This window comes from Vombatus ursinus, unplaced genomic scaffold, assembly GCF_900497805.2.
Source record: "Vombatus ursinus unplaced genomic scaffold, bare-nosed wombat genome assembly UNPS02014779.1, whole genome shotgun sequence".
In the NCBI taxonomy this organism is placed as follows: Eukaryota; Metazoa; Chordata; class Mammalia; order Diprotodontia; family Vombatidae; genus Vombatus; species Vombatus ursinus.
Window position 1 is genome coordinate 2,718,921 of NW_020954557.1, and position 72,089 is coordinate 2,791,009.

The 72,089-nt window shown below is 38.1% G+C and overlaps 1 protein-coding gene across 1 annotated transcript; it reads left to right on the forward strand.

Moving 5' to 3' along the window:
• The first annotated feature begins 10,215 nt into the window (after positions 1-10,215).
• Positions 10,216-54,634, forward strand: LOC114045676 (cytohesin-interacting protein-like). The gene is made up of 8 exons (XM_027865767.1): positions 10,216-10,440; positions 21,106-21,155; positions 21,393-21,447; positions 27,102-27,204; positions 27,654-27,747; positions 30,764-30,833; positions 48,491-48,557; positions 52,388-54,634. Exons 1-8 carry the CDS (start codon positions 10,282-10,284, stop codon positions 52,861-52,863), a joined length of 1,074 nt encoding a protein of 357 aa, XP_027721568.1. The 5' UTR covers positions 10,216-10,281; the 3' UTR covers positions 52,864-54,634.
• Positions 54,635-72,089: the final 17,455 nt, after the last annotated feature.

The following is a 72,089-nucleotide window of genomic DNA, read 5'->3' on the forward strand; positions in this document are numbered from 1 at the left end:
TTGTTCTTGAAGAGGACCATGACATCAGGAAGGTGCTGCCATGACTTGCAAGTGAATTGGATTTAAGTGAGGGAGGGCTATGCAAAGTCACCAGCCTCACTTTCTCTTCTGAAGTCACCAGAGTCCAGTGGCAAGATATAGATTAGAATGACTAGAGATGTCTCCATGCTAGCTAATATAATTATGAATACTCCCAGGGTTCTCTTGAACTTCTTCCCTCTTCCCATCTCCCACCTCTCTCACCCCGTCATATGAAGTGTGGTTTTGTAGTGGCAAGAGCACAAGGCTCTAGGAATCTTAAGGTCTTCTCCCACGTTTGCCACTTTTTACCTGTGTGATTTTGGCTAAGTCCTTTCTAGTCTCTAGATCTCAGCTTTCTCAGCTGTAAATGAGAAAGTTCTTTAAGTCTATAAGAGAAAGTCTGTAAGTCCTATCTCATCTCCTATATTTTCGGTACCTGGTCTAGCACGTGTGCTTTCAGACTATGAGTCAGGATCCCAAAATACAACTCAGGTTTTCTCATTAAAGAAGACTATACCTTGATCTTCCAATTTGTGCTTTGTTGGATGGATTTTCAAATATCTCACTGGGAAGATGATAACACTTGGAAACAGGCAGCTGTTTTTCCTTAATTATCATTCCCCAAGTAGAGAAGGTCCTCTGATACAAAGTTTGACAACCAAATCACTTTTAGGGAGGTCTAAGCATCTGTGAAGAATCAACTCGTACACCACATATATTTCCTTTAGAATTAAAGTTTGTACAGCCCAATTTGTCTGGCTCAAACTAGTTTTAATGTGTGGTCTCTGGTGGTCTCATCTTTTAGCACACAAGTTTTGTTGTGTTTCTAATCCAAAACAAATGGGTCCAGAGTGATATGGACTTTGGTGCGTGCTTTCTCTTTCTCTCCTCCTTCCCCTCCCTTTCTCTTCTCTGCATATGGGAACAAGAATTCTACTGTGCTAAACCCTTTATAAATATTTTCTTATTTGATCTTCATAAAAATCCTGCAAGGTAGATAGAATTATCCTATTTTTTTTACAGTTGAGTAAACTGAGACAGAGGTAGGGTTAAACATCTAGTAGGTGTATGAGGCCAGCCCAGTACTATCTCCATCTAGCCACCAAGTTGTCTAGCAGGAGGAGAGAGAAATGGGGGTGGGGGTGAACAGAGACAAAGAGACAGAGAGAGACAAACAGAAAGAGATGGACACACAGAGAGAAAAATGAAAAAAAAATTTTTTATCAGACTGGTGGCCTCCTCTGTAGGGTTTGTGGACCCAGACTCTCTTGACTTTTGTTTTTCCCAGTAGGGAGAGACAGGGACTCTCCTTTTCTGTTTATACTGCGAGGCAGAATAGGGCACGGTTTGTGTTCTCTGACCTATTGTGGTAAATGGGGAGGGGCCATAGGGCTGGAGTTGGGCACAAGTGGCCCCATTTTCTAAAAAGGGGAAGAAAGTGACTAATGAACTTGACATGCATAGACTATATTATTAAAGAGATATGGTGGTTACTGAGCATTTAGGGAAGTAGTGAGAACTACTTTAGGACAGGGATTATGTTATTTTTATCTTAATATCATTAACACTTAGATAACGCTTTGCCTGAAATGTATTATATACTCATTTCTATCTCATAGAATTTCTTGTTTCCTTCTAGACTCAACTTAAGTACCACTTTCTATGTGAAGTCTTTCCTGATCTCCCTAATTGCTATAATCTCCCCTTTCCATAACCATTTTGTCTAAGCTCCAAATCCCTTCAGAGTATATCTATGAAAAGAAAGTTAACAAATTAGAAAAAGAGATGCAAAATCTTAAGGAAGAAAATAACTCATTGAAAACTAGAATTGGGCAGGAATTAGGAATGACATTATAAGACACCAAGAAAGAATAAAACTAGAAAAATTAGAAGAAAATCTGAAACATCTCATTAGAAAAACAATTTATCTGGAGTCCAAAGCAAGGAGAAACAATATAAGAATTGTCCAACTACCTGAAAGTCATGATCAAAAAAAGAATCTGAATACAATATTATAAGAAACTATTAAGGGAAATTGCTCTGAAGTTCTAGAACAAGAGGGTAAAGTAGAAATAGAAAACAAATTTACCATTCACTACCTGAAAGAGATCCCAGGAGGAAAACAGGAATGTCATAGTCAAGTTTCAAAACTCCCAGGTTAAGAAGAAAATATTGCAAGCAACAAGAAAAAAACAAACAATCAAAATACTGCAGAAATACAGTCAGGATTTCATAAGACCTAACAGCTTTTACTCTCTTGGAACAATGTATTGCGAAGAGTAAAAGAGGTGGGGTCGAGTCCAAGATTAATTTACCAGTAAAATTGAGCATAATCCTGAATAAAAAATGGATATTTGACAAACTGAAAGACTTTCAGGAATTTGTAACAAAAAGACCAGAACTCAATGGAAAATTCAATATAAAAGATCCAGAAGAAATATAAGGAAAACATTAAAGACTAATCATAAGGTACTCATTAAGGTCAAACTATTTATAATATACATGAAAATGTTATCAGTATTCTTAAAACTATCATTACTAAGGTAGTTTGAAGAAAAGATTGGGGCTGAGTTGTGTATGAAGGGGTGATTTGAAAAAAATTGTGTAGGAAAAGGTAAAAGAGAGAAATTATATTATAAAAATGGAGCATGAAAGGAAGAACTAATACAGAAGAAGCAGATAGGGGTAGAGGGCTAGGAATGTTGGAACCTTACTCTCCTCTGAGTTGGAAAGGAAACAATGTGTACAGCGGAGAGGATGTAGAATCCTTCTAAATACGTAGAAAGATGAGAAAACTGGGGAACAATGTCAGGGACGGAGTCAAGTTCTGTTGCAAACCTATGTGTTAGCTTCTGGTGCCTTTCTATAGCTATGGGAGGGTTCATCAGTGGTAGCCTCTCCCACCAATGGAACAAGATTTCCCTCCCCCCCTTTTTTTTTCTCTCTTGTTTTAATTTTTCGCTTCTCCCAAGTGTCCCATAGAATCTCTTCTTGAAATACAACAGGAGTTATTTTCCTTTCATTGTTAACCTTGGACTTAATTTAGGTACATCACATATTCCTCTCTATCTTCTTTCCCCTGCACCTTCATGGATCCTCCAATTCTGTAATTTAGTTCCCACAAAAATACATTGATTTCCCTGTGGGTGAGGTGTTGTGAGATTTTTTTTCTCCACCATCACTTCTATTTGACTTATGCTTTCAACCTTGTCACTTTGTACATTTTTAGAAAAAAAAAATCTCTTAATGGTTTCTTTGTTGTTATTTTGTGGTGGTTCTCAGGTTGCTGTATTTTATTTTTAGCCTTTCATGTATTTCTGTTGTCTGGCATGTTTGAAAAGCAAATGATTTGTTCAGGTCTAGTTTTCTTTCCAGGAATTCTTAGAATGCTGCTTTTAAAAAATAATGTCTAGCTTTTAAAATTAATTTTTAGGTCGCATTAGGTTCCATCTTGAGTTTCTCTACTCTTCAGAACACATTCTGTGCTCTCTCACAGTTTTTGGATAGTGCAGAGCAGTTTTGTGTTATTTGAATTTCCTTTCCTTTATATTTGAAGGTCTTTCTCCTGTATGCTTGTGGAATTTGTTATTTGTCATTGGAATTATTAAATTTAACTGCTATATGACTTGAAATTTGCAACATAGGGTTTTGTGTCTTTTTTTGAGACAATCTGGGGATTTCTTCAATTGGTGTTTTATTTTCTGTGTTCAGAAGCTCTAGGAAGTTTTCTTGCATTATGTTGTTTAGGTCTTTTGACTTGTGGTGTTCTTCTGGGATGCTTATAATCCTTAAATGGTCTCTATATATTTTGTCTTTGAGATCAATATATTTCGCTTGTATAAAGAACATGTTTTCTTTTAATGTTATTGCTTTTTGCTTTTCTTCTTCCAGATTGTCCTTCACTTCTATATAATTCCATTCCCAATCAATCATTCTTTCTCTCTCCTCTCACGGATTCAAGTTTTCCTATCCTGCCAATTATTTCTCCTGTATAGAGCATACATAATGTTTTCACAATTCCTATTTATCTTTTAAACCATTTATGAACATCTTTCTGTGGTTCCATGTGATCTTAAGAATCCACAGGGCCTCACCCTTATCAGGCAGACTTTCCTTTGTTTTGCAATATACGTTCATGGGTGTCTAGATTCTCTTAGCTTATCTGGAAGCCATATTCCCTTCTGTTACTAATTTCTTCCCTCCTCATTTCTCTGTGTATGTTCAAAGTCTTTATTTGAATTTTCTTTCTTCTGAGATCTTTGATAATTTCAGACCCCCTCCCCAAATAATTCCCTAGCATTTAGTTTCTGACTCCTTCCCTTCTGATGGCAGTTTCACTTAGACCTCAAAGCTATCTTTGCCTTCTCCCACACTGAGAAATTCAAATTTCACCAGCTTCAATCTCTTTCTTAAGTGATTTCTGTGGGAACAGAACTAGTCCTAGCTGGATGCTGGGTTCTTTCTCTCAAGCTTAGTGAAGGGCCACACAGCTATGTGTCCTGCTCCAATTCTCTCTGTTCCTCAGTTCTCTAGCTGAGTATTATTGCAACATAGATCACTGACTCGCTGTGGCTCCAGCTAGAACAAGTTTTTGGTTTTTTTTTTTTAGTTTTCTGCAGGGAAGAAGAATATGGTAGAGTTGAGTTCTATTGCAAGCCTGTGGATTGACTTTTGGGTATCCTGCCAGAGACTGATGGTGGGTGGCAAAGGGGATGTTCAGTGTTAAAGGTTATGGATTAGCCTTTTTTGCTATTAGTTCATCATGTTGTTGCTTTGTTATGGTTCTTAGAGTCTAGATCCCAATGAAGTCAACTGAAATGGCTTTATATCTTTTTGCATAATTCCTATTTTGGAAAGATTTGAGAGTTTATGAGGATCAAAGAAAATGTTTAGTCCTTTATCTTGTTGGTCATATGACCAAGAAGTTCCTTTACATGTATTTTGTACATAGTTATGCATGTATGTGTTGTTGACTTCCATTCTCTTCTTTGTATTCCTAGTGCCTATATCAATACCTAGGCCATACTAGGACCTGAAGAAGTGCTTTTTGATTAATTGTTTGATAAATTGAAGAAACTGAGACTCTTTAGGCTAGAGATGAGACTACTGTGTGTGTGTGTGTGTGTGTGTGTGTGTGTGTGTGTGTGTGTGTTTGTGTGTATTAGGGCAAGACATTTGTCTTTAAATATTTGAAAGACTGTCATATGAAAAAGTAATTAATTTTGTTCTGTCTTAATCCAGAGAGCAAAACTGGGAGAAACTGCCAGGACCTACTTAGAGGCAGATTCAAGTTGAACACAAGAAATAATTTTTAAATTATTAGAGTTGCCCTAAAGTGGAATGGACTTCTCTGAAAGTAGTGTGTTTTCTATCACTGAAGATTTTCAATCAGAGGTTAGGTAATCATTTATTGGGTGATATTGTAGAGGAGATTTCTGTTCAGGTAGGAGTTCTGGGCTAGATGACCATTGAGTTTCTTTCCATTTCTGAGATTCTGTAATCCTTTGGTCATTTACTACTCTCTACCAAGCTGTAAGGTAACTATGCTTCTATAGGATATGTCTCATTTGCAATATGAAACTCTTCACTATACTTCAAGACTCTTTATATATAGACATCCTCAGGCAAGTACACTAGCTCATTGTATCTCTGAGGTTAACACCTTTACTGATAGACTCCAAAGTCAAAAATACTCCTACTCACTCTAGACATGAATATTTTTATAGATATCTCTCTCCTCTTTTGCTCTCACACACCCACATACATACACACAGAGAACTCTTTCCAAAAACTGATGTAGGCACAGAAGTAAATAAAATAAAGGAAACGGTTAATAATTATTTCATTCAACTAGAAGTTCATGAAGTGGACAGAACAAGATTTTCTACTTATTATAAATTTAAGAAGAGATCTGAGAATATGCAATTTGAGATCCCACTGTTGCTTTACTTCCAACCCCTTTCCCTCTGACAACATCAACCACTCATCCTTCTTTGACTTGGGCAAATTAAGATGCTTGAGAATCCACTATAGTGTTTTCTTATGCTTGTACCAATAACAGAGCAGAAGAGACTTATTTTTACTATTGGCACTGATTCTTATATATTTTGTGTTTAATCTGAAATTGAATCCACTTTCCTATTGTAAATGTGTGTGTCCTAGCTTAAGACCGGTGAGAGCACTAATGGTCACAATTACATCAATTTATTGAATTTCTGAATTAGGTCTCTGTTTATACTTGTCTTACACAAGCTGTTTAAGAAAAGTCTGCCTTGATTAAAGACACCTATTAAGTGAGATAGATTTGCATTTTGCAAGTACTTTATGTTCCAGTTTTACAAGCCTTTTATTTCACCTCAGGCAACCAGGTTTATTAAATATTTTTATGTGCAGATGACCCTCCAAAACCTTAATTAAACAAACATGATTAACCACACAAGAAGTCTGCATCAAAACATAGAGGAACTGTTCATGCTCTTGGCTTTTCACCCTTATCTCATGACTTCTTCTAGAAAAGGAAAAGAATTGTATTAAGGGTGATCCTAAACTTTTCCATGTTGATTCTAAAGCTTCTTTGCCAATCTCCTCCTCACTAGCTGTTCTATGTGTCATATCCTATTAGTTCAGTGGTTTGGGATACCACTAGGAAATTGGTAATCTGGGGCATCAGACTTTGCACAAGAAGTCATTCTCCTTGAAGTCATTTCCTTTTGTATGGTTCCTTAAGTAATCTTAGAGATAACCCTTTGCAAACAGTGATGTCAGTTAAGTTTGCCTTTAGGGCCCTACCCTACCCTCACTTCTCCTTTGTCATGTTTTGTTTTTTGTCAGTTTTCTCCTCCAGGGTCACCTTCCACTCCTAACTACCTAAGTGAGGCACCCTTCCTGGGTCTTCATTTTCGAGGAAGTTGTTGATGCCCTGAACTTATCCAACATCTCTACTAAAGATTCCTGGTGGGGTTTTTATTCCTCCAGGGCCCCAGTTCTCAAAAACCAGGTCATGACTGAAAGTGTTACTCCTTCCAGGAGTCTTAACATTTTCCTGAGCAGGGCTTGACCTTAATTCCCATTGGTGGAATTTCAGACACCCTGCTAGTTCTGGTGGAGGCCAAAAGTTCTTTCCTCAGTGTTCTTCAAATCATGCCATGTAGAGTAGGCAGAGGAGTCAATGTAGGCAGACTTACTGAGAACATAGTGTAGGGAGTGGTGAAGGAGAAATGGGGGTGTAGGGAGAAAGGGTGAATTAAGGGACACTTTCCAATATTACTTTTGATAGGCATGTGTTCAGTCATTTCAGTCATGTCCAACCCTTTGTGGCCCCGTTTGGGGTTCTTTTGGCAAAGGTAGGGGACTAGTTTGCCATTTCCTTCTGTAGCTCATTTTCCATATGAGGAAACTGAGGCAAATGGAGTTAAGGGACTTGTCCAGGTTCCCACAGCTAGTAAGCATTTGAGGCTATATTTGAATTCAGGTATATCAGACCCAGGCCTGGTGCTCTATCCGCTGTGCCACCTGGCTGATAAGTGAGTGTACATGTAACAAACAAACAAGAAAAGTAAACTTTCATATCTTTAATATGGGAACATTCCACTCTCCAGGCTATGCAGTTATTTATTTTGTGATAACCCCAATTGACTATATTACAGAAAAAGCATAAAGCCACAGGTGGATAGTAACATAGTCCAGCCGCACAATTTTTAAACCTTGCCTAAGGTCCACAAGTGCCCTGGCCCAGCTCTGCACATAGGTAAGTATCTCTTCTGTCAACTGAAGTCAGCCCTTTGTAGTGTAGCCACATCATGGAGGCAAGATTGCTGTCATTTTGGACACAATTTGGCTCGAAACTTAGACAATTTCTACAGTTAGGTTTTTCTTGGCATAATGGAATAGTATTTCTTTTCCTGACTGGAAATGTTTAGGACTTTATATATTTTAGGGTCAAATTTTTGAAGAAAAGATTTGTAACAGTGAGACTTTATTTATAAGGCTAGTGTTGGGTATAGGGCTAACACCCATAAAGTATTGTGTTCCACAGGAAAGCATGTTGGACTAGGTGTCAGAGAACTCTTAAGGTGGATTTAAATGCTGGCCCTACTATTTACTACCTATGTGATTGTGGGCAAGTGAGTCAACCTTGCTGGGCCTCAGTTTTCTCATCTGTAATTGGATTAAATGGTCTCTGAATTCAGAGGACCTACATTCACCTACATCAAGTTTCTGATGCCTACTTCCTGTACCTGCACTACTTGCCTCTGAACAAGTCACTTAACATCCTTAGGGCTCAGTTTCCTCATCTGTAAAACGAGGAGTTTGCATCAGGTGGCTTCCTGGAGGTGGTCCCTTCCAGTCCGAAAGCTATATCCATATTATCAATTGTAAATGGTGTTATCATTTCTAGAATATAAGTATTTGTTATAGTTTGGAGACTCATAGTATAATCCAGTCACCATTCTTGGTGATGCTGCTACTCATGCTAACTATGGAAACTTAAGTAGGCTCCTAAAAGGTTGGGACAGCGGCACCTGGAGGCACCTCCTACACATGGAATAAGGAACTATATTGTAAAAGTGTTCTTTTGTAGCTGCATTGGCACACATTTTTTTTTGAAAAAAGGCCAACTCAAGATTTTACTGTTTTTATTTGGCAAGCTCTGTTAAGACTGAATTGCTCTTGAATTAAGTGTATTTGGACTCAGTATCAGTTCAAAAAAGTGTTATGCTATTTGAATTCTATGAATAGCCTTCAAGGTAACCTTGAAATTCATATTTAGTCTTATTGACTTATTGAATTTTAGGTTTGGAAGGAGCTGTAGTCATTTTCCAGCTCAAACTTCCACATATTACAGATGAGAAAACTGAGATCCAGAGAGTTTATATTACTTACCCAATGTGCCATAGTTAGTTAGTGACAAATAGTACAAGAACACAGTTCTCTCTTGACTCCTGGTCCAGTGGTTTTTCTACTAAACCAGATTCCTCCTCCATGTTTGATTTTTGTTTCATAGAATCACAGAATTGAATCATGGAATCTCAGTATTGGAAGGAATTTTAGAGATCATGTATTTCAACTCGTACTTGTCAGAAAGTCCCTGTAATGGTAGTAACTCACATTTATGTCTCCCTTTAGACTTGGAAAGCACTTTACATACTTATCTAATTTCATATTACATCCCCACCAAGTGATCATTTAGCCATTGCTTGAAGACCCCTTTATTTCTCTCTGCCACTCAACCAAATTACTCCATTCTACATCCTCTAAGAGTTAAAACAAAACAAAACTAAAAAAACCTCATAGTCAAACTCTGTTTCCTGCATTGGTTCTTCTGTCATTCCGTCTATCCCTAGACCAACTGACCATACACTTCAGCCATCCTATTTGTCTGCTGCCAAGGCCCTGGGTCCTGGACACCTGCTGACTCTGGGGAATAGAGAAATCTGCTGATGGGAGTTGACCCTGCTACCAAATTGGGCCTTTCTAGTTCACTGCCTTGTATTAAGATAAATATTTCTGTTCAGATAAAGGAGAAGCATAACAAAAAGACTGATGAATGGTTACAATCTAAGTGGAAGGTATAATGAGTCTTTGATGAGCATTGATGGACTAGTATAATATGAGGGAAGTACATTACAGGGAAGAGAGAGATAGAGAGAGGGAGAGAGAAAGAGAGAGAGAGAGAGAGAGAGAGAGAGAGAGAGAGAGAGAGAGAGAGAGAGAGAGAAAGAGAGAGAGAACATCATGACCAGTACCTGCACTTCTCACCGATACTCTCAGGGCTTCATGACCACACATTTTGAAGTTTGCTAATATGAAGTATGTGTCTATGTGTGTGTACTTGGTGTGGGGAGAGGTCTAGGGAATGGGTTGAGAAAAAACGTGACAGCATTTAGCAAATTAAACTTGGGAAAGTTTCCCCCCCACCTCCACTAAAAAAAAAAAAGCAGATGGTATTTTGAACACAAACTGTCACAGCACATGAAAGCATAAGAGTTCTGGCCGTTGCCAAGAGTGAAAAAAATAAGCTGATTTTCTTTAATTGCAAAAACTACCTCTCAGCTCTCCCATGGGCTTAAAAAAAAGGCACTGAGAAATGTGAGTGATCTGCGAAAAGGGATCTGTGTAACAAGCACCTCCAACCACAGAAGTCACATGGGACTCTTTCCGCTTTGCTACTTTTGATTGCTTGTCAAGAAGGTTATGCTTTTAGTTCTCCCTGGCCGGCAAGGCTAAGCAATGTGTGAGCTGGAGTGACCTTTATGCACAATGTCTTTCCAAAGGCCTATCCAGCAGAACAACAATTTGGTGGATACGGGCCCAGCTTATAGCTTCTACTCTACTCCCACAGGTAACCCACAAGTGGATAATAAAAGGATTCAAATGCTGGCAGAAACAGTGGCCACTTTGCCCCGGGGACGAAAGCAGGTATGATGACCATTTTGTACTTTGGGGAACTTTCACCATCACCAGGCAGTGGATTCTTCAGCCAGCATGTATGCTCCTAAAGGACGAGCTTAGATGCTCAGGAACTTCGGTGAGACAGGTGGGAACACTGGGTGCGAATAGAAGTTTGGGTATACTGGGACTCTAGTAAAGCATAAAGCCAAGTGTGACCAAGGTATTTCTGTCCTTTATTGGAGAAGTGCTCAGGAAGAACTGAGGTTCTTAAGCTTATCGGGTCATGGAGCTCTTTCTCCTCAACCTCCTGACAGCCTGTGTGAGCTATCACTGGTGTGTGTGTGTTCCTGTCCCCCTCTTCCTCTTCCTCTATCCCATCTGTAGCCACGCTAAGCAGCACTTTAGGATCTTAATCATATTAGGGTCTGGTTTCTGGAGAGTATGCTAAACTTTTACAACTAATATATACAGTTCTTCAACTTTCATGCTGGATTCTGGGTAAAGTATTTCTTTTGGGGTGAGACAATGCTTCTGAAAATATTCAGTCAGACCTCTTTGGGACTTTGTCAATTTATTCAGCGTTGTTCACGATGTTAAAAAAAGTTATTTGTTAAATAGATTGCAAAACAAACTAATCATAATTCCTTTGCTGATTCCATTATTACAAGCCATTAATGACAACGCTCTTCCTCCCTGTTCCCTCTCCCCATACCCTAAACTGATGGAGGGCTTTGTTTATACCTCTTTTATGTACTTATTATGTATTACACTTTTTGTGTATGTATTATACCCTCCTACTAGACTAGAAACTCAATGAGGTGAGGCCCACTGGTTTATCTCAGCTTTGTATCTCACCCAGGGCTTAACAGAGTATTCTATTTTTAAAAGGCCCTTAATAAATATTTAGTTAATAAATTGGTAAAGTAAAATCCCACCAAAATCCTAAATATGCTTAGTTATGTACCTGATTCAGAATAGAACCTTTTAAGGTAGAAAATATTCAGAAACATTTCACAGTACAAATTATCATTACTTAATTGTATATTAGCAATTGTGTACCCCTCTTAAACATTCTAGTTTTTTTTTTGTAAAGTTTTAATGAAGATCAAAGTAGATGATAGATTTAAACTTGGTGGGCTGCTATGTGATCCATTGTTTGCTCAGGAATCTTTAAGAAGAATATATAATTTGCTGTAGATTTGAAAGAATTTTTTCTCAATTCAGAAAAGTGTTTTTCTTCTCTTAATGGTTATGATGTGATGAGAATTATTGTAATCAACTCCCAACATGTGTATTTGACAAAAAAAGTACTGTAGAATGAAACAGAATGATAACCCATGTTTTAGCTAATGTAGGTTTCAGAAGTATTAGATATAGAGCAGAGTTGTAACTAACAATTTTGTCACCCTGGTCTAGCAGCATGAAATCTACTCTCAAATAAACTCTAGATAAATTCATTTGAGGGTAGAGGGTTACTCAGAGAACCTGGGATGTAAGTCCCTGTGTAAGGAGAGACCCTGGTACCCTAACCTGTCAGTGTGGAGGAAGGGGGTGGGTAAGAGAAGAGGGAGAGAGATTTTGTGACTCTGGCCCCCATAGACTGAAACCCAGGCATACATAAAGGCTGCTACTGGGGAGGAAGGATACCATCTGATAGTTCATATTTTAATGACTTAATATTACTAAGTAGGTATTAAATTCATGTGCTTCTTTGTTGCTGAAAGAATGTCAGTGCTCTCTCATTTTTGGTACCCAGGGCAGTAGTGTCAAACTCAAATAGATATGGGCCACCAAAGGACACATAAAGATCCCTGCTGGCCACGTAATGATTTAGAAAACCATGTATTAACATTAGGTTCTATTGTATTTTTATTTATTTTGTTAAATGTTTCACAATTACATTTTAATCTGGTTGAAGACAACGGGACAGTATGTTTGATACTTCTGCCCTAGGACAAGGCTCTGATTGCCTTACCATAGTTGTAGTTCTACTGCCCAGTTGCATGCTGTAGTCATATATTTACCTATATATAACATGTAATTTAGGGCAACTGATTAGAGCATCATTTAACACTTGGGAAGCAGATGTTGTCCTTTCTTATGATTTTGATAGTCGGGGCAGGAACTCTCTCAAACTTATTCGTCTTTCATATTTCTTCCCTCCATCAAGCTTGCATATTCTCCTCTCTCTTTTCTTTTGCTGGTTCTTATTAATATGACTTTAAAAAATTAAGCCATTCATTTCATCAATATAGGGTGAAGACTTCCTCTAACAATGCCGACCAGCATTTTCTTAGCACTGTATAATCTTAGGAAGTTGCCTGAGAGAATTAGAAGTTAAATGACCTGCCCAGTATATGTCAGAGTTAGGACTAGAACCTATGTCTTCCTGATCATGAAGGCTGGCTCTCCGTCCATGACATCATTTTTATTTTTGTACACAGAATATGCATACATGTATTCACAATCTTAACACCAATGTGGACGCTCATATGAACACATCCATCTTCACTCCTTCATCCTGCAGTGCTTCTGCTTACTTTTCTCCTTTTCTCATCCTCCTCTAAAATGTAAGGCCTCTAAACAGTTAAGCTCATACCCCCAATCTGGCTTTCTGGAAGAAATATTTTTTGGGTTGTGGTGGGAAGTGCTAAGAACAAGCCTGTTTCTATGGTATTTCTCCATCCTTGAAAGACATGGGGCATGAAAATTTAATATCTGTAAACATTTCAGAACTTCCCAGTAGATTCAGTTGACCAAAACCCCCCACCAAATAATACTCATGTTTCTCTAGCTTGTTATGAGACGCCGATCCCTAGTTTGGCAGGAACTCTGATTTGCAGGCAGCAGGATCCCTGGTTGGCTACCAAAAAGACAGGTGTTTCTCTGCCCACTTTGTTATTTTCAACATTTTTGTGTCTGACATCAGCAATTCATACTTCTTGTTAGTATTGGCTTCCGTTTCTGTAAAACTGTAGCTGGCCAGCCCACAGTTTTTTTTTTTTTTTTAAGATAAATCTTCAGAAGCCTTTGGATGTTTGTCTTTAGAATTCTTCAAAAATAGATTTCATATGTGTGTATGTGTGTGTGTATATGTGTATATACAAGGATACCTGTGGTGGTAGGAGGTGTCAGACAGACACCATGGTCTGTGCAGTTGGTATTTTACTCCTACTCCCAAATAGTTTTGGAAAGCACTTCAGTCCTTTCTTTGGAAGATGTTTTTAGGAGATGGAAGGAAAGGGGTAGTCTTTAGAAGTGTGATAGCTCCAAGGGTGTCATGGTGTGCATAAATCCTAGTGTAATGCTTTGTGGTCTTGAATCAGTCCTAACTGAGCACCCACATTAAAACCCTGGGTTTGGAGGTCAGAGGAACTGAATTTGAATCTCATGTTATCCCTCCTTCCTGGAAACTCTGAGGGTCTTCCCCTCCCAGAATAGTTCTTTTGTGAAGGCAAACTAGGCCATCTTTTGCCTCAATTATTAGCTAGCCTTAATCACTGAATGGGTGTTGTCTCAGATAAACTGAGATCTGGGAAAGACCTTAGCTTAAAATGGCCAAGGTCTTCCACTGTATCCTGGGCCATCACCAGCCATCCTAACCTATGTCTTGCCACTGGACTCCCAGAACTCTGGAGAAGAGTGAGGCACAGCTCTTCCTCACTTAAATCCAATTCACTTGCAAGTTATGACATCACTTTCCTGTTGTCATTGCTCCTCTTTGAGAATGAAGGATAAACATCACTCTTCCCTATCAGTCATTTCCCTTACAGGACTTCGGTTTCCTTACCAGTAAAAAGAGATGAGGTTGGATCAGACAATCTCTAAGGTTCTTTCCAGGTCTGAATTTTATGATCTTATGAGTCACTAGTAACAGGAATATAAACTGGGAGTTGCAGTATTTCAAGCTGTCTATACTTTTTCTTATTTTGCTTCAAGGATATTCCGTGAGTAAAGAACTGTAGACACTGATTATTTGGGGTCATATTTTCTTTATACAGGCAATCATTACAAAGGTGACTTCCTAAGAAAGGCTCTGAGAACTTAGTGTTGGGATGTGGTCACTGTTTTCTGTTTATTGACTGTTTCTAGTGTACTAAGCACTATGCCCACTATCTTTTGGGATGTTTTCTGCCTTCTCTATGCTTTCATTCTAGGGCAGCAAGAGACATTACCTATTGCACCTGTTCTTCGTTGTTGAATCATTTCCAGTCATGTCTGACTCTCTGTGCCCCCATGGGGTTTTCTTGGCAAAGATACTGGAGTGGTTTGCCTTTTCCTTCTCCAGCTTATTTTACAGATGAGGAAACTGAGGTAAACAGCTTTAAGTGACTTGCCCAGGGTCATACAACTAGTAACTGTCTAAGGCTGGATTTGAACTCAGGTCTTCCTGCCTTCAGGCCTGGCGCACTATCCACTGCCCTTCCTAGCTGCCTGTAGCATCTATTCTGTACATCCAAAAACACGTGAACATCTTCTGTTCATTTTCAAAAAAGGAATTAGCCCTTTTCATTTAGTGCCATGGCAAGCCTAAGCTTATGCACCTAATTTTGTTGAAACTGAATAAGTTGAGATGAGATTAGACATTCTTATGAAACTACGTTGCCCAAGTTCTCCTCTTGGTTGCCAATTAGGAAAAAAAATCAGTTCTGCTGTACTATTTTTGTGGGGTGTTCTTGTCTTTGGCTAAGTCTCAAGTTTATCTCTTGCTCTTGGTTTTAAAGTACATTGTAAGAAAAAATCATGAATGTGTGAATGTTACTGAGGGCGAGTAAAGGGTAAGAGGTGTGTGTGTGTGTGTGTGTGTGTGTGTGTGTGTGTGTTGGGGATGAGGAAGAGTGGCAAAGAAAATAGAGAATATAACTTCAATTTTTCATTTGGAAATAAATACACACCTGTGAATAATGGCCCCAAACACTTTCGTGAAATGAATGTGCAGAGTTAGCTACAGGAAGCAACAATCTCTTGTTACTGGGCAGCAGAAGTAGATGCTGGAAACAGGCCTAACCTCCTTTGTAGTGCCAGGTACCTTTTTTTTTTTTTTTAAACATGTTCAGTGTGAGGTAGAATCCATACACTTTTTGCCAGTCTGTCTGTTAACAAGTCTTTATTAAGTGCTTGCTAGGTGCCAGACACCTTTGGTGAGCTTGTAGCTAAGGTATTGGGATTCAGAAAAAAAGGCCACAGTGAGCTGCATCATTACCAAGGCACCAATCTCTGCAGGCATAAAGTTAGCAGAGTGCTTGGTACACGGTAGGCGCTTAATAAATGCTTTATTGGAAAAAAAAAAGTAACCGAGTGACAAGAAGGTAATCATAAATAAAATTGATCTTAGAATCCTTATCTTAGTAACTCCTAAGGGGTTAAGATCTGACCAGGCTTCATGCATAATTGAATGTGTGCCTTGCAGCCCTGCCAAATTGCTAAGCCTGGATTTCTCATATTAGATAATGTGTAATAAAAGACAGCTGTTGCCAGCATATGCTGTGCTTCACACACCAGCTTCTCATTCATGATTTTTGGTGCCATCACAACAACACTGCAAGATGGTTATAGATGGATGGACAGTCTACAGAATGTAAGACATCACAGGATGGAGCCCAAAATAATGCTACTAACACTAGGGAAAAACCCACAGGGAAATGATTTTCCAAAGTCTCAGTCCTTTGATAGTTGCTTAGGTTCCCCTTATTCCATCTTAGCAGATTATTTAATAGAAGAGCTCACGTGAATCTGTGGAGCAGTGCCAACCATACACTGTTAAAATCTGACAGATTAAAGAAAAAAAAAAAGGTGGGTTTCATGTCAGGGCATGCCACATGTCAGAAATGTTGATGGTGTCAAGCTGTGAATACTTTGATTTAAATGTTAAGTGGTTAAAACGTTCTCATTGCTAATCTGAGTAGGAACTAATTTAGACTTTGACATAGGTTGATTTTCCTTTGCATCTCTTTTAACCCAGATCAATCCATCAACGGATACTTATTGATATTTAGCACTGCCAGCTCCTCACCTAGCTTTGTGCTTGGCAAATGTTTTATTCTTAACTAGTCAGTAGCCTCTAAGGAAAAGGGTTAGTTAGCAGTAGAAGGGTTATTTTGAAAGATTGTGAAATTTCCCTTCTAGATAAGGGTAAGAACTAAATAGTCACTTACTTCCTAGAATCTGAATTTTCGTGCTGTGTGAAGCCAGAACGATTTTCACCGAATGCAGGGAAAGGATGAGATGACTTCTGGAAGTTCCCTCTACATCTATGCTTCTCTTCTTATTGGGGGAAGGTGCCGATTCTGCAAAGGGGTCATATTGATTCTCAGAACCTCTGAGTTGTGTAGGACTGAAGCAGTGATTTGGTAGAGCACGTCGTTTAATGTTTGAATCTGTTCTTCAGACTCTCTGAAAGCTGTTGATCGGCCTCTGCTTGAACAGCTCCCGTGATGTTGCTCTCACTAATTCACACTGGTGTTCATCACCAGGAACTCAGGGGACAGTGTAGTATTCAGTTTGTCTGACTAATGTTATCAGACGTTAGAGAGGCAGCATGGTGGACAGTGAGGGGTGGCATTTGGAGTCAGAGGAGAAGGGCTTAAATTGAAGTTCTGCCACTTAAACTGTGTGACCTTAGGCAAGTCACTTAACTTCCCTAGGCCTCAGCTTCCTCATTGCTAACATGAGGTTGTTGAACTCAGTGATCCCAAAGGTTTCTTCCAGAACTAAATCTATGAGCTTATTAATTTTGAATGTTGGTTGGTTACAATTCTATTTTTTTCTCTTCTTCCTTGGGAACCATTATTTCATTGGTATAAATTATGGAAAATGCTGTCTCCATGTTTATGAGAAAAGAAAGAAAATTCCCTTTTTGGGGAGCATTCAGTCCCCAATTATGTCTCTGTTGTGGGGGCAGATGTGTAATATGAGTTCCATCTTTCATCTATAACCCCGTGCTTCTCCCATACTTTAAACTGTTTGAGTATGATCCTGTCATGCTATTTGGATGAGGTTAACTTTTGTTTATTCAGAATTCAGAGGGAGAAACAAAAAAATTTGGGGGACCTAGAAGTGACTTACTTTCTCAGCATTGAGAAGGGAATGACTATATGGTGAAGCTCTTGAGGACACTTAGGAATATCAAGTGTATATTAAGATGGTACTTCATTCATTCATTCATTCATTCATTCCACAAACATCAGTTAGCTTTCATTAAGTGCCTGTATGTAAAGAACAAGGAGTAGCAGTGTTTGTGATGTTTTTCCACTCACCCTGGCGACCTGTTTAATATTGATTGATTGATTTCATCCATGTGGGGAACTACCCTTATGGAAACCCCCTCCAGCAATGCAGATGGATAGAAGGCTGACCTTGACTCGCTTATATAGAAGATAAGTCGTGTTCAGTCTATGGCATCTGGACTAGCATTGCTATGCCTTCCTCTCTCCACTACTCATTCAGATTCTGGCTTTGACCTAAAGTCACGCATTGTCTACAGGAGAGGGAGCCCACTCTGAGAGATAAACTGCATTGGTAACTTACACCAAGGCCCACACCAGGCATCAAGGTTCACAGGCCAAAAAGCTCCCACATATTTAAGCTTGCTCATTTCATCCTTCAGTACTTGAAAGAAGCTTGGGTTTAGGATTGGTCAGAGAGAAAAAATGAAATGCTCAAATGTCAGATCTGTGGGGAATAAGATACCGACTTTCCGTTGCATTAACTTGATTGACTGGGTGCCAAATCCTGGATATTAGGCTAGACAGGAAGCCTCACTGGAATGAAAGCATTTTGTGCTGGGTATTCCAACATCCTAGGAATATTGCTTCCAGCTTCAATGACAGGCTGTTCCTTCCAAAGAACAGACCGCCCAAGTGAGAAGGTTATTGGCACTGTTGTTTGGGGTCACACATGTCATGTATATTTCATTTGTGCAGGCTCTCAGGGAATGATCTCATTATTATCATGCCAATAAGCTCCTGCCATCCTCTCCTTCCTTTTCCTTCTCTTCCATCTGAGTTTTCTGAAACCTGTTTAATTCCCAGCTAGATGACCTTCCCATTGACCTTTAGATGTTTCATGCACTCAGTTGACTTTTTGTAGTGAGAATTATCATATAACTTGTGTTCTAATAGGTAGCATTAATTTCAATGTTGGGCCCCTTTTACTCATTGTCAATTGCAAAACAGATCTCAGAAGACAGGGACCTGGTTATCCTCCCAAGCAGGATCTGCCTATCTTGGGCTAAGCTCACCTGTGTTCCAAGAGTACAAGTGTTTGTCTGTGTTGCTGGGATACAGGTCTTTCCCCGGTACTTGACCAAGATTGCATTCAGTTAAATACTGTAGTATTTTCATGGATCTATGATCTTGTCAGGGTGGGCATGCGTTCTAGTTGTAAGATGTATTCAGTTAAAACTGCTTCTAAGTGAAGAAAAGAAAGAGTTGAGGCTCTGGGTCTAACACCTTGGGCTACTTGTGAATCAATAGCTAGTATTTATTTAGCTCTTTAAGGTTTGCAATATACTTATTTGATCCTCACAACAACCCTATCATTAAATGCTGTTATTATTCCAATTTTACAGATGAAGAAACTGAGGCTGAGACAAGTTAAATGACTTGCGCAGAGACACACAGATAATGTGTCTAAAGCAGGTTTTGAACTCAAGTCTTCCTGACTCCAAGTGTGACACCTTTACCCACTGTATCACCTGATTGCCTAGTTACATGTGAATTATGTGATGCACCTACATGCATGTACCCAATCTATTCAGAAGCGTTAATGTTTCTCTTTCTGAATAAGATAGGCCTGGAGAAAGGAAGACCAGTGTTCAGCTCTAGCCCAGGAGAGGGCAAGACCTCTAAGTGCCCTAAGAGGCTCCTGCTTTGGCCTTTCTACTAAGTGACAAGTCAGTGGTGATGTGTGTATAAGTGATAGGAGTTTGCACACCTACAGTTTCCACACAGTGGGAAATCATAAGTCTTTTGTGTATACAGGCATATAGCATCAACATAATAACATAGAGGTAGCAGTGATATTGATGCTGGCAAATTCAAATGAAAACAGATGGCATATTGACTTAAAAAATCACAAATTAACATTGGCAGTGTTGTATTGCATTTTTTATTTAATTTGTTAAACATTTCCCAAGTACATTTTAGTCTGGGGCTGCACACAGGCAGGAGGTTTGTGGGTATGTTCTGTCAGGAGACTGTAAGTTTGACATCTCTGAGTAGTGGATAGAGGGCTGGGCTTGGAGTTAGGAAGGCCTATGTTCAATCTGAGACCTACATTTCTACTAGCTGTGTGGCCCTGAGTAGGACTTCTAATCTCTGTGGGCTTTAAGAAGCCCTTCCCTGTTTAGGCTTATCTCCTAAGTCAGGGGTGGGTCATGATCTGTGTGGGTAGAGGGAGTTCCAGTATCTGGAGATTCTTACACAAATGAAATCATAAATCTTTTGTGTATTCATATATAACTATGCTGTTGTTGTTTAATTATTTCAGGCATGTCTTACTCTTCATGACCCCATCTGGGGTTTTCTTGGCAAAGATACTGGAGTGGTTTGCTATTTCCTTCTCCAGCTCATTTTACAGATGAGGAAACTGAGGCAAACAGGTCAAGTGACTTGCCCAGGATCATATAGCTAGTAAGTGTCTGAGCTTAGATTTGAACTCAGGAGGAGGAATCTTTCTGGTTCCAGGCCTTGCAATTTATCAGCTGTACCACTTAGCTGCATGCATATGTGTGTGTGCACACATATATGTGTATATGTATGTGTGTGTATTCACATATATAAGTAATAATGCAATATAATATAATATATAACATACGTATGTTATATTAGAAGCAGTTGGTGGCGGAGCAGATAGAGTGCCTGGCCTGGAGTCAGGAAGACCTGAGTTGAAATGTATCTTCAGGTACTTACTAGCTGTGTGAGCCTGGGCAAGGTGCTTAATTCCTTGCCTCAGTTTCCTCAACTGTAAAATAGGGATCATAATAGCACTGACCATGCATTATGTACTAAGCACATAGTAGGTGCTATATACATGCTTATTTCCTTTCCTCCTCTCCTTTGTAATTTATGTACCTATACTGAATCCTGTGGTAAGCACAAGATTGTTATTTTTATCCTCATCATCCTCATCTTCATCCTCACCACCTTCCTCCACTTCATCCACATCCCAAAAAAGTCCTTATTAAGCACACAGGCTCTGTTTGTACAAGACTGCTAGTGAGGATATGATGAAAATATTTGACATTTTGATTTTGCATGTCCTTCTATGGGTGTGTTTGTTTTTTGAACATGACTGTTGACTATAAATTGTTAGGGATCACTTTTCAGAGGCTATTTAAAAAAATAGATTGGACATGAAGTTCTTTTTGGACCCCTGGGAATTCTGACACATTAATTATCATCCCAAAGGAAAGAGGTATTATGGAAGCTTTAATTTTATGCTATGAGATGAATACCTGAGCATTCTGCCTGTTTCCTGTTTCTAAAATAAGGTCCTTCTTGTTTTTTCTTCCTCTCACTAGAGAACTGGATAAACTTTAAGCCTTTATGTGAATGACTTCATACAGGCTGGATCAAAGCAAAAGTTATAGATTTAGCTCTTTGATGATCTCAAATGTTTTATAAACTAAGGAATGTTTTTATAGACTTAAAAAATTGACCATCTTTTTTGCTTTCTTTTTCCTGTTTTCAGAATGCTTTGACTAGATCAAGTTCTTTGGGTGACTTCTCCTGGCCACAGAGGTAAAAAATAGGAAAAAAATGTTCATTTGCTTTTTGTCAATACACCGTATTAAGGGATTCAGCTTTCCAGATTGTTTAAAACATGTAAATGCACACCTGTGCATGCACATGCATATATACATGTATATCATAATTGGGATCATTGTTAGCTTGTTCTTAATCATAGCAGTTTTCCTTAATTGTAATTTTGTGCCAAATATGATGTTTTGATCTCCATATGCAATGTTTTCATTACAGAAGGCTGGTCACTGTGGAAAAACAGGATAATGGAACATTTGGATTTGAAATTCAGGTAGGCAGTTTAAAGTTTTCCAAACATTTAAGTAAGAGAATGTTTCAGGTGGTGTCATGGTTAGCTCCTTTCAAATAAGGGTTGAGATAAGAGCTGGAGAATGAGGGAACCAGTCTTGAATATTACAGTGGCAGCTGGATTAGACCTTGGGTGGGTGGGAAAGGGAAGACCAAGGCAGGAAGAGGCTGTAATTGAAGAATGAAACAATTTGAGAGCTGCTCTTTACCTTAATCTTTATCTTAATCTTGGGCAGCTAGGTGACCTATTGTATAGAGTGTTGGGTGCTCATCTTTCTGAGTTCAGATCTAGCCTCAGACACTTACTAGCTGTGTGACCCTTGGCAAGTCAGTTAACCCTGTTTGCCTCAGTTCTTCATCTGTAAAATGAGCTGGAGAAGAAAATGGCAAACCTACTCCAGTATCTTGTCAAAAAATCCCTAAATGGGGTCAGGAAGACAAGACTGAAAAATGACTGAACACATTACCTCAGATTAAGGAAGGCAGAGGCCATTCAGGTTCTTTTGATGACAGCTGGAGAATTTGATCACAGCTTTAGAGCTACAAGTAACGTTAGAAGTTATCTTTATTTTACAAATGAGGAAGCTGAGGCTCGGAAGGATTAATACAGGACTGTGCTGGAACCAACTCTATTTGACTTGTGAGAACCTATGCTTACTGTTTCATTGTGAGCTTTTACATCCCAGAAAAAAAAAAAAGCAATTACTACAGATCAAGGCTTGATTTATTGTTTTGTTGATTGTCTAGACTTAGGAAAGTGTTAATAACGCAGATTAAATTTAAAAGTGTTGCACCTACTTGTCCCCTCCCCCTTCCTAGCCCATTTGTTAAACATTTATCAGCACACCCCTGTTCTGCTTTATAAACATTGCTTGAGCATAGCTTCAGTGCAGTAGAAAACTTAGGGAGAAAAGCTGTCACCAGACGGGAGGCCGGGAGGCTGCTGATAATAATAACTGGTCTTTATATAGCACTTTACAGTTTCCAAATTATCTTATTGGAGCCTCAGAACACAGGATTGGGGAGCCTGGGGCCTGATTCAGTCAAAAGGCTGCACTTAAGGATCTAGAAAGACACATTTGGCCTCAAGGCTACAGGTTCTCCACTCCTGTGTTAAGGAAGTGATTTGTCAGAATCGCACAGAGAGTTCACAGCAGGATCATGATTTGGCCTCAAGTTCTCTGGTTCCAATCTGTGACTGTCCCGTACATTTTGCTCCCACCTGTGGCTAGGGATTATAGGATCATAAACTAAGAGCTGATAGGGACAGAAGTTCTGTCGTCCAACACCCTCATTTTTCAGTTGAAGAAATTGAGGCACAGGGAAGCTAACTGACTTTCTCACCGTCACAAAGATAATAGGTAGGATTTGAACCCAGGTACTGTACCTCTAGAGCCATTGTACAAATATGTTAGTAAGCAACTCAATGATAGGTGACATTGTTTTAGTTACATTCCATTATGATGATTTTCAGTGAACCATAAAAGGCAGAAAATGCCAAAGGCAACCCTGACTATGAAGAAAAAAATACTTAGATTGAAATGTTTACAGTGCTTCTTTGATTAAGGTGTTGGCTCTTATTGGATACCTTTTTGCCTCATTCCCCCACTCCCAGTGGGCCTTCTTTCCTTCTTGAAATTACATTGTATTGTTGTTTTGTATTGTGTTGTTTTTGAATCACTGGTGCCCTGTATATGTATCATCCAGCACATAGTAGGCTCAAAGTAAATGTTTGTTGACTGAATCGAATAGATACAGATTATGAGCACCAACCTAAATGACTGGGCTGTAGGGATTTTATTTAATTTTATAGGTGACAAGGAAATATCTAGTGATAATTTGTTTCCTGAAGTGAGTCCAATGACACTTGATACTGTTGAGTGTTTCACTGATGAATTAGATGGTTGGCAAATTAGAATTGTTTTTGGTAGGCTGTTGCATTTCACTGAGATACACTTGACTTAATCACAGATTTATCTAGTTTGTGGCTGAGATTTTTGCACATAGTGCTTAGGTTAGCTGAGACAGTGTAGGATGCTAGAAAGAGCGTTAATGTGGGAGCCAAAGGATTTGGATTAGAATCATTTTACTGCCATCTACCACCTTTGTGATTTTAGCAAGTCACTCAGCTTTGGTGAGCCTCAGTTTTCTTATCTGGATTAGGGGATTTTTGAGTTTGCTTCTAGCCCTGATCTACAATGCTTCAATTTTCATTATAGGTATTTCCTTGAGGAATAAAATGACTATTCCTTGCCACTGGCATTGGAAAATCAGTCTAAAAATAAGAAAATGCCACTTGCAAGAATGCCATTTTCATGTGTAAAAAATACAAATGATCTCAATCTAACTACATTGAATAAGACTAGGGAGAAAGAGTTAAGCCAACTAGTGGAAGAAGGCTTATTATCTACCTTCATGTCACCTTTGCTTTAAATTAATGCAATCTAGAAATTCCCTGTTTTGCTACAAAGATACTGTTGTTTCTGTTGCTTTTTTGGGGGGGGGGTAATGAAATATCATCTGACTTGTAACAGCATCTATAGAATCAGAACAAATGACTACATAGTCTTCTTGGAGGAAATAGCACCCTCTTTCCTGTGCATAGGTTCTTTCCACAAGGAATGTCCATTGTATACATATCAAGAGGTAAAACTTTAATCACATCATCATACTTAGAAATAGAAGGGACCTCAGAGATCATTTAGCTCAACTACCTCAAAATTTTATAGACAAAAGGCAGAGAGACTTTTCTAAGGTCATCGAGGTACAAAGTTCTAGCAGAACTGTGTAAGAAGAGCTGTCTTCTGTTACCAGATTCAGTCCTTTGTCCTCTGATAACTAAAAGTGCTATTAATGGAAACTTCATTGTCATCCTCAAAGATCAAGATCAGTTAATAATTTACAATCTGAATAGTGTTTTTTTTTTTAACTCTCCCTTAAGTAAGACTGTCATTAACTCTCTTGGAAAACCCCTTTTCTCTTCATGTTCAGTCCACACTTGTGCACATATAGTCTTTGTACAATTTTGTTCATTCGTGTTTTGTACAATTTTATTTATTTATTTATACTTTCATTGTTAATTAATTAATGAATTAGTTTATAGTTTATTCCATTGGTCAAATATGAAAAAAAAAGATGAGGAAGCTTTTGCTCTTTAGTCAGTTCCAAGTAGCTCTTTTCAATAGTTTACAAATAGGGGGAAGGAGAAAATGAACTAGCTGACTGTGGGAAATCTATGCTGGAGAAGGCTTTTCTCCCTTCACTGTGCCAATACTGTGCTCATGAGAGTCAGCAGGGCACAGTGGCTAGGAAGCCAGGGCACGTGAAGCCAGGAAAACCTGGGTTTTAATAAAAAGTCTCAAATCAGAAATGTAAACTTGGGCAAATCACTTAACCAGTCAGCCTCATTTAACTCATATGCAAAATGGGAGATAATAATATCTGTACTACCTGCCAACCAGCCCGGAGAGGGAGTGTGGTGGAGTGGATAGAGAACTGGCCATAGGCCCAGACCAGTTGCGAATGTAGCATCACATTGTATGCGGGAGGCGGGAAATGAGATGGAATTTTTACCTTATAAACCAGAGTTTGGTGATGTTGCAGCTCTGAAGAAAGGAAATTAGGTTTGAGGTAGAGAATCAGAAGCAGGGTAAATTAAATTACGCACTAGACTGTAAATTCTAGCAGGCCCTAGCAGCTGTAACACTATAACTAACCAAATACAAGGTCTGCTACAGTGGGATTCTTTTCCTACGTTCAACTAAATAGCCACTGAGGGCCCTTGCAGCTCTCAAATTCTGTGGTTTTGGGACTTTTTAAAAAAATACACAGCTAGGTGGCACATTGGATATACAACTGTATTTGGAGGAAGGAAGACCTAAGTTTCAGTTCTACCCCAGATATTTACTAGCTGTATGATACTAGGCCAGTCACTTAATCTATGTGAACCTTGGCTTCCTCATCTGAAAAATGGGCATAATAAAGCACCTAGCTTAGGGGTGGGGAACCTGTAGCCTCAAGGCCATATGTGGTCCTCTAGGTCCTCAACTCCACAGAACAAATCTCCTTAATGAAAGGATTTGCTCTGTAAAACTCAGTCAAAAGTCTGCACCCAAGGACCTAGGAGGCCACATGTGGCCTCGAGGCTGCAGGTTCTCCATCCCTGACCTAGCTAATGGGGCTGTTGAGAGAATGAAATGAGATAACATAGGTAAAGCATGTTGCAAACCTTAAAGTGCTATATAAATGGCAGCTATTGCTATAATTACAAATTTGCATCATTAGTACTGTAGGGAACTTTGATTTTGTTGGTATGGGAACTCCCTTCACCAGTGCGGATTGCAGCCACAATGCATTATGTTTTTGCTGTGGCCAGAAAAAAAAAACCTGGTGATAAGCATCTCTGGACTTAAATATGTTGTTCCTTAGGAAGCAGTAGGTTGCTGAGTATGTACCTGGACCCCTTTTAACTTGATAGGACCCACCAAGATTTGCAGTCTGTTGGCATAGCATGAATTTAGGGCCTCTCCAGATCTATAAAGAGCTCCTTTGATAAACTTGAAATATCACCCTTTAGTTTACCATATACATAAAGACTGAAGAATGGTCCTCTAGTATCTTTGACGACTTGATTCTCTTTTTGTTCTTAATTATTTGTGTATTGAAATGTTTGTGTTGGTTGATGTTATGTTATATAACAAAAAAGAAAATTATACATGAAAAAAGTGAAGTTTTATAGAATCTGAAGTGGATCGCAGTTGTTTCTCCTAGATAGGAAATATTTTGATGTATGTAACTTATGTTTAGGAATAATTAAACAAATTGCTAAAATAAAAAAAAATATTTATTTTGGTTCAATACAAAGCTAGACCTCATAAAGCAAGAGGGTGGGGGGGAAACTCATTAAGCTTAGGATGTTGGGACAATGTGTTGATCCAATATATATCCTGCGTTTATGCATCAAATTAAAATGATATTTTTGCCAAATTGGTATAATAGGAGAAGCATAACTTTTTCTAATTTAGTTCTCTGACTAATGAGTCTGTAGGTATTCAGGGCAGGCATAACAAAGCTTTCAGAAATGAAGATAATTGAGTCAATTACTGTGCTTCTATATAAATGTGGAACAGATTGTCATTATTTGTGGAACTCTAATTTAAAATAATTAATCTTTGCATATTTCTCTCTGTACCTACATCTTCTTATTCTAAGGTAAGAAAATACCCAGCTGGAAATTAACATGAAGGGGATTTCTTTCTTTACCTTGTACCAGGACTCTTGTTCTTTTAGGAAATAAGGAGAAATTTATTAATTAAAAAATGAGCAATGATGATAGTTTGAGTATTCTCTAAAGTTAGAATAGCTAATTTCGTGGGCTACTCTGAACTCATCCTTCTATTCTAAAGTTTTGAAATTTAATGAGATTGAGGCTCAGTTCCCTGGTAAAACAGTGCATGGTGATCCATAGTGACAAAAGATTGTCCAGAATTGCACACTGCCCCTGGGTACAATTTTTTTTGGGAAAAAAAAAACATTATCATATGTCGTGCATGCAAACTAAGAGGGGAAATTTTGCTTTTAACAAATGAATTTGAAAGTTTCGTGTAGTAATCTTGAATCTTGTTTTCATACTTACAGACTTACCAACTGCAGAACCAAAATGTCTATTTGACTGCGATGTACACATATATCTCTAAAGTACAGGAGGAAAGTCCAGCTTACCGCTCTGGACTGCAGACTGGTAACTAACATGTAATCCCTTATCCTGCCTTTTATCAGGTAGTATGTGGGTAGTATGTCAAGTTCATGTGATTTGGGTGGGGGTGGGGTAAGAATAAGGGACTTCCTTCACCAGGGCACTATCTAGTAAATATCAGAGGCAGGATTTGAACTCAGATTTTCTTGACACCAAGTCCAGTCCTCTGTCCTGTATCCCATGATGCCTCTACATTTGCCAGACGAGCTATTTTAACTGGTTAGCTAGAAGTAGTAATTTCTTGACAGCAAAGGTTGATCATGCATGCCCATGTTCTATAACTATCCCAAAAGCCTGTTGAATTGAGATGAATTTTCATCCCTTTTCGTTTCTTTATTGAGAAGAGCTTTTTGCTTTGGTCTGAAGTGCAGACCCAGGAGGGCATGCTTTTGCAGAACACTCATTTCTCTCTTCTTTTGCTTTGCATCTCCCAGGTGATGTCCTTGCTAATATCAATGGAGTTAACATGGAAGGTTTTACTCACAAGCAAGTGGTTGAATTGATAAAATCTGCAGGAAACAGGTTAAGGTAACTATTCAGTACCTACCATTGGAATGTCTGTTGTTATTTTTGCTCAAAGAACATAAGAAGGAAAGCAGCAAGGTCCAGGTGTTCTATTAGCTATAAGCAAATTTTTAATTAGTCTCCCAGTTTTTCCAGTCAGATGAAGTTATGAACGTCATAGGGTCAGTGTATCTTGAGTTCAAATATGTAGGTTTTCACTGTTAAAGATTTTATTTTCATTTTAAAAGATTCCATATACAGTGGACTTGACACAAGTTATTTCGGGGCTCAGAGGAACTTCTTTGATTTTGGTGGGTTAACTTGTATAGATGATCTACTTTATTATAGGGGTTCTCAACCTTTTTGTGGGTTCTGGAGCCCTATGGTAGTCTGGTGAAGCCTGTGAAACCCATCTGGCAATCATGTTTTTAAATGCATAAACTAAGATACATGGGATTGCAAAGGAATAGATTATATTTAAATACAGTTATTAAAATATTAAAAAACATCATGAACCACAAATTAATAACTGTTGCTCTGTTGCTTAAAACAATAGAATAAATTGCTCACATGAAAAATTCAGGTACCTTTTCTACATTATGAAAGGCATAGTGGAAATAAAACTGGCCCCAAGACAAAAACTCTTGTTGAAGTCTTTCTTCTGAAACATGCAGAGTCTGAGATCCTGGTCAAGTCACTCAGCCTCTCAGTGTTCTAGGCAACAGTCTCACTTTTTTAAAGAAAAAAAAATTAAAACTAAATTTTATTTTTTTCAATCAGGAAAATCTGCCTTCTCTCCCTTCCACTCCTGCCTTTCCAACTCCCTTCATTGAGAATGAAAGAAAAACAAGACCCGTTTCATTGTTAGAATCACTGTCACTGTAGGCCTAAGAACTTGGTTTCTTCCTGGTTTGGGCTGGGGTCCTAAATGAGGTCACGCAGCTCTGGGAACATGGGTTGAGTGTTATAGAGATAAAGAGGTCAGATACTCTATTCTTGAATGCAAAGCGTACATCCTTTCATGGCTCTTCTAATGTCTGTTGTCTCCCTTGGTAGTGGGAGTAGTGGGGTTGGGGCGGGAGGGAGGGTTGATTAAATAATGGACTGGGTTGCAAGCCATGGGAGGACATGGACAGAGGGCCTTTCCATTTTTTTAAAAAAAAGTGAGAACCGTTGTACACTCTCTGATGTCCTTATGCTCTGCAAAAATATGAGCCTCCTCAGAAGTGCTTCTGTTATGCCCGAGGCACAGCTCATTCCCTAGATTGTTATCGGTATAGTAAATACAAGCCTTAAATCATGTGAGCATCCAAAATACACTTATGGTAATTGATTGAAACTGATGGCACATTTGCTCAAATAAAGGTTTATAAGTTGAGCCCTTTGTAAAGCCAGATCCCCTAGGAAGGAAGATGGCTTCTGTTTTCTAGCATGTAGCAGCCCATCTTAGAACAAGAGTAAAAGTAGTTTACTGAAGTTGTTTAATGACCAAATGAAATTTGTGAAATCCTAGGAATCACCTAATGTGATGAAAGGTGTACCTCACTGTTGGCTTTTTTCCTTCTGGAGCATGGAACTTCTATGTACTCCCCTAACCCATGCAGATTGGCAGTTCTGTATTTTATAATCTTAGCGCTAGGGTTCTCGACCTTTTTTTGTCAGGCTTATGAAGCCTATAGACCCATTCTCAGAACAATGTTTTCAGATAGCTGAAGGAAAAGCTGAACTTCAGTTGGAGATTAGTGAAATTAAAGATGTAATTTTTTTCTTATTCAATTTCAGGGTTTCCTGAAATCTGTTTATAGGCCTTCAGGTTAAGAACTCCTATCTTAGCAAGTTGCCTGTATCACTAAGAAATTAAGTGACTTCCCCATGGTCCCACAGTGAGATGTGTCAGAGACAGGCCTTGCACTTGGTTGGGTCTTCCTAACTCCAAGGCTGCATTGCTGTGCTACATTATTTCCTTAAAGTTTATTATCCATACTACAGCTGTTCATTCCCAAAGAGCTCAGAAATTTACTTTTAAAAACCATCATAGACTCTTAGAGGATGGCAAGAAACTGCAGAAAGCATCTAGTTCATCCCCTATCTCTGGACTTTTTGTTGTTCAGTCGTTTTTTCTAGTTGTATCCAACTCTTTGTGCCCCCATTTTGGGTTTTTTTTTTTGACAAAGATACTGGAGTAGTTTGCCATTTCCTTCTCCAACTCATTTTACAGATGAGGTACTGAGACAAACAAGGTTAAGTGACTCCAGCTAGTACTAAGTGTCTGTGGTTAGATTTGACTCAGGAAAATGGGTTTTCCTGAATCTAGGCCCAGCACGCTATCCACTGCACCACTTAGCTATCTCTGCACTAGAACATACCAAATCTAATTTTGAAAAAATGATTATCTATTTGCCTTTAAATATGTCTGGCAGAGACCAATCATTCATTTTGCCCTCTCAGTAACTTCTTCTAGGGCAGAGCAAGCATTGTTGCTATAATGTTCATCTTGGTACCTAGCTATTCAAAAGTTTCTTAGATTAGATAAGAGAAAATGATATATAATTTACTATACTGAACATTTTGTTTCTGTTTCCCTCTCAAGGGGAAGTTTTTTCTAGTTTCATCTGAAATTTTTAGAGAGATCTGAGAACTTGAGTGTTATATTTTTCTCCAGAACCCGAACTAAGATGAGTTGACTGGGGCTTTCCACCAAAATTTAGGGTGCATGGACCACATTTGAGATCCTTTAGTTGTATAGAAATAGTTGAGCTTCTAAGGTATTTGTTAACTAATTAACTAGTTAGTATAACTGTTAGTTAATGCTTTGTAAGTATAATTAGTTATCTTAGGAAGCTACTGTCTGATAGTACAAACATTGTTCCTCCTCGTGTCCAGGCACATTTTGTACCCCTTTCCCAGTACAAAAATTGCTGGTTATGACTTTGTTATTCACTACCATACTTAGTATAAAGACATTCTATGTAACCTAATACTCTGTATCACATGTTTCTTATGTGAAACGTTCCCCTCCCCCCTTCTTTTCTTAACACAGGCTGGAGACAGTTAATGGAACGATGATTCTCAGAAGGGCAGAGCTTGAAGCCAAGCTGCAGGCTCTGAAGGTAATTTAATTTAATGCCACGTGGCCATTTTTCATCCTTGAATGAATGAGATGTGCAATAAGGGTCTATTTGAGGAACTGAGATAGCCCTTGAAGATGAAATGTGATGATGAGAGTTTAAAGTGCTGAATGGTCAAGAGTGACAGAATTCCATCTGCATGAATATCAAATTCTGCACACCGATGATGCTAAATCACCATCTCTTCCTGCTTAGACGCCTGTGTAGAATGTACAGAGAGCCGACTGAATTAGTGTGTCTGACTGTGTGCATTGGGATTTGCTTTTTTATTTCAAAAGAGCAGCAATAGCTTTTGAGCTCCAGTTTCAAGGGCAGCTTTATGCAAAATGATGGTGCTTCACTAAAGACAGAGATTGCGTGGCCGTTCTTGAATGACTGGTCTTGATACCCTTTTATGTCCTTTTATTATTCAAACATTCCGTCCCCTGAAACTATCCTTTGATGGTTCTGTTGTTGCCCTTGTAACTGGTGGCCTCGGCAAGTCTATAATTATATTGAAGAGTAAGAATGTTAATACTGCTCTAGGACACATTGCATGGAACAGGACACACCAGTTCCCTGGGAACTGGAGTTTAAAGACTCACTGAATGGATACCAGTTTCTTCAGGTGACCCTATGGATGAGACAAATGTTAATTTGGGAAAATATTCTTGAAACTTGCAAATGTCCAGGTCTCTAAGAGTGGGGAAGTGTAGTAGGGTCTAAAAGTACACTGACAACTTCTTTGTCCTCAAGGGCTAGAAATGGCTCACATCCAGAGGTTCCCAAAGTTATTTGGCCTACTGCCCCCTTCAGAAAAAAATCACTTAGCACTCCCATGGAAATCTACTTACTTGCACATTTTGCAGCCAATGCATGCTGGACTTCCTGACAATGCCCTCCCCGTCCCCACACACACACACACACACACACACACACACACACACACACACATTAGCCTGACGACACTTGCTTGTTAAGACCTGTTGGTGGACTTGACCACTGATTGGTTATAACTTGCATTTTGTGTGTTTATTTGGAAAATAATGTAATCACTATGACTTTAACTGTTACACAACAGATGACACATGTTTGAATGGTTTTTAAATTTTTCTTCTCTTCCTTCCTTATACTTCTGCCACTGCTGCCCCTTATTTTTATTCAATGTCCCCTAATTGCACCTGAGGCTACTACTGCTCCATGGATCATTCCAGTGCCCCCCAGGGGTGGTATTGCCACTTTGGGAATCTGTGCTCGTGTGAGGCATGCAAGTGAGGCTGCCCTCAAGCTTTGTCTTAAGCACCCAATGCTAGTTGCTCACAATAGACATGCAAATAATCACCCAATTGAATTGAGTGGATTTAAAATTCAGATGTTTCCAGTTTAGCTGGGAGATGTCACTCTACATTAGGGTAGGCCTAAGTGTCCTCTTATCGTTCCCTGGATCCAGACAACTTCTCTACCCAGAGATAATGTACTTGAGTAGGCCTGACTTCCTTAGGGCTCTTGGAGTTGGAATATGGTACATTTCAACTTGGACCTGGCTTTATTAATTTCTCCCAAGTCTCCTTAGGAAATAATTGCATATGCCAAATGTTCTCAACTCCGAGGACGCTGGGGGCTCAAGACAATACCTTTTTCTACTGATGCCAGGCTCATTGCTATCCTTACACTTTTGAGAATACGATCTCCCCACTCCTATGCCCTGTATTCTCTATCTCTTTTCAATTCCAGTCTTCTGCTTTCTTCAAAGCCTAGCTGAAATCCTTTGAGAAACAGCATGGCACAGTGGAAAGAGTCCTGGATTTGACCTCATAGGACCAAGGTGCCAATCTTGCCCATACCCCTTAGTACCAGTGTGACCTTGGGCAGGTTCCTTAATTTCTCTGGATCTCATTTTCTTTATCTAAAAAATGAAGGTATTGGGTTAGATAAGCTGTGAGGTTCCTTCTGTCCATCATGGAGCCCTCCTAAACTCACATTCATAAACTAAAACTCACAGTCTAGTATATAATTATTCACAGCAGCATTTAACATCAGTATCATTCTCTAGTTATTCCACATGTCTATGTTTTATTTCCCCAACTTGATTGTAAGACCTTTAAGGATGGAGTCTAGGCCTTCCTACTTGTTTATCTTGCTTACTTACAGTTCAGGGAATAAAATCAGTGTTCTATATAGATGGATAAAGATTTATTAATCATTTACTATGTCCCAGGCCCTACACTATATGGTAGTGATACAAATGAAAGTAAAAAAAAAAATTCTCTAGACTAAATGAGCTTGAATTCTAGTGGGGGAAGACTACGTTTACTAGTGAGCCAATAAGTGGTGCTGGTAGAGGGGAGGGATGTTGCTGTCAAAGAGGTAGAGAAGTCCAAAGAGCTAGCAGTGAAGTCCAAAGAGCTAGCACGGCCTCATGGAAAGGTGGTCCAGGAAACAACTCACCTTTCAGAAGAGAGGGCTACAGGGCAGAGGCATCTTTAGAGTGAACAGTCTGCTCAAATCTACCATTGGACCGGTTTTGAAATGAGAATGGTTCTAATTTAGTTTTTAGGTCAAAGAGGTAGCCAGTGTAATAGAAAGAATAGGGTTTGGAGTTGGGAGACCCAGATTGGCACTTGGCTCTTGTCCCACGACTTGGAGCAAACCACTTCTCTAAGCTTCAGTGTCTTCACCTCTTAACTAGGGGTTATAATACTTGTGGGATTACTTTATAAGGTTGTGAGGACAGGTTTTTGTAATACATATAGTGTTACAAAAATGTAAGCTACTATTGTTTTGGGCTTTTTTGTATATGAAGTTGTGAACTTTCATGTACGTTTTAAGAAAATGTATATTAATGTAGCAATAATAAAACTACATTGTTTTTGTGTTCCCATCTGAACTTCCTTCTGTTCTCTTCTGTGCATTTTTTTTGGGAGGTGAGGCAATCAGGGTTAAGTGACTTGCCCAGGGTCACATAACTAGTAAGTGTCAAGTGTCTGAGGTCAGATTTGAACTCAGGTCCTCCTGACTCGAAGGCCTGAGCTCTATCCACTGGGCTACTTAGCTGCCCCTCTCCTGTGTATTTTTAAAATTTATTGATGCACATTTTTTTATTTCCTCTCTAAATTTTCTACTGCTACCTACCAACTCCTCTTTCCCCCAAGAATTCTTCCCCTGTAAAAAATAACTATGGTGACATAAAACAAATAAATGATTCACTTACTATGACATAATATGAAATGAATATGTATGAAGATGTATGTCTCATTCTACAATTCTGGTCCATAACCACTTTACTACTAGATGGAAAAAAAGTTTCTTCATCATTCTTCTGAAGTTGTGACTGATTACTGCCTTGACTAGGTTTCTTAAGTCTTTCAGCGTTGTTTTCCTTTGCATTATAGATGTTACTGTGAAATTTATTCCCCTAGTTTTGCTCATTTCACTTTGTAGTAGTTCATACAAATCTTTTGAGGTTTCTCTGAATCTGTCATAGTCATCATTTTTCATGATAATATTCCATCACTTAGATATATAATATTTCTCTCAACCCTTTCCTACTTGATGGGCAATTGTTGAGTTTCCAGGTTTTTGCTGCTATACAAAGTGATGCTTTAAATATTTTTGTACATATGGGGCTTTTCATTCTGTTTTTGACCTCTTTGAGGTATACACCTAATAGTTGTAGCACTGAATCAAAGGGTTTGCACAGTTTGCTACTATTATAATCTCAGCTGATGCAATATCTTGTTGCAGAGCATGAGGAAATGGATTCATTCTATGAGATCCTTCAGACCAAGTCAACATATGGTTTGACATTCAGAAACTTCAGTGTAAGGAGGAGGGTGGTGGTACAAAGCATGTTACAGAATATGGCTCGTTTATGAGAAACAAGCATCCAACTGCCAGAAGACTCCCTGGAAGCACCTATATATCATGCCTCTATATCATCTTCCAGAATATAGACTGAAGGTTCTGAACAAAGCAGTCTTATCACATAGGAAATGACTATTTACTGAGGTGGGAGTCATTCAAATATTTGTGCAGTAAAACCATCCATGAGTTAGAGCAAAAAGCAAAACCTATGATAAATTAGGAGGGATAAAGTTGAATAGGCACTGGGAACAACAGAAAGATCTTCATCTCCACCTATTTAAAACAGCCTTCAGTGCCTAAAAAAATAAAATAGAAAAAGTCAACTTAATGACTTTATCATTTTCTGCAAAGGTTTAACTGATGAAAAACTATGGCCACAATGAATAAGCCAAAAGAGCCCCCAAAACTGCATTAGCCAGAAAACACTTGATCCTTTTACCAAGTGGAGAGACATGAAAGTCAAGGGCAAAAATGCTTAATCACCCTACTCTTGTTCCAGTTCTGGAGAATAACATATTGCTTAAGTCTTCAAACATCTCTAAAAAATATCTAAGTAAAAGTAGAAGAAAATTTCCATTTGAAAACCAGAAATAAAATTCTCCGTATAACTGCTGAGCTGTATATAATTTTCTGTTGTGTAGGCTTAGAAATGTTATAATGGTTAGGTACTGGGATGAATTATCTGGCAATTAAGATTACTCCACACTAGAAAAAGTTACTGAGAGGGCAAGCTGAATGCTCTCTGCTAGAGACTTTTAAAAGTAGAATAGACTGTCATCTTTTCAGAATTAGATCTGGCAGAAATGAATACAAATCAACAGAAAGCTTGGTGTGAGACTCGAGTGGACCACATCCTGAGTTTTCATAGATAAAAATGGTAGGAAGATAGAAAGTGGACTGAATTTTTCAGTGTTTCATTAATTAGCTATTTATGCATCAGTGATAGAGAAATCAATGGATTTGGACATTAACACTTCATTTCCCTCTATGCTTGAAGCAGAATTTGAAATGTCACTTAAGAAGAAAAAGTCAGAAAGGGTGATTGGACTAGACAAAATGTATGCTGAGGAAATCAGTATGGGAGCAAACACAGTGTTGAGAGCTTTGGGGGCTTATTTTACAAGATACATCAGGGAAGGGAAGATACCAAAAGAATTACCCACAAAAGGTAATTGAGAGAACATCAAGAATTAGCTTCTATATGTATATAGAATAAGTATATTCTATATTCTATATTTATGAGATCCACAAATATCAAGGATATCCTTGATGAAAATATGAGAAGGGAATAGGCAGGTTTTTATAAATGATTATCTGCAGCAGACCATGTCTTTAATGTTATACAATTGACTGAAATGTACAGATAATGCAAAATTTGATTACATTTTTTGATTTACAAAAATTTTTGACTCAGTAGGATAAAATTCAGCTTTAAAGGCTTGCTTCCAATAAGGATTCTCATGCCTCTGTAAAAATCACTCAAGATCCCTTGATGAATGAGTTGAGTTAAAGCTGTTCTGTGACCCTCTGATTATTAATGTCAAATGAAGCATAAAACATTGAGATGTGTGCTTACCAAAGGTATTCGCCACTAACATGGAGGATGTCCTACACAAAGTCATAATGGAAGAGGGTATTTTTATAAATTATGAGTCCTTCTATAGATTCTTGCTTGTGGAAAATATTGTGCTGATCTTCAAGAACTCCAGAATTCTGTAGTACCTTCCAGAGGAGCTCGGTTATCCTTCTGTATGCAAATGACTCCCAAACCTACAGGTTCACCCCTAATCTCTTTCCTACAAACTAGTCCTGCATTGCTAACTGTCTGCTGTATAGCTCCACCTTGATTTCCCATCAGTATCTCAAACACAACATGACCAACAATGGAACTTTTTACATTTACCCTCAAACTCATACCTCCTCTAAGCATTTATACTTCTGGTGGTCAAGGGCACCATCATTTGTCCAATCATCTAGACTCAAAACCTTGAAGTGATTCTTAGTTTTTTCCTCTCTTTCAGCCTCTAACTTCATTCAGCTTCACATCATGTCTAATAATCTTCCATGTTATGTCAGTTAAACTTCAACTACATCTCTCATATCCTTTCCTTTCTCTCTATTCTAACACCCTAACCCAGGTCCTCATCATCTCTCATCTGTACTATTTCAGAACTCATGCATTTCCCTGCTTCTTTTCTCTAGTTACTTTTTTACACAGCTTCCAAATAATATTTGTGGTACTGGTTTGACTGAGTTACCATTTCTAGTCAAAAATACACAACTTTTTGTTTCTAAAATAAAATGTCTTCTCAGCATTTAAAACCTTCTACAATCTGACTTCAATTTACCTATTTTAATATTTTTTAATTTCAAAATTAAATACTATCCCCACCCCACAGGTATTTCCATATACATTACAGAACACATGAGGGGATTGGATATAAAACTGTGACTTTCTGTTTTATACTACATGTGCATGTGTATTTTGTAAGTTACTTCAAACTGCGCTGATTATACTTCCTTCTGAACCTTTTTCTCTTCTGTGAATAAAAAATATTTTCAATAGTCCTTTTGTGGGTGGGCATCACTCTTGCTACACTAGTGTATTCTTTCTTTTACCCTCCCTTCTCTTTCTTTTAAAACCCTTAGAATAGAACTAGTCCACCCTGAAGTTCTCTGTTTTATTTATTTAAAGCCTTCATACCCTTTAAAGATATTAAAGTTATGAAGGAACATATTTTACTTCTCCTGTTAGAATGTTTGTACTGTATCATTATATAGTTCCTTCTAGTAGCTTAAATAAATTGACCTTTCTAAGTTTCTCTTGATTCTTGTATTTACCTTTCAAAGTTCTTATTTAACTCTGGCCTTTTCATCAGGAATGTTTGAAAGGTCTGTATTCTATTAAAACAGAGGTTTTTGAACTGGGGGCTGGGAATTTTAAGAAATATACATTTTGATAACTTTTATATAATTGATTTTCTTTGTAATCCCAAGTATTATATTTTATGCGTTAGAAATATGATTCTGTGAAGGTATCCATATGTTTCACCAGGTTTCCAATGGGGTCATTGACACAAAACCAGTTAAGAATCTCTGTTTTCATTGTCTGCTTTTTTCCCCAGTAGAATTCTATTCAGTTTTGTAGGATAAGTTATTCTTGGTTGTAAGCCCCTATCTTTTGGAATGCTGTATTCCATGATTCTTACTTATTTTGGTAGATGACAGGTCTTATGGGATTGTGAATCTGGTTACTTGATACTTGAACCCCTTTCAGGATAATTGCAGTACTTTTTCTTTTGATATGGAGGCTCTAGATTCTGGCTATAACATTCCTAGGACTTTCCTCTTGGGGGTTTCTTTTGGGAGGTCATCAATGGATTCTTTCCATCTTCACTTTGCCCTTGGTTCTAATAGATCTAGGCAATTTTTGTTTATGATTTTTGAAACCTAGTGGCATGGTTTTTAGGAATTATAATGATTCTTAAATTGTTTCTCCTTGACCTGTTTTCCAGGTCATTTGTTTTTATATTACATTTTCTTATCTTACATTTATTATGATTTTATTTTATTATTTATTATTATTATCTTATTCTATCTTACATTTTCTATTTTTTCATTCTTTTGATTGTTTTTTAAATAATTTTTGCCATCTCATGGAGTCATTGATTTGTTTGGCCAATTCTGATTTTCAGGGATTCCATTATTTGTTTAGGGTTTCCTACTTTTCTAAGTTATTTATTCTTTTCCTATTCTTTCTTCCCTAGGTTTTATTTCATTAAAAAATGTCTTGCTGCATCTTTCCTCTCATGTCCATGTGGAAAATTTGTTTTATACTAAGTCACTACTTGCATTGGTTGTCGAATTCCTCTTTCTTGGTTGGAGTTTTGGTTATCTCTGGAGCTACTTTTTTCTAGTGCTCTTTGTCTTCTTTAGTTAATTTGCCTCTCCAGCCCTTTGTTTTAGGGCCAGTCTTCACCTCCTGCAGTGCTCTGGTGAGGTGATCAGCCTCACTTGATCATCCCCAGTCTTTATTCTCGCACTGACTTCTGCCTTCCTGTGTAGGGCTACTCTGGGTCTTTGAGGTTCAAAACACTGCATCCTCAAGGACCTCTGAGGTGCATTAATACTCTGTCCCTCCTGAAAGTATTCAGTATTTTCTACTTTATATGTGTGTGTGTGTGTGTCCAATACATAGAATGTAAGATATTCTAAGGCAGTATGCTTGAGCATTATGTAGGTAGTTAATAACTATTTGTTTAATTGAATTGAATTGAATGAGATTTATGATTACTTGAAAGAGATTGACTTAAGAGGAGAGGAAAGGAGCAAGCATTTATTAAGTGCCTACTATGTGCAAAGCACTTTATAATTATCTCATTAGGTCTTAATAACAACCTTGTTAGGTAAGTGGTCATATGATAATTCATTTTACACTTGAGGAAACTGAGGCAGACTGCAGTTAAGTGATTTGTCTTGGGTTACGCAGCTAGTAAATGTCCAAAGCTAAATTTGAAATCAAGTCTTCCTGATTCCAGGCCCACTGTCCCACCTAATTGCTTAACAGTGTTGTCCAGATAATGACAAGTCTTTTTAAGTTAGTATATTAATTTATATATCTGATATGCATTCTCAGTTACAGTGACATTGGCTAGGAGAATAAGACATTATCTCTTGGATCTGAGAATTTTCTCTAGCTTTCCCTCACTGTTGACCTCCCTGACTTCCTTCAAGCTCCAACTAAAATCCTACTTTCTATAGAGAGCCTTCCCCATCCCTTATTAGTTCTAGTACCTTCCATCTGTTAATTGTTTCCTATTCATCCTGTATATAGCTTGCTTTGTATATATTTGTTTGCTTGTTGTCTTCCCCATTAGATTATATGCTCCTTTTGCCTCACAGTGCCTGGCGTATAGTAGGTGCTTAATAAATGTTTATTGATTGATTGAATTCAGATCAGAATTGAATAAAAGGAATAGAGTGACTGATTTCCATTTGGGAAATTGCACAGAGCATTTGTGGAGATGATCTTTGGATTCTTTCCATTGATACTTTGTTTTCCGTATCTGCAAATTCTGGGCAATTTTTTTCTTGCATTATGTTGTTCAGGTTTAGTGACTTTTAATTTTCTTCTGGGAGGCCTGTGAGCCTTGAGTTGTCTCTAAAAATACTTTCTCTGAGATCAATATATTTTGCTTATATAGAGATTACATGCTTTAAAAATTATTAAATTCTGCTTCTCTTCCACTTAATTGTCCTTTATTTTCCATATATTTGTATTCCCAATTAGTTGTTCTCTCTTCTCTTATGAGAGGTGTACCATCATGGATTTATGTTTTTTTAGTCTGTGAACAATTTTGACTGTACAGACCATAAATGTTGCCATTTGTTTCCTTTTAATTTCTCTCAAGATTGGAAACATCTCTTGTTGCAGATCCAAGCTTTTCTGGGCATTTATAGGGTTCTATGTTTCATTAGGTGTTGACTTGGTTCCCTTTGTCCTGTGATATTTATTTAGAGAGGTCTGTGGTTTTTTAAGTATCTGTGTATTTCCCCTGCCAATTTATCTGCTTGATTTCTAGATTTGTAACCAAGTTTTCTTCCTCCTGAGACCTTTGATAGTTTTTGTTTCATTTCATCATTATTTTATATCCTTCACTTTATAACCTCCAAACTGTCAGCCTTTTTCAGTGTCTGGGAATTCTACGAGCATGGGACAGGCTCTAGCTGGACTGCAGTCCCCTTTCCTTCAGGGCTGGTGTAGTTTTGAATACTGGTGCCCTGTCCAAATTTTTTCTGTTACTTAGTTCTGTGGCTCAGTGTGCCTGCCATAGGCAGAATACAACATCTCCATCTTCTTCAGTTAGTTGAGCAGAGTAGAGGTCTAATAGATTTTGCCATACTATGGCAGGGTGTGAGCTGGGCCAGGTTATGCTGGCCCAGACTGCAGTAATGGCAGCAGTTAAATTGCTGAGTGGGCCCCACAGCATAAGCTGGTGGATTTGGACCTGTGTCTACTGGAGCATGGACCCTGGGGGAAGGGATGAGGGTAATGTGTAGGTATGATGAAGACTTAGTTTGCTCAGCTGATAATTGATGAGGCTGTTACCTTTTTTAGGCTTCTGGGTCTATGGAGACAGCTGCAGCCATTCAACTTATGGTGCAGGCTTCCTCTTTTGAGAGTTTCTTTTTTAGTTAGCAGGGACTGGAGAAAATACCTGGTCCATTGTCTTGTTGGTCAGGGCACCAAGCAAGAAGTTGAAACAGTGCAGAGCATTTTTGACTCCAAGTAGCTTCTATAGGGGAAAAATAGCATCCTTTTGGTGCAAATATTTTCCCAGCGATGTTGTATGTCAACACAGTATGAAGAATGAAAGTGGCAGGTGACCCAAAGGTTAAGGGAGAGGGGCATGGTCTTTGCAAGTAAGCTGTCACAGATCTCCAATGATTACTTATTTACAAAAAAGTTGTTTAAGGAATATTATTGATAAAATAGGTAGAGGAGAGCAAGGGATAATAGGTAGATAAATTCAAGTACAGCAATGATACTCTCAAAAGGTTAAAATACTTGTCGCCAACAGCACAGATTTGTCAGTGTCACCCCCCCCCCATCAGTTTACTTCAGTGGCTTCCTATTGCCTCTAGAATAAAATATAACACTTCTCTTTGGCTTTTAAATCCTTCTACAACCTGCTCTCCATATATATTTCTTTTTTAATTTATGGGATCATTTCCATAACATAGTATAATAAAAAAGATGATTGCACATGGAAGTGCAAATCTGTTACGTGCAACTTGCTGTTCCTTTTAAATATATAATAAAAGTTATTGTGTATTTCTTTTTTTCTTTTTTCTCCTTTTTTCTTCTCCCTCCTGTCCTAGAGATGGCTACCATTAAACACAAATAGGTATATGTACAGACACATATACATATATGTATAGATATATACATATATTTATATGTAAAATTATTGTGTACATACTTCTATTTATTAGTTCTTTCTCTGGATGCAGATAACACCTTTCTTCATAAGTTCTTTATGGTTAATTTGGGTATTTGTAATAGTCAAAATGACTTATTCACTCAAAGTTGTTCTTAAAGCAATATTGCTGGAGTGGAGCCAAGATGGTGAAGTAAAAGCAGTGACTTGTTTGAGCTCTCCCCCAAACCCCTCCAAATACCTGTAAAAATGACTCTAAACAAATTCTAGAGCAGCAGAACCCACAAAAAGACAGAGTGAAACAAATATCCAGACCAAGACAGCCTGGTTGGTTGATTGGAAAAGTCTGTTGCACCTGGCTGGGAGAGGAGCACAGTTCAGCATGGGCCATGCAGACAAAGACCAGGACTCAGTGAACCTAGAGCAGGCCTCAGGGGACTGAATCAAGGGGAGCTGTGGCTGTTTCCAGACTTCTCAACCCACAAACACCAAAGACAACTTAGAAGGTCAGTAGGAAAGGTCTGTCAGACCACAGTGAGAGAGGAGCTTGGTCCAGCCCAAGTCCCAGCACAGCCCCAGGGCGGTGGCTGCTTCTATAGCTCTCAGCTCACAGACAACAGGGGGTATTGAGCAGCTGATCAGAGGGGGATTGAAGGGATCTTTCTCGGTGCTGAGGCAGGATTCTCTTGCTTTGCCCCTGCTTGAATCTGAGTTGCAGTTCTGGGTGGAGGTCTTTGGGCAAGGAGGAGCCCTGGCGTGGTAGAGCTTGTGGTGGATGGAGAGGGAATCCTTCTCACAGTTCTAAGACAGAAAAGAGTGCTTGTGGTCACTCATAGACCAAAGCACAGGCCAGGAAAGGAATAAACACCTCACCTTTGATCATACCACCTTAGAAGAACAGAAAATTTACAGGTCCCTGAAAGTATCTCTGAAAACAACTGCACAAAACCCCTGAAGCTTGGCACAGTACATTCTTCATACTGGAAGCAGACACCTTACCTTAACAAAGAGTTTAAAAATCAAATAATTGGCTGAGATCATGAGCAAACAGCACAAAAAAGTCAGAACATAGAATCTTACTTTGGTGAAAAAGAAGATCAAAACATACAACCAGAAGAAGACAACAAAGTCAAAGCTCCTACATCCAAAGCCTCCAAGAAAAAATATGAATCAGCCCCAGGCCATGGAAGAGATCAAAAAGGATTTTGAGAAGCAAGTAAGAGAAGTAGAGGAAAAACTGGGAAGAGAAATGAGAGTGATGCAAGAAAACCATGAAAAACTAGTAAACAGCTGCTAAAGGAGACTGCAGAAAATACTGAAGAAAATAACACCTTAAAAATAGCCTAACCCAAATGGCAAAAGAGGTCCAAAAAGCCAATGAGGAGAAGAATGCCTTAAAAAGCAGAATTGGCCAAATGGACAAGGAAGTCCAAAAGCTCACTGAAGAAAATACTTCCTTAAAAATTAGAATGGAGCCAAATGGAAGCTAATGACTTTATGAGAAATCAAGAAATTGTAAAACAAAACCAAAATAATGAAAAAATAGAAGACAGTGTGAAATATCTTATTGGAAAAACAACTGATCTGGAAAATAGATCCAGGAGAGTTAATTTAAAAATTATTGGACTACCTGAATGCCATGATCAAAAAAAGAGTCTGGACATCATCTTTCAAGAAATTATCAAGGAAAACTGCCCCAATATTCTAGAACCAGAAGGCAAAATAAAAATGAAAGAATCCCCCAATTACCTTCTGAAAGAGATCCCCAAAGGAAAACCCCTAGGAATATTATAGCCAAATTCCAGAGTTCCCAGGTCAAGGAGAAAATATTGCAAGCAGTCAGAAAGAACAATTCAAGTCTTGTAGAAACACAATCAGAATAACAGATTTAGTAGCTTCTATATTAAGGGATCATAGGGCTTGGAATATGATACTCCAGAGGTCAAAGGAGCTAGGATTAAAACCAAATATCACCTACCCAGCAAAACTGAGTATAATCCTTCAGGGGAAAAATGGACGTTCAGTGAAACAGAAGACTTTCAAGCATTCTTGATGAAAAGACCAGAGCTGAATAGAAAATTTGACTTTCAAATACAAGATTCAAAAGAAACATGAAAAGGTAAACAGGAAAGAGAAATCATAAGGGATTTATTAAAGTTGAACTGTTTACATTCCTACATGGAAAGATGATATTTATAACTCATGAGACCTTTGTCAGTATTAGTGTAGTTGGAGGGAAAAATATATGGATAGATAGATAGATAGATAGATAGATAGATAGATAGATAGATAGATAGATGATAGCTAGATGGCACAGGGTGAGTTGAAGATGAAGGGGTGATATCTAAAAAATAAAATTAAAGTGTGAGAGAGAATTATACTGGGAGAATGAGAAAGAGAGAAGTAAAATGGGGCAAATTATCTCACATTAAACAGACTAGAAAAAGCTTTTACAGTGGAGGGGAAGTGGGGGAAGGTGAGAGAGAATGAGTGAATCTTATTCTTGTTGGATTTGGCTTAAGGAGGGAATAACACACACACTCAATTGGGTATGGAAATCTATCTTACCCTACAGGAAATAGGAAGGTAGATTGGGGGAAGGGGTAATCAGAAGCAAACACTTCTGAGGAGGGACAAGATCAAAAGAGAGAATAGAATAAACTGGGAGTGGGATAGGATGAAGGAAAATATAGTTAGTTTTTCACAACATGACTACTATGGAAGTGTTTTGCATGACTACACATGTGTAACCTGCATCAAGTTGCTTGCCATCTCAATGAGGGTGGGTGGGGAGGGAGGAAAGGAGAGAGTTTGGAACCCAAAGTTTTAAAAAACAAATGTTAAAAATTGTTTTTACATGCAACTGGTGAATAAGATACACAGGCAGTGGGGTATAGAAATCTTTCCTGCTCTACAGGAAAATAGAAGGGGAAGGGGATAAGAGAAGGGAGAAGTGATAGAAGGGAGGGCAGATTAGGGGAAGGGCTATTCAGAATACATGCCATTTTGGGGTAGGGGGAGAGGTGAGATGGGGAGAAAATTTAGAACTCAAAATCTTGTGAAATGAATGTTGAAAACTAAAAATAAATAAATATATATATTTTTTAAAAATCCCATCTCTCACCTAAAAAAGCAAAACAAAACAAAAAAGCAATATTGCTGTTACTGTATAAAATGTTCTCCTGATTCTGCTCATTTTGCTCTTCATTATTTCATGCCGGTCTTTCCATGTTTTTCTAAGATCATTGAGCTCATTATTTCTCACAGCACAATAGTATTCCATCACAATCACACACCACAACTTGGTCAGCCATTCCTCAAGTGATGGGCATTTTGGAGAGCAATTTGGAATTATAGTATGGCTTTCAACATATCTTTCTAGCCTTACATACCAATTTCCTTTCTGTATTCTACAGTGCAGCTCAGTTGGCCTTCTTGTTGTTTCTCATGCACAGCACTCTTCCTATCTCCACACTTTGCACTGGCAGTGTCCTCACCTCCACTTCATAGAAACCCTCTCTTCCTTGAAGACACAACTGAAGAACTACCTTCTACATGAAGCCTTTCCTGACATTCCCAATCGCCAATTTCTGCTTTCCCTAATTACATTGGATTCCTTTTGTATTTAGTCTGTATATATTTATGCTGTCCATATTTTTCTATGTCCGTGTTGCCTCCCCCGTGAGAATGTCAGCTTCTTGAGAGTAAGGATTGTTTCAGTTTTTCTATTTACATTTCCAGCTCTTCCCACAGTATCTGGCAAATAATAAGTTCTTAGAAAATACACAGGATGTTTGTGATATACACTGATAGGGAATATTCACATAAGTGTGGTCCCAGATCTGCCAAAGAATGAAAGAAAAGGCTATTTCTTGGGTCATTGCTTTGAACAGGGTCAGATTAGGTTCCAGTACTAGGTCACCTTAACTTTGTGTAGCCTGCTTGGGACTGTCTTTTCTATAGTTCAAGGACTCTGTTTGTGGGATAAAGGACCTTAAAAATCTTTGTATGTGAAACCATGTAACTTGCTTTAAAAAAAAAAGATAGAAATTCAACATGTGAATTTCAAAGCTACCCTTTTCAAATCTGTTTTTCTAACGGGATGTTTTTGGAAGTACTGGTCATAGGATCATAGGTCTAAAACTGGAAGTGATCTCTGAGGCTGTTTTTTCTAACACTTTCATTTTACAGATGAAGAAACTGAGGCCCAGGGAGGTTAAGTGACTTGCCTAAGGTCACACAATATCTGATCTATCTTTGTAGAGTTCACTTTTGTTCCATTTTGGGGAACTAATGGAATATGCTGGGCAATAGTTAAGAAACCTAGAAAGCTCTTATTCTGTGCCTTTGGGCAAGTTGCTGAATTTTCAGACTTTCAGTTACCCTGCTTGTAGAAAAAGCCTAAGCATCTTTTGTGATGATCTCACAGCAGTGTTGGAAGTGATAAGTTAAGATTGTGTGCTTATCACAGAGAGTGCTACTAAAGGATGCAGTGGCATGATTATTATTAATGATGTCATCATTATCATGTAACTGTTTCTTAGTTGAAGATTTTGGTCCTTTCCTTAAAACTGGAGAAATATGTCGATACTGGAATATTTCACAGAAAGTCAGGGAGTTGATGTATGTGTATGCAGGGAGTATGTCAGGGAGAAAGTCAGGGAGTATATATATGGAAGTCAGAGTCAGAAAGATGCTTTTCATTTCTGTATCAATATAGGAGTTTAAGTCACACGTCGTCTACAGATATTGCACCAAGGCAGATACAAGGTCTGCAGAGAAGAGGAGAATTTAGAGACAAATTAACCAGAAACCTGGATAAAACTAGAAAATTCTCTGCAGCTTTTTAAAAAAATGCTTTATTCTTTTTTTTCTTTCAGTTTAAGCAATGCCTTATGTTTTATTGATTGACCTACAAAAACTGCTGAGTCCTAGTGACTGGAAATTTTTAAAAAATCTAATTAATCTAGCTGGCAAACTCTGGTCTGCTCTATCTGGTTAGTAAAGCCAGAAGTGAGAGGCAGTATGGTGTAGTGTATGGCGGGTCCCACCTGTCGATTCAGAGAGATATGACTTCAAGTTTTGCCTCCTCTGACACACACTAGCTGTGAGATCATAGGCGAATCCTTGAAATTCCCAGTAACTCAGGCAACCCTTTAAGACTGTAAGAGACTCTTTAGCTACAATTTAATTGCCAGTCTGCATTACTGGAGGCAGTTTCCATACCAGAAGTTCCTCTTACCAATGAAATCACAGGTTCAAGATCAAAAAGCAAACTGCAACTTCCCCCAGTCATCGTTTGCTTCTTCCGTTTGTGGTGCCCTACTCTATGTCAGGAGGTGAAAGGGTAAAGGCTTGTGGCGGTGGAGTTTCTCTCTATGGGGGTGGGGCAGTGGAACACGTGCCATGTGGGCCTCACATGCCCTAGGACTCTGAGCATGACCTCCAAGTGCAGCCGGTGCTGGACTGGCAACAAAAGCTATGATTCAGGGAGTGAGGCAGGCTCATAGCCGCCACTGTCTTAGTCCATAAAGAGCTAGAAATGAACCAAGCCAGGCCTTTTATTGTTTTGATTAGCAAGAGCGCAGTAGCTACATAGTATATTGGCAGACACAAGTACTCCTGTAAAATATGTCACTGTTGAGTTACCTGACATTGAGAAATTAAAGTTGATTAGTGTGCAGAATCTATAGAAATTTGGAAATAAGCTTAGTTGCCTTTGGCAGATTTTATCAACTTCTTTGTGTGAATTCATCCTTTGCCCCTCCTTTTTGCTTTCTGCTTTTTAGTCTATACCTCCCCTCATACATATTTTGCATAAAAATGAGTCTTTGGTACCAACATGACCTTCATATCATTGTCACATGTTTTCATGGGCCAAAATATGACATCCCAAAACCCATATCTCATAATTTATTTAACAATCTTTGCACATGCATGGGGTGGTTTTACTGAAAGAAAGTTACTTATCTAAAATAAAGATCTAGCTGGTAATATTGACAGTTACACGTATACGTATACACACCAAAAAAGGAGGAGAGGGGAGAAGCTAATTCCAAAATCCTACTTCCTTGAAGTAAACTACTGCAGGGTAATGTTGCAGAGGAAAAAAGCATTGGCCTTAGAATGAAAGAATATCAGTTGAGGTCACCAAAGTGATCCTTCTAAAGTTTGGGTGTGATCATGTTACCCACCTACTCCCTAATTCTGAGGATCAAATAAATTCCCCCAATGGCATTTAAAGGTCTTCAGAACCTGGTTCTATCCTAACTTTTCTTCCTTATTACACATTACTCCCTCTTGTCTACTGGAATTTATCCTTGATCCTTCGTGGTATTCCCCACGTGTGAAACTCCCTTTGTCTTTGTACTGGTTGTTTCCTTTGCCTATAATGGATCTGCTTCCACCACTTGGAATGCTTGGTTTCCTTCAATACTCAACTTAAGCCTTTGTCCTAGCCCCTACCCCCACCTCTACCAAAGGTTACCTTATAATTGTTTTGTATGTGTCTGGCATATACTTCTACATGTGCGTGGTGGCAAGCCTCTGTAGAATGGAAGTTCCTTGAGGACAGGATGTGTTGAACTTTAGTGCTTGAGTCCTCAGTGGCTAGCACAAGGCCTGTCTTAAAGCAGTGTTATTAAATGCTTGTTGATTAAGACCCAGTTCTGTCACTTGATAGCTATGTGATCCTGGGTGAGTCATAGGGCAAGTTAATCTCTCTGGTCTTAGTTTCTTCATCTGTAATATTAAGTCGATGGTATGACCTATAATGCCCCTCTGAGCTCTATGTCATGTGATCCTTCAGAGCTCTTCACTAGCTAGTAACTTCTTTTTTTTTCTGTTTTCTTGCAGCAAACCTTGAGAGAAAAATGGGTGGAGTTCCGAGCTTTGCAGTTACAGGAACAGCGCCTGCTTCATGGTAAATTCTGGTTTCCTGCTCAGAAACCACAGTCTCATCTCATTATTTGCACAAGGCCTTCAGCAGGAATTGATGCTAAAGTGTTTTAAGGTCATTGTCATTTAAGGGAACCTTACATTAGCACTGATATCCCTTCCCTAACATGCACATTTTTATATTAGAGGCAGATGGATAGCAACTTGGAAAATTGTCTTCCATTCCTGACTCTTCAGTTACTCAGTTGTACACCTGGGAAAATTTGTGGATAGTGTTTCTGTAGGTCATACATGACACTTAGACTTGAGGGATTTACCTTTTTTATCTTTTGTTTTTCATGGCTTCCATTCAGGGAAAAGATGGAAGAATCCTAAGTTCATGGAAAGCTAGATTTGGAAAGGACATTAGAAATATTATGTTGCATTGGAAAGAGCAACATATTTTGAAGTAGAAAACTTGGGCTAAATTATGGTTTTGCTATTTACTACCTTTGCTATATTAAAGCTAGGTGACTCAGAGGATAGTGAGCTGGGCCTGGAGGCAGGGAGACCTGACCAACCACAGACACTTATTAGCTTTGTTACCCTGGACAAATCACTTAACCTCTGTTTGCTTCAGTTTTCCTGAACTGTAAAATATCGATAATAATAGTAACTACTTTGAAAGTTTTTTGTGAGGATTAAGTGAGGTAATATTTGTAAAGTGCTTAGCAGAGTGCCTGGAGCTATATAAATACTTATTCCCTTTCCTTTGGGCAAGTTTCTTGACTGAAAGTCCTTTCCATTTTTAAATGCTGTGGCCAGTTCTAACCTTCCCCATAGTCACATGAGAAGTAGAGTTAGGAGGTAAATCCAGGTCTTCAGAGGGTTTTCAAGCTAATGAACACTTGGTTGGTGAGTTATATTGTCAAGAGGATTCTTATTCAAATGTGTTGCACCAGATGGCCTTTTAGGACCCTTCCAACACTTAAGGTTTCTGATTCTGGTCTCGGTTACTCTTAAGTCAGTTGTTTGCTTCATTAGACCTTGCTGTGGCTGTCAAGACAGAAACAGAGGGAGAGAACTGACAATGTTGGAACACAGCTCTTTCATTTCCTGCCATTTTGTACTTTCAGAACAGGAAAGAGCCAGTTTAAGAACAAGTTGTGAATTTGATGTTTCCTGGGGCTGGTGTAGGTTTGAGGAAAAAGCTTGTCCAGAGAGCTGGTTGACTCAAACCACTACTTGTGGGGGTGTGTGAATTTCAGGTAGTGTCTTCCTCAAGTAACATTCTATAAAGGCCAGATTCAATAGTCTAGTTTAGAGTCTGTTGATAGTCTAGTCAAGTTTCTACCCTTTCCTTCACTCAGCCTTACCAAAGTGATCTTCCTCAAGTGCATGTCTAATCATGTCATGCCCCTCACTACAGTGGTTCCTGCTTACCTCCAGAATCAAATATAAAAACTTCTTTTTGGCTTTTAAAGCACTTTATTACCTTGTCCTTTCTGACTTTTCTGGTTTCCTCACATTTATTCCCTTCTTCTACTCTATGATCCAGTGATGCTGGCTTCCTTGACATTCCTTGATAGTCCTTTCACACAACATTCCATCTCCTTCATTGACTGTCTCCCTTGCCTGGAATTCTTTCCCTCCTCTCCTCGGCCTTGTAGCTTCCTCAGTTTCCTTCAAGTCCCAGCTAAAAGTCCACTTTCTAAAGAAGACTTTCCTAAGAGCCTTCCCTTTGTTGGTGTTCCCCAGTTTATTTTGTATCTATTTTGTTTGTACATGATTTGCTTGATGTAGATGCCCAGAACTATGTTTCTCTTTTAAATTCATTCAATCATTCAATTATTCATATAGCAAACCTTTATTTATACATACATATGTGTGTATATCCATATATATGTAAAATTTGTTGTTTTTCAGCCATTCAGTAATGTCCCCATGGACTACACGGTCGAGGGGGTTTTCTTGGCAAAGATAGTGGTGTGGTTTGCCATTTCCTTTTCCAGTGGATTAAGGCAAACAGAGGTTAAGTGATTTGCCCAAGGTCACACTGCTATTAAGTGTCTGAGGCTGGATTTGAGCTTGAGTCTTCTCTAGCTCTATCCAATGAACCATCTAGCTGCCTCACTTATACATATACACATATGTCTGTATATATATATATATATACACACACACACACACATATATAGATATATGCATGCATATATCTATATATACACATGTACATACATATATGTATATATACATGCATACATATATACATGCATATATATTTAGCTTCAGAATATACTATATTATTTTTGTGCAGCAGATTTCCCTAAGCAATTATGTTTTGTTTAAGTGGATATTACAATTAGTTTCTATTTTCCCATGGGTAGACTTGGCTCAAAAAACATGTTGGGTATGAACTAAAATCTATCTTGGTAGTAAAAATGTGAGCATAATCTATATGGGAACAGTTGAGAACTGATTCTAGCTTATTGTCTTGGCTACACCTTTTATGAAATGAATTCTATTAGAATGGGAATAATTTCTTAGTTAAATATCTTTACTCTGAAGTACCTAGCCAAATGGCATGTATGCTATGGGTACTCAGTGAATATTAAGTGATAATGTTGAAACATGAAGTATATATGCCCAAAGATAAATTGTGGGTGTCTGTATGATTTGCATACTGGGAGAGACCCTAGTACTGTTTCTCTTTCAAATCCGTTCATTCATTCATTCATTCATCAATTCATTCAATAAACCTTTGTTCATTGTCTATTATATGTAGCACTACTGTACTAGGCAGAAAGAGGAAAATTCAGGAAAAAAGAAGACATAGGCCCTATCCTTAGAGAACCGATAGTCTAATGAGATGATATGTTACAAAAATAGTAATAATAGTTTGCCTTATAGTGGTATAAAGTTTATAACATGCTTTCCTTACAACTGCCCTATTAGGGGGAAGTATTTTCTCTACTTGACAGGTTAAATGACTTGATCATGGTCAGATAGCTAGTAGTTGTTTGAAGATCAACATAAAACAAAATAAAATATTAGTACATAAAAAGAATTTGAAGTGCTATGACATAAGATGACTTCCTCTGTGTGTGTGTGTGTGTGTGTGTGTGTGTGTGTGTGTGTGTGTGTGTGTTGGGAGAGGGTGGAATTTCAGAAAGGACCACCTTGAACAAAGATTGGGTGGAAATAAAGCTCAAGATATTTATATCACCACTGTTTATATCTGCATTTTTTTTTTTTAGCAAAGCTTCATAATTATTAGGACATCAGTGCAGATGGATGATATTCTGTATATTCCTTAATGGGTTTTCCAAGAACGGAGAATTCAAACTTTCTAAAGTTAGGAACTAATAATTAAAATTTACCTATTTACCATCCTGGATGGTTATGTGCTCATTGTGGACACTTGAATGAATGAACGAGGTAACTTCAAAGCCTAATTTGAATATTTGCATTCCTCTGGGCAGACTTTTAAAGGACCACTCACCCAAGACACATTATAATGAAAAATGTTGATTTTTTGTATTTTTCTTCTTTCTTGTTTTTGAGAAATAATGGCAGGTTGAGGAATGGTCATTGTCTTTAGGATACAATAATAACCTGACGTAAAGGAAAGTCTTGGATATGGAATAAGATGATCTGTCTCTGATGCTTACTAGCCATGACCTTAACCGAATCCCTTCATCTCTCTAAGCCTAAGTTTCACCTACAGATTACACTGACGCTCCCTACTTCACAGGGCTGCAGTTCACTACAGAAATCTGAGTTGTTATGGAGGGAAGCTGGGTTTTTACCAAATCTGTACGCAGAGGGATTTCATAGCCATTCCATATGATGACTGGCTTATTTTCTTATTCTTAGGCGATGTAGTTGACAGCTCAGGACTGGAAAGTTTGCAATCAGAAGAATCTTTAGCCGAAAGCTCATCGGGACTGGCTGCCACTTACCAGAACCGCAACAACCGCCTTTCCAGTGAAAGCAGCTGTAAGAGCTGGTTGAGCTCCATGACTATGGAGAGTGAGGATGGTTACCAAACGTGCATGTCTGAGGATTCGTGCCAGGAAGCCCTGAGCCGGCAGACGAGCATGGAGGATGAGTGTTTTTTCCTCAAGGATGGCGAGATGGCGCTGAGGAAACCTTCCACCAGGAGGAACAGGAACATCAGTACTGCTAGCAGCGGCTCCATGTCCCCCTTGTGGGAAGGTAGTGGCACCAATTTAGTCAGTGTGTTTGGGACTCTGCCACGAAAAAGCAGAAGGGGAAGTGTTCGGAAACAGCTTTTGAAATTCATTCCTGGCCTGCACCGAGCAGTGGAAGAGGAAGAGAGCCGATTTTGACAAGGGAGGAGCCCTTTTCCAATGCGCTCATCCCACAAGGAGTGGCAATGATGAAAACGTGTTGGACCATCCGAACTTCAGCTCCACCCAGCTCAGTACAAGTGAGGAGATGGCTTCGGAAACTGACATGGGACCTCAAGGCAGAAGTGGCCCTTATTTAAATGATTCATCTACATTTTGTTGCTGTTGCTGTTGTTGTTGTTTTAAATTGTTCTTCAACCAACTAAATTTGGAAGGGACGTGAGTCCAGATCTTCTCCTTACTACCTGGGTGACTTTGGGCAACTCACTTAACCTCTCTGGGCCTTTTATAGATGAGGATCTATTAAATGAAGGGGTTGTACTCGATGACTTTGATTATCCCACTTAAATAAATTGTTGGGGATAGACTTGGTTATGAGAAAGTGTATGCCACATCTGATGTTGCCTATGTAAGGAAAGGAATATTTATTATCTAGATTGTCCATGTGAAAAATAAGTTTGAGACTTTTTGACTCAAATTAGAAAAAAATGGATGCCTCAAGTAATATGACTGCTTGGAATATTTTTTCCACAGGCTTTTTAGTGGGTTTGCCTAAGACCAAAGTGCAGTCTGGAAATGCTTTAAAATCAAGGAATGTCAAAATATATATTTAAATGTATAAATTTATAGCAGATGTTAGAGACCAGTAATTCTCCATGCTGCTGAGGGACAGAATAAGAGAAGATCATTAAAGATGTGTCAGGCCAAATTCAGCTTGGGAATCAGGATACACATTTCCTGACAAAGGGGGTTATCAAGACTTGAAATGGGTTGCTGAGGGTAATTATTAGTTTTCCTTCACACGAAACCTTTAAAAACATCAGAGATTCTTATCTCCCAAGGCTAGTTCAAGTGTGCTCCTTCCTGAGGATGGAATAGGGATTGGATCCCTTGGCAACATACCTAGGTTTTGTGATGATTTTCTGTCCATTGTCCAAAAGGCCTAAGAATTTTATCCCAAGACATTTCTCCCTGTCACCTCCCATATTCTAGCTGTGCCTTTTTGAACACTCTTCTGTGTTTACTATCCATCAGGGTGCACAATAACTTAGGCTTCATAGCTCCTGGGATGAAGGTGATTGTTATTTTCACCCTGGAGTAAATCATCTGAGCTACCAGTAATAATCCTTCAGTTTTTCAAATATTACATATTTTTGTGAGGGAGGGGGAGGGAAAAGGGAAAGAGGAGTTTGCAGAGTCCATGTGGGTCTACTACCAGACATGAATAAACTTCAAAGATAATTAAAAAGTTTTATAATTTTGGGGAAACATTGAAAATTTATAATTTTCCTAAAGGGAGAGCAAGCAGGTAGAGTTAAGAAAAACTGATAACATTTATAATTAAAATCTTTTCCTACTGTGGTATTAAAAAAGCTTTTCCAAATTCATAGTAATATAGAATTTATGTGAAAGAAATGTATAATTGGCCTTCCAATAAATATTATTTGATACTGCTTTGGTGATACCAAGTTTTCATAGGACACTCCCTTGTACTATTATGCTACACATAAGGAAGGATTTAAATATACAGGTTTGGGGTATTGCATAGACATACCATCTTTAGTTATTATTCTCTATTTGGGAAAAAAAAATTATGTGGAAAGAAAGTTCTGATTGTTTCTGTTATTCTGGACATCCACTAGCAAGTTTTCTGACTTGTTCATTTTGAGGGCAATTGATAGCCTTATTTCTTACCAATAAATTATGCTCAGTACCAACATTTTGAGAGATGATGCCAAATAAGTCCAAACTGAGTCTGTTGTTTTTCTCTAGATGTAATTATTTCTCTCCAGGCTTGCGATAGACCAATCAGACTAACTGCTGGTGCAAATGAATGCAGTATTTCAAGTTAATCGTACCCCTCTAAGAGCCAGTAGAAATAAATAAGCTTTATTTATTTCAGGAAAACTGAATTTAAAACCTCATGCATCTTGATAGCTGCTTCATGAACAACTCACAGGAAATCTAAAAATCAGCCCCCAAATAATCAGCATTTCTGTGGACCTTACCATACCCTTTAGGAAATACAGAATATCAGCAATTAAAGGCATAGCGAAAAACACATTTTGTCACTTTACACAAGACAGGAAACCAAAAGTTGTAAGTAGACATTATGAGAACCTGGGCTAATACATGGGAAAGGAAGACTGTGGGCATGACTTAACCAATATCTCTCTCAGGTCTCAATTTACTCCCCTTTTGATGATGTACTCCATTTTTGAGGTCCCTGGGTCAGTACTCAGAAAATTTCTGTTTCAGAGCACCCTAGAGTAGTGAAAGAATTCTCTTATTGCTTAGGATATCAAATATACTTTTAAATTACCAGAATATATCTAAGGGGATGAAAATCATGACATACACTAGTTTCACTATAGTCTATAATCATTTCAGGCTATTATGACTCCAGTGGCCCACTGTGGTACAGAGGTAACCTTGGGTTATAGAGGGATATATGGAAAGAGATCATAAGCAAGTCCTACCAAATTAAAAAGCTTTATGCACAGGCTGATTGATGGACTGTAGGCCTTTTTATCCAAGCACCGACTAACTGAGGTTAGAGAGGCCAAAGATGAGGATGGCAACTGGGTGATGCATTTTTCTAGCCATAACCAATCTTTATGGCCATTTGTGAGGTCACAGAGCCATAGATTTTGAATTATAAAGGAACCTAAGAATCATCTTCCAGTTGCCTCATCTTACATGTCAAGTGACTGAGGATCATGGGTTTAGAGCTGGAAATGACCTTGGAGGCCCTCAAGTTCAACCCTTTCATCTTACAGATGAGGAAACTGTGGCCCAGAGAAGTTGAGTTCCATTCATTCACTCATATAGAAAACATTTATTAGATGCCTACTATGTTCAAGGCACTATGCTACAAAGCAGAACAGTCCCCGCCCCCAGTGAAATGACATTCTACATGGGGGTTGGGGATAGAAAATTACATATATAGCTATGCCAATAAAAAATACGTACAAAGTAGTTTGGGGCAGGAAGGGAAAAGCTGTCCCTGATGTACAAAGTTACAGTCAAGAGATGGAATGTCATGTTTAGGGTAGAATAAGTTGTCCAAGGTCACAAAGGTAGAAGGGGTTGTGATATATGTCAATGAAATCACAGATCCTTTCAATATTGAAGTAGGAGAAAAATTGGAGAGAAGTTAATAGATTTAAGAAGACCAATCTCTAACATCAGGCGGTAAGAACATAGGAAGCAAGGGCACTATTGTATTTGATGCATACAAAGGCCATCATGAAATTTGTAGGCTTTGGGGAAGTGAGGGAAAATTACTCATGATCTAGCTTTTCTAACTGAAATGGCACATTAGATCATTTTCTTTTTCCAAAATATGGTCTACCAGTCAATAGTCAATAAGTTTTTACCAGGTACTGTGCTTAGTTTTGGGGATACAAGAAAGACAAAAACAGGCCCTGCCCTCATGAACCTTACCATCTATGGAGATGACAAGATATAAATAGTTACAAACCAGACATGTACAGAATTGAGAGGTGGTGTCAGAGGGGAGGAAGTATGTCCTGGATAATATCTTATATACAACTTTTCTAGTACAAGGTTTTGTGGGTAACATTCTGTAGCCGACTTATTTATGCCTAACATCTTTTTTTACATCATATTATGGGCCCTCCCACAGGATCACAGATATGAAGCTGGAAGGGACCTCAAAAGCCATCTAGTCTGTTCCTACAGGTAATTCTAGTCATTCAAGGTCAAGAACCTTCTTGAATAGTGAAGTGACCAGATCAGACTTGTGTTTCAGTCATATCAATTTGTCATTGTTTGAAGGAGAGAATGGAGAATCATGAGACCAGAAGCAAGGAGACCAAATAGGATGCTATTGGAAAAGTCCAGATAAAAATCATGAGGATATGAATTAGGGTGGTGGTAGAAAGGGACAGATGTGAGAAATGTTGTAAAGGTAAAATTGGCCAGACTTGGCAACTCATTGGATATGGGGTATGGAGGAGAATACAGAATTGAATATTATTCTGAGGTTGCAAACTTGAGTGACTGGAAGGTGATGGTACTTTTGACAGAGCTAGTACATTTAGGAAGAGGGGTCAAATTTTGGGGAAAGATAATGAATTTCATATAGCATAGGTTGATTTTGAGATATCTCTGTACATCCTGGTACAAATCTACAGCAGGAAGTTGGTGATATGGAATTAGAGTCCAGGAGAGATGAAGTTTGGATATATTAATTATGGGTTATTAGTGACTAAGGTTAATATACAGATTATATAACTGCCCTACTAGGTTGGGTAATATGGGTAGTTATTTCCATTTGCTGGCTTAAACTCATTTTGATTATATATGACAATAGATTAAAGTTGGTCATAAATGCACTAAAGGCACTAAATGACCCAAGAATGCCTAGTCAATTTTCCTTACAAGCCAACTCCAGAGCCTAGCAATGACAGAATGTGAAGCTGACCGAAAGACATGCCAGTAAAGGGATGAAAGTTTCTTAATAGGTAACCCAATGCCTTGCCTTGCCTCCTATTTAGGAACCCTAATTCAAGTGAGTGGGAATACTCAAGCTTCATCCTTGCTTCTTTTTTATGATGAGAAATTATATATGGAAGCTAATGATTTTTGCTCCATAGGTGTACGGTTCTACTTGTAACTAATTGCTAGTGTTGTTAATGGAATGGCTTCTTTCACTGAGAGAGAGGGTAAGGGAGAGGGAGAAAGATAGGGAAATAGAGAGAAAGAGAGAGAGAGAGAGAGAGAGAGAGAGAGAGAGAGAGAGAGAGAGAGAGAGAGATTGAAAGGAGGGGAAAAAGAATGAAGAAGAAAGGGAGAAATGAGAGAAGAGGTGATTTCTTCAATGCTCTGAAAATAGGCCTGAATATATAAGCTAATTTTGGCTAGATATAACTGGCTCTGAAGACACTGTTGTCATTTCCTGACCATAGTCTATGACACTGATCTTGAGTTTCAGAATTACAGAGACTGCTACTGATTAAAAAACAGGATGTGGGTGGGATTGTTAAGCATACGACTTCTTCGACTTGAAGTTGGCCAAACTGTAGTTGGATAAATGTGTATGTAATTCTAAACCTTATAATGTGCAGTAAAAGTAGTTATTATAGAGGGAAAGCTGTTTCTGAACTTTATTGTTAATGCTAACAAAGGTTTAGCATTTTAGTTCTCTGTACTTACTCAACATTAGTGAGGGTAGTAAGTACAGATAGGATTTTGTGAGTAATATGGAAAATGCTATAAAAAGAATTAAGAAAAATACAAGGAACCTAAAAGAGATCTGTGCAGCAGCACATCCTTTCATGAATGTTTAAAGCCTCCTATCTTAAAAGATAATCTAATCATAGAATTATAGGGTTTAGAACTGGAAGCAAGGGTGTGAGACAGCCAGATGCAGCCTGAGAGCTGATTGTTAAATTTTCAGTGAGCATTTATAGTTTGGAAATCAGTAAACACCAATAATTAGAACTTTATTTATTGTTTTGTTAATTGTCTAGGTTTAAGAAAGTGATGGAGAAAATATTAATGATGCTACTTAAATTTTGAAGAGCTGATTTTTAAATATTTTCCATCACACTTTGGCTGGAAGGGACCTGAGAGGTTTTCTTGCCTAAAACTTCATTTTATTAACAAACAAACAAAACAACAGAGAGCTGAGAGGTGCAGTAATTTGTCTTAGGCCACACAGTGACTGAGTTTGGCTTTTTGACTGCAGATTATAGTTATGACTAGAGCATACCAGGGGTGGGGAAACACCAAAAAGGAATATTCACCCAGGGTACACCTGGCCCACAATCTTCTTATGTTCATACTCCTGCATAGATCATTTTTTCCCCAGTTTATCTTTAAGTCAAGCTACTTTTTCCCTTTCTTCTGCTTCCTCTCCTCAACTTCACTTTCCATCTTTCGTTGTCTTTCTTATCCTTTCTTTTTTCCCTCCCTCTATCCCCCATATCCCCTTGTCTTTCTCTTCCTCCTGCCTGTCTTTCCATATTAATTTTCTCTTTGCTCTCCTTTGGACCAAACATTTGACAGAAGACGGGACAGACAAATGAGAAGAAATGAGGATAGAAGAAGTATTACTGGGAAGGGAAGAAAGATTTTAGTGAGAGAAATCTGAAGGGATCAGGGTTCAGTTTAGATAAATTAATAGGATAGATGTAACAGCTGGGGAGAAGGAGCGTGGTGATGCCTAAATAGCAAAGCATGGGAGGAAGAAAGTGTGGGTAGATAAAACAGAGCATTTGTGTAGAAGGTGAATATATGTGTAGTCAATATTGATTGTATACACATATATGACTATAAGGACATGCACACACATATTTGTCCTTATTGTCTCCCTTCACCACCAAGATAAGCTTAAGAGTAATGATTGTTTCATTCTTTGTATTTACATCCCCAGTGCCTGGTATGATGCCTAGGATATAGTATGTCTTTAATCAATACTTCTTAATTGATTGATTAGAAGTAGGCACCTAGAACTGGAATATCTGGATGAAAGGCATTGGGGGCAAAGAAAAAACAGGGAAATTAATTGAGACAGGAGAAAAGGCAGAGTGGACTCAGGAAGAGAAATTTGTAAAAGGTAGTGGCAGGATGGAAAATACCAATGATGAAAAAGATTAGGGGAAAGAGATAGAAGAAAATATGGTCAGGGAAGAAGATAAAATATAGAAATTTGTACTTGTTTTAGTACCTGAGTCAGAGGTTTGCCAAAATATACCAAGTAGGACCCAAGGGGGCTAAAAGGATTAATCTAAGTCCCTAAAGTAATTGGTGGCAGTGTATGGGCAAAAGCACCAGACAGCTTAAAAAATGGTTTCAAGGAGTGGCTCTACCACATGCTAGCTTTGTGATTTAGATCAACTTTGTGCCTCATCTTTAAAATGAGATTAATGGTACTAAATACGTCACAGAGCTGTTGTGAAGAAAATGCTCTATAAAGTATAAATTCCTACATTAATGTGAACTCTTAATATTAATATGAGAGGCAACAGCCTTGAAGCTAAGGGGACTGGGTTGAAATTCTGCCTCTGACCCATATGGGCTGAGTGACCCTGGACAACTCATTTCATTTCTCCATGCTTCAGGTAACTTCCTAAATCTGTAATTTGCAGAGAAGATGCCCACCTTCAGTGATAGAGGACATCCTCACTTGGGCTTTCTTCTTTTCAATGAAACCACAGGTCCCCCCAAAAAACCCCCAAAACCACAGGTCCCATCCTAGTCTACTCTCCCTGTTAGTAACTTACAGCAAGGAATACTGATACTGGGGCAGCTAGATGGCACAGTGGATAGAGCACTGGCCCTGAAGTGAGGAGGACCTGAGTTCAAATCTGCCCTCAGACCAAACACTTGACACTTACTAGCTGTTTGACCCTGGGCAAGTCACTGAAACCCAATTGCCCTTAAAAAAAAGGGAATACTGATACTGGACAAGTCTGGTTCCTCAGTCACCTAGCTATACTCTTAGCTTTCTAAAATAGGAAGTTTGAAAATCCTGGGGAAACATCCCTATTTCATGTAGACATTTTCCTTTGGGCAGAGGATGGAAGAGACAACTAGAACATTCATTGGGCTTTTCAGTTACACCCTCACAGTTATCTTTTTTTGTATCAAATTTAATTCAACAAATGTATAATAAATGTGTATTAAGTCCAAAACACTTTGAATACAAAGGACAACAAGTCTACTTAGGCTTTACTAGTAACAGCTAGCTTTTACATGATGATTTAAAGTTCATAAAGTATGTAACACATATGATCTACTACTGTCCTCACAACTCTGTGAGATAGCATTATGCACATTTTTTTTTGCTTCTTTTGTTGTTAGGAGGGGAGGAAACCTGGAGGGGCAAGCCCCCTAAGTCCCAACTCTGGTAGTGAGTGTATTATGGACATATCCATGGATTCTTTGATAGGTACTGCTGCCAACCAACCAGAGAGATGTAAGAGGTAGACCCCACATTTATTAAAACACTTTAGCATATTTCAAAAAAACATGGAAAGATTTACATGAACTGATGCAAAGTGAAGTGAACAGAACCAATAGAACATCGTACGCAGTAGCAACATTGTATGGTGATGTACTGTGAATAACTTAACTACTTCCAGCAATACAGTGATCCAACAATTCTGAAGGACTTATGATGAAAAATGCTTACTACCTCCAGAGAAAGATGGAGTTTGCATGCAAATCAAGGCATATTTTACTTTTATTTACTTTCTTCGTTTTTTTTTTTCATTTTTGTCTGTGTTTTTCTTTCACAACTTGACTGATATGGAAATAAGTTTTGCAGGACTACACATGTATAACAAATTGCTTTGTTATATATCAAATTGCTTGCCTTCTCCATGAAAGGGGAGGGAAAGAAGAGAATTTGGAACTCAAAATTAAAAAAAAAGTTAAAATTTGTTTTTACATGTAATTACAAAAATAAAATATTTAAAAACAAAAAATACAATATTCAGCATAGGTTTAGAGTTTCTCAGTTAATTCTGAATAAAGAACAGAGATTTTCTTAGTTACATCAGAGATAAAGAAAAACAATACAGTTTTTGAATTTATGGCCACAAAAAAGGAAATGAGAATCCAATACTGCTCAAGAGGGAAGATTTACTTTACCCAAATACAATTGTTAGTTTTATATTTCAATGATAGGCTTATGAAGTTTATACTTCAAAATGTACTTGGAAAGTTTATAGTGAGCTAATTGAGAGGAAGGAGGTTTACATGCCAAAACTGATGAAGAGAAATCATGTCAGAGCTGATTGGGGATTTATCAATAAACACAGAGAAGGAGGTTATCTGGGAATTGCAGTTACTAAGTGAGTATTATAAGTTTCTTCACCCCTTATAGGTTTCTTATCTCAGTTAAAGGATTTGGAATATCAGCTGTTTCTGGGCAATAGTTTATAGTCTGAGACAACAATTCTCAAAGTTTAGTCCCTGGACCCTGGGAGTCCCAAAGACCCTTTTAGGGGGTATGAGAGGTCAAAACTATATTCATAATAATTCTAAGATTTTGCTTGCCTTTTTCACTCTCATTCTTTCATGAGTATTGCAGAGTTTTGTAGAAGTCACATGACCTGTGAATGAAAGATTAAGCTGAAACATGAAGACTGAGTTAATGTCTCATCCGCAGAATTATATCTTTGCCTTACAAATGGATGAATCTACAGATGTGGCCAGACTTGCTGTTTTACATGTGTTCATCTGGTATCAGCACTAAATAATCATAGAAGAAAATCTTTTACGTCAATGTTTGGCAACACAAGCGATGCTGAAATATTCAGTGTTGAATAGCACTTTTAAATCTCATGATTTATCCTGGAATAACTGGGTTGGCATTTGCAGTGATGATACAAAAGCAGTGGTAAATAAAATTGTTGCTACATCAAAATGAAACATGGGACAGTAGGTGGCACAGTGGATAGAGTGTTGGGCCTGGAGTTAGGAAGACTCATCTTCCTGAGTTCAAATCCAGACTCAGATACTTAATCAGCTGTGTGAACCTGGGCAAGTCATTTAACCCTGTTTACCTCAGTTTCCTCATCTATAAAATGAACTAGAGAAGGAAATGGCAAACCACTTATTTATCTTTGCTAAGAAAACCCAAAGGGGTCACAAAGAGTTGGACATGACATAAAAATGACTAAACAACAACATGAAACAAGACGGCAGCACCAAACTATACTGGTAGCCATTGTATTCTTTGCTGCTACATATTCAAAGCTAATCAATCAATCAATCAATCAATGCCAGTTTCATTTAATAATGTCCTTGATTAAGCAATAAAAATTATTAATTTTATTAAATCCTGGCCCTTGAGTATTTGACTTTGGTATTCTGCTGATGAAATGAGAAGCAGGCATGAAGCACTTATGCTGCCCACTAAAGGTTAATGGTTGTCTCATCTGTGCAATTGTTTGACTTGTGAGCTGAACTGGCTGCTTTTTTCCATGCAACACCATTTTTACTGGAGAGAACGACTGACAGACAAACAATGATTATTCAGACGTGTGTTTGGCAGATATTTTCTCAAAAATGAATGTAGGGAGTCTGTCATTTTGAGAAGAACCAACGGTATTTGTTGCCAATGATAACATTTGAGCCTTCAGGCAAAAATTAGAATTTTGGAAAACTTTTTTTCCTCCACTATGAACTTGATAACTTCCCAATAATGAAAGACTTTTCTGATGAGATTGGAAGTGTGACTGTGCCTGAAGAATGGGATCTTTTGCTATTACATAGTGAAATATGTCAACGTTTGCAAAATCTGCATAACTCAGTAAACTTATATTGTCTAAATCACTAGTGTAAGATCATGCATGGATCCACTCAAAGTGCAAGACAGACCAATGGATTTTAATGCAAGAGATTAAGAAAACTTTTTTGGTATGGTTTCAGATTCCACTACAGTTAAACTTAAAGAAACTACCCCCTTATTGAGTCTTGGTGTAGTATCAAAGAAGAATATCCACAATTATCTGAAAAGGCTATGAAAATACTTCTCCCTTTTCCAATTATATATCTGTGGGAGGCAGGGTTTTCTTCAGATTCTTCAACCAAAACAACAAAGCAACAGAATGAATGCAGAAGCAGACACAAGCATCCAGCTGTCTTCTATTAAGCCAGGCATTAAAGAGATTTGAAAAAAAGATGTAAAACAATACCACTCTTCTCACTATTTTTTTAAAAAATATAACTGTTTAATAAACCATGTTAACATGTAATGGGTTTATTATTTAAATGAACTGATGAATATTTCAAAATGATCAGTTTAAATTTCTAATATGGCAAATATTCATAGACATAGCTCAGATAAATAAAAGGTCTTTGTAGTATTCAATTTTTTTGAGTTTAAAGAGATCCTGAGACCAAAAAGTTTGAGAATCACTGGTTGAAGACAAAGTTTGCTGTTACATTGTTAGGATTTCAGTTTTGCATACTTGGGGAAACATGAGGGAAAGAAAGGCTCTTGGAAAGGGGAGCAGGTGCTAAAGAAATCACAGAGTTTATTACTAATACTCACAGTTTGGAGAGTTGTAGGAACTCTGTGGTAAAGATCCTAGATTTGGACTGGTGCACTGATGGACTTGAGGGCCCCTGCTATATATTTTGTTTTATCTTAGAATTTTTCTGAGAGAGACTGAAAATGACACAGGAGGTAGCAGGTGGGGTGGGGTTGCTTGGCTTAGGGCCTTTCAGCCTACACCTGGTGATTTGGTATTCTGTGGGGTGTGAGTCAGAGGAACAGCTGACCCAGGGGTCTTCATAGGTAGGTGGTATAAAGCCTATTTTACAGAGAAAACTAGGGCTTAGAAAAATTAAGTGACTTGTCTAGGGTTACAGACCTAATAAGTGTTCAAGGCAAGATTTGAACTTGGATTTTCCTTTAGTTCTACCTTGTTAACATCTCTATATAAGCCTGTTTTCTCCTCTGACACTACCACCATCTTGGTACAGGCCATCATCATTTCACATCTGGACTATTGCAATAGCCTTCTGGATGGTCTCCCTGTGTCATCTCTACACATTCCAATTCACACTCCACTCAGCCATCAAATTGATCTTGCTAAAGCTCAGGTCTTTCCATATCACTCTCCCTTTTTAATTAACTCCAGTAGCTCCCTATTGATCATCTGTGAATTTTAGAGTTCTTCATAATCTAGTCCTTTCCTAACTTTTTAAATCTTCTTACATCTTGTTTCCTCCATGTACTGTGCAATCCAGGGACACTGGCTTCCTTGTTGTTACTTGCATAAGTCACCTCATTTCCATGCATTTTTGCATTTGTCTCCCATGCCTAGAATGCTCTCCTTTTTCCTTTCTGCTTCCTGGACTCCCTGGCTTTCTTTAAATCAAAGCTAAAATTCCATCTTCTGCAAGAAGTCTTTCTTGATTCTCCTTTATGCCAGTGTCTACCTTCTGAGATTAACATAGTTTGGGCTGCTAGGTGGTGCAGTGGATAGAGTGCTGGGCCTAGAGTCAGGTCAAACTCATTCTTCGTGAGTTCAAACCTGGCCTCAGACACTTACAAGCTGTGTGATCCTGGGCAAATCACTTAATCCTGTTTGCCTCAGTTTCTTCATCTGTAAAATGAGCTGGAGAAGGAAATGGCACACCACTGCAGTCTCTTGCCAAGAAAACCTGAAGTGGGGTTATGAATACTCAGATGTGACTGAAATGACTAAACTACAATAACAAACATAGTATGCATATTTTCTCCCTCATGGATTGTAAACTCCTTGAGAGCAGAGAATGTGCTTTTCTTTATAGCTTGATCACTTAGTACAGCTTATTGAGTGGTAGGAGGTGATGTGTGACATGTTCAGTCCTGCACTTTTTTGGTTAATGCTTCTTGACTTGACTTGAATTCCTGTTTCCAAGTCCAGAACTCTATCCACTATACCACTCAGTTCTCACATTTCTAATTTTTTCCCTCACCATTCTGCTGCTTTTTATTTCTCTGTCTGCATAGTTATATTTGATGGGTGTCTCTTAAGTTGCCCAATCCTGGAGCCTTGACTTGTGGCAGTGAGCAAAAAAGCAATCCACTCCTTTAGTTGTTAGTAAATACTTATTTTGTTTTGATTTTTTCAGGGGCCTCAGTTTCTTTTCCCTTGGCATGATGCCATAGGAACTAGGCCCTTGATAATCAAGGCAAAATTTCAGAAATTAGACTATATTACTAGGTTTCTCAGACCAGTGGAGAGTTTATCTTTAGGGAATTGTTGGATTTCAGCATATGAGAACATTAGTTGCTTCCATCCTGATTTTTGCAAATCTAAACAATGAGAAGTTAACCACACATTCCACATTTGCAGTGAAAAAACTTCGAAAATACCTTCTTGGTCATCTCATTATCTGTGACAATAAAGTGGGTCAAAAACTATGTACTGTCATCTTTGTGATTTAGAAAATTTTTGAAAAATGTTTTTACACAATATTAAGAATGACAAAGGTGACAATCCTTTAGTAATTTTAGGAAGCAGTTAGATAGACATGTATGCAAGGTTTATCATGGGCAGAATCCTAGAACAAACAGTAATCCACTTAATGTAAAATGTACATTTTGAATGTGTACAGGAAGATAAGCACAGAGTAGTTAGATAGCAACAAAACAAATAACTTAGTAAGGTGTTGGTGATAAGCACTGAACATTAAAAAATTCTACAGTTTGCCTCAGTCAGGTAGAAAGTAAAGTATTTGAACAGGTCTTTGATGTGGTAGAGGAAATATGAGAAGTAAGAAGTGTGGTGACGAATCAAGAGAGCAAAAAGTGAATGCGCTCATAGACAGTCAAGCCATGAATTTTGTAAGGGAAATAATGAAGACTCCTTGATTTTTATCATAGTATAAGGAATTCAAAAGAAAAAGAAAAAAAAAAAACTACTTTCCTTCTGCCCACTTCAAAGGTACCTCGGATGAATGGGTTTACATGTATAGAAAGTTTTTTTTTAATTTCCTCATTAAGTTTAAAACAAAAAAGTACCAAATAGTGACTGTATAAGTGGCCTACTTCTATGTTCCATTGTGGCTTAGAGGTGACTCTAGGGTGTGGAAGATTTTGTCATTAGTTCCCAAGTTGTGCAAGGCTTTCTTTGTCTGTTGTCCAGGAACCAATCTAGTTCCTTACCAGGAGGAATAATGAAGTTGATCAATTATTAATTATTATTTTTTGTTTATGGAAAAGGTAAAACAGATAAGGGGGGGGGGGCTAGGTGGTACAGTGGATAGAGAACTGGGCTTAGAATCAGAAAGACTTATTTTCATGAGTTCAAATCTGGCCAGTAACCCTGGACAAGTCACTTAACCGTGTTTTGCCTCAGTTCCTTATCTGTAAAATGAGCTGGAGAAGAAAATGATAAATACTGCAGTATCTTTGCCAAGAAAACCCCAAATGGGGTCACAAAGAGTCAAACACTACTGAAATGATTGAAAAACAATAATAAAAGCAGAAAAAAATACATACTAACTCAGCTCCATGTGGCCCCCTTTTACTTCCACAAAGTGGTAGTGAAAAAGGGACTGATGATGATAAGATCACATAGTTTTGAGGTTTATTTAACTGTTGACACGTTTAGTGTCACATTTTTGTTCAACTACTCTGTAGGGGGAAGTGAACCACATTCTTGCTAAAAATGACAGAAATGACAATTGATTAGAAGGATGAGACACAGATTCTCCTCAGAGAAGTAGATTATAGAATTAGTGAAGTTAGTTTAGTTTTATACCCCCCACTCCAAAGGCAAAATGCCCAAAGGCATTTTATGATGCACTTGGTAATATCGTGTTACTATTTTCATTTTGTTGTTCAGTCATTTCAATTGTGTTTGACTTTTTGTGACCCAGTTTGGAGTTTTCTTGGTACAGATTCTGGAGTGGTTTGCCATTTCCTTCTCCAACTCATTTTATAGATGAGGAAACTGAGGCAAACCGGATGAAGTGATTTGTCCAGGGTCACACAGCTAGTAAGTATCTGAGGTCGCATTTGAACTCAAGAAGATGAGTCTTCCTGACTCCAGGCCCAGCATTCTATCCATTGTATCACCTAGCTGACTTTGTAGTTTTCATAAAAAACTTTAAAAAAGAAGGCAATTGTAGCTTATAGAGCAACTTTTTTTTTCAGAGGATGAAAAAGTGCTGTATTCACTTTCCCCTCAATTAAAAATTTTCAGTCTCTGCAAATCACACCAAGTACACAGGTACAGTTACCTGTAGGTACACAACAAAAACATCCTTTAATTTTCATATAGAATTGTTCCAGATAATTATTCCAGACATATCCAAGTATGAAATATTAATGCACAAATTAGAATTACATATAATAGAGCAAGCATGTAGGATTCATCCAAGTATATAATATATATTCTTATAGCAGGGTTAAACATAGTAGATCAGACACAGAAGTCACATGCAATTCATGTAATCACATGTAGTAACATATATAGGGCACTTTATGTACTTTCTACTTTTGGGATACTGACTGTCAGTATAAATTCTTCACCCATTACCCCAAATCCACTAATCTATAGTCACAATTCTGGATCCATGAATGTCATACTGTTACTACCTACTATCTCCCCAGTGTACAAATAGAAGCCCTCTCATAAAACACATAAGTATAGCCATGCAAAACAAATCAATACCTGGAAAATATGCCTTATCCATTTTTGAACATAGTCAATGTGTAAAGTTTTTTGCTTGAACATGAGTATTTGTTATAAAGGTATTGTTTTTCTTTTTTTTTTCTCAAAAGAGGAAAGGGTTTATTAGGGAAAGAGGCAAGCTAGGGATAAGATTGACCAAAAAAGTAGAAAGAAAGAAAAAAGAAACAAATGTAAAGAGGTTCATTGAAACATATTTTTGAAATGCGCGGGAAAGAATAGAAGAAATCACAGACAAGCAAGATAGCTTTAAAAATTCCATTTTGAGTTTGTTATTTACTATAAGAAAAGTATGCTATACATAGTAGAGAGCTGCAGTTTCATAATCCTTTCTTTCTATTGTACTTTATAAATATAGAAATGCTCATTTTAGTTGATGTTTTATGAGTTTAGAAATTTACAAATGGGAAAAAATAAAAACAAAAACCATATATGTCTTATTCTGCATCTCTGTTCCATCACCTCTCTGCCAGGAGGTAGAAAACATGCTTCATCATCAGTTTTTTCAAATTGTGATTAATCATGTCACTGATAAGTGTTCTTAAGACTTTCAAAAGCATTTTACTTTACTTTGTTGTAGTCATTGCATAGTGTCCTTCTGGTTCTGCCTACTTCATTCTGTACAAGTTCATACAAGCCCTCCTTTTGTTTCTCTAAATCTAATGTATTCATCATTTCTTATGGTGCAACAGTATCATATACCATAATTTATTCAGCCATTCTATATTTGATGAGAAACTATTTTAAAACATATTCTTTTGGGGATACTATATGATTGTGAATCATGGCACTGTATGACCATAGAAGAATCAAAATTTCAGCAGACCTAGAGAGCAATGGAAAGATTCATGATAGATACAAGTTGATTTTAGCACATTTTCAAAGGTAACTTTCATGTGAGAAGTGATATAAAAAATATGATCAAAGAAATATATGACCAGGAAAATAGCTTGAGACTTGATGTGAAATAAAGAATGGACACTTTGAATGCATTATCGATATCCAACAAATATTGAAAAAAAACCTGAGAAAAGTTTTCAGTACATTGGATAATTCTTTATGGTGGCATTATGAATAGCCATGGACAAGGATTACAAGAGATTGAAAGTCTCCTTTGAGTTGTGATCTCTTCTAGTGGAGGAAGTAATCACACTAAGGAGAATTCATGTAAGTATCAAAACAAATAAGAGAGGTAGCATGGCCTGGTAGATAGAGACCCAACCTGAAAGATATTCAAGTACTGGCTCTGAAACATATCGGCTCTGGCCAAGTCAGTCTCCCAGTGCTTCAGGAATTCTCTAAGACTAAATTTTGGAGGATTAGTTCTGCATTTGTAGAAGGAATTTCTACATTTGATGAGAAACTGGGTGTTCCCTTGTTGTTATTCAGTCTTTTTAGTCATCTTTGTGACCCCATTTGGGGTTTTCTTGGCAGAGATACAGGAATGGTTTGCCATTTCCTTTTCCAGCTCATTTTATAGATGAAGAAACTGAGGCAAACAGGTTTAAATGACTTGCCCAGGGTCACATAGCAAGTAAGTGTCTGAGGTCAGATTTGAACTCGTGAAGATGAGTCTTTCTGATTCCAAGCCCAGAGCTCTATCCTAATTGCCACCTAGTTGCCCCTTGAGTGTTCCCTATTCTAATTAAATCCAATCCCTGTCCTCTATCAATACAACAGATAGGGGAATGTGGAGCTTAAAATAAGTCGAAAACAGTGGCCAGCACATACAAAATACATCACCCAGCATTTTCCACAAAAAGGCATAATTTGTTACTTTTCAAATGTAAAACCATACTATGCATACCTCTATTTATCTTTTCTTGTAGTTGAAGAAATTAAAACTATCAAAAGTCATATGAAAAAATGCTCTAAATCGCTATGTATTAGAGAAATGCAAATCAAAATAACTTTGAGGTACATCACACCTATCAGGATTGGCTAACATGACAAAATAGGAAAATGATAAGTGTTGGAGAAGATGTGGGAAAATTGGAACATTAATACATTGTTGGTGGAGTTGTGAACTGATCTAACCATCCTGGAGAGCAATTTGGAACTATGCCCAAAGGCCTGTAAAAATGTGCATACCCTTTGACCCAGCAAGACTCCTTCTAGGGTTATATCCCAAAGAGATCATAAAAATGGGAAAAAGGACCCACGTGTCCAAAAATATTTATAACAGCTCTTTCTGTGGTGGCAAAGAATTGGAAATTGAGGGGATGCCCATCAATTGGGGAATAGCTGAACAAGTTGTGGTATATGAATGTAATGGAATACTATTGTGCTATAAGAAATGATGAGTGGATAGACTTCAGAAAAACCTGGAAAGACTTGTATGGTCTGATGCTGAGTGAAATGAGCAGAACCAAGAGAACATTGTACACAATAACAGCCACATTGTGAGATGACTAACTTTGATAGACTTAGCTCTTCTCAGCAATGCAAGGATCTAAGACATCTCCAAAGGCCTTGTGATGGAAAATACTATCCACATCCAGAGAAAGTACTACGGAGTTTGAATGCGGATCGAAGCATACCACTTATTCTTTTTTTTTTCCTTCTATTTTGTTTCTTCTTTCTTGTAGTTCCTCCTACTGGATCTAATTCTTCTTTACAACATGACTAATGTGAAAATATGTTTAATAGGAATGTATATGTAGGACTTATATCAGATTGCATGCCATCTTAGGGAGGTAGAAGAAGATGAATGGGGAGAAAATTTAAAACTCAAAAGCTTATGGAAGTGAATGTTGAAAACTAAAAATAAATTAGCAAAAAATTTAAAAAAAGACAGAAAGGAAGGCTAGGAGGAGGGTCATGAGTGTGCCCTTATATTTGAAAGGCTTACCAGAACTAGAAATCAGAACAAGGGCAAGTGGGCAGAAGTTGTAAGAGGTAATTTTAAGTCCAAAATAAAGGAGACTTTCCAAACATGAACTACCTAATAAAGGAAAAAAGCTTCAATGCAATTTATTGAGTTGCCCGTCATTGAAAGGTTCAAGAAAAGGCTAGATGACCATTTATCAGGCGTGTTGTACAGAGTATCCATACATCAGTTTGGAAATAGGATTAAATGGTCTCTAAGTTCCCAGCAAACTCTTAGAGTCTATGATTTCTTATCACAGTGGGAATAATCAGGGGAGTATCTCCTGGCTACAGTATACTCCAAGAAGCATTTTTGGAGCTGGGTCTTTTCTGTGACACCTTTATTCTGGTCACTTGTACTGACTTGGCTCTGAAAAAGCTGGCTCTTTGGAATGACAAAGTCAACACTGGGTAGTTTCTTGGTCCCTGTGACAACAGTGTGGAGAGATGGCTGTTTTAGAGATTGGCTCCTGAGACAAAAAGAGCTACCTAATCAGCAGCCTTAAAAAAAAAAAGCAACACCCTCTAGACCTCTCTCTTCCTCTCTGCGGACAGCTAAAAGTCTTTTGGAACCCCTCCCTGAATTTCCTGTGAACAGTGGAAGAGTACACTTAACCCCAATAGAAATTTTACATGTGTTGGACTATGTGAGCTACATATTTGATTTGATATAAGCAGAAAGAGAAACCATCTCATTACTGACCTCCTACTATTCCATAGTAGGGAAACAATTTCAAATGGAATGAGAAATAAAGGTCCATGGAACTCACAGACATTCATCTAAGTTGTGCTTTTAGAAAAAGAGCTATGGCACACCTTTCCATTCAAGGTCATGGGTTCTTTACATGTTAAGCACAGCAAGGAGTTTGGCTTAAACAAAACTATCTTTATGAATGGAAAGATATATAAATAAAGCCTTCACTTGTCACTGTGGTAACGAAGATATCTCCATTAGTTTCTCAGCTACTCAGTGAAATTATTCCCAGAGGCTAAATGCATAACTCATTAAAACAAACATTTAAAAACAATCTACAACCTTATGTTTTTTTGGCAAAAATTATACAGGAAAACTACTGTATTTTTTGACAGAGAAGTGTGGTTCCTCCCTTCTTAATTACTTTTCAAACCTTAATTAATGAGGTTTATTTGTATGACAGAATAGTG

Coding starts and splice junctions, on each gene's coding strand:
- LOC114045676 (XM_027865767.1), top strand. CDS start 10,282: ATGTCTTTCCAAAGGCCTATCCAGCAGAACAACAATTTGGTGGATACG. Junction 10,441..21,105: donor TGCCCCGGGGACGAAAGCAG/GTATGATGACCA, acceptor TCCTGTTTTCAG/AATGCTTTGACTAGATCAAG. Junction 27,748..30,763: donor TCTGCAGGAAACAGGTTAAG/GTAACTATTCAG, acceptor TTCTTAACACAG/GCTGGAGACAGTTAATGGAA.